General features: G+C 48.4%; 3 protein-coding genes and 1 pseudogene across 3 annotated transcripts; all 4 read right to left on the bottom strand.

Annotated features, from left to right (window-relative positions):
• Positions 1–12,885: 12,885 nt before the first annotated feature.
• On the bottom strand, positions 12,886–48,221 carry LOC140383519 (wings apart-like protein homolog). The gene is made up of 21 exons (XM_072465966.1): positions 47,916–48,221; positions 45,724–46,178; positions 43,377–43,977; positions 42,689–42,926; positions 38,375–38,528; positions 37,444–37,571; positions 27,813–27,908; positions 25,691–25,864; positions 25,069–25,205; positions 18,302–18,413; positions 17,897–18,136; positions 16,644–16,755; positions 16,340–16,437; positions 16,188–16,264; positions 15,745–15,878; positions 15,419–15,534; positions 14,982–15,203; positions 14,630–14,867; positions 14,435–14,523; positions 14,041–14,136; positions 12,886–13,977 (listed from the first exon to the last, which is right to left on the bottom strand). Exons 2-21 carry the CDS (start codon positions 46,154–46,156, stop codon positions 13,912–13,914), a joined length of 3,561 nt encoding a protein of 1,186 aa, XP_072322067.1. The 5' UTR covers positions 46,157–46,178; positions 47,916–48,221; the 3' UTR covers positions 12,886–13,911.
• LOC140383512 (zinc-binding protein A33-like) lies at positions 40,124–41,115 on the bottom strand (annotated as a pseudogene).
• Positions 48,222–49,552: 1,331 nt separating the features above from the next.
• LOC140383520 (E3 ubiquitin-protein ligase TRIM35-like) lies at positions 49,553–56,029 on the bottom strand. Its single transcript, XM_072465967.1, has 2 exons — positions 55,948–56,029; positions 49,553–51,405 (listed from the first exon to the last, which is right to left on the bottom strand). Exon 2 carries the CDS (start codon positions 51,379–51,381, stop codon positions 50,116–50,118), a length of 1,266 nt encoding a protein of 421 aa, XP_072322068.1. The 5' UTR covers positions 51,382–51,405; positions 55,948–56,029; the 3' UTR covers positions 49,553–50,115.
• A 7,688-nt stretch (positions 56,030–63,717) lies between these two features.
• On the bottom strand, positions 63,718–64,802 carry LOC140383521 (ribose-phosphate pyrophosphokinase 2-like). The gene has a single exon (XM_072465968.1). The coding sequence runs from the start codon at positions 64,778–64,780 to the stop codon at positions 63,824–63,826; it is 957 nt and encodes a 318-aa protein (XP_072322069.1). The 5' UTR covers positions 64,781–64,802; the 3' UTR covers positions 63,718–63,823.
• Between the last annotated feature and the right edge of the window lie 5,962 nt (positions 64,803–70,764).

Here is a 70,764-nt window from a genome sequence, read left to right on the forward strand (position 1 = left end):
AGGCGTCGGACAGACAGTCGCAGGCGTCGGTCAGACAGTCGCAGGCGTCGGTCAGACAGTCGCACACGCCGTCGGTCAGACAATCGCAGGCGTCGGTCAGACAGTCGCAGGCGTTGGTCAGACAGTCGCACAGGGCGTCGGTCAGACAGTCGCAGGCGTCGGTCAGACAGTCGCAGGCGTCGGTCAGACAGTCGCAGGCGTCGGTCAGACAGTCGCAGGCGTTGGTCAGACAGTCGCACAGGGCGTCGGTCAGACAGTCGCAGGCGTCGGTCAGACAGTCGCAGGCGTCGGTCAGACAGTCGCAGGCGTCGGTCAGACAGTCGCAGGCGTCGGTCAGACAGTCGCACACGCCGTCGGTCAGACAATCGCAGGCGTCGGTCAGACAGTCGCAGGCGTTGGTCAGACAGTCGCACAGGGCGTCGGTCAGACAGTCGCAGGCGTCGGTCAGACAGTCGCAGGCGTCGGTCAGACAGTCGCAGGCGTCGGTCAGACAGTCGCAGGCGTTGGTCAGACAGTCGCACAGGGCGTCGGTCAGACAGTCGCAGGCGTCGGTCAGACAGTCGCACACGGCGACTACGAAAAGCACAAACAACTGAAAATATCTTGTAAGTTACTTTTGTCACATTTCCAGGTCGATAGTTCATGAGGTTTCGGAGACTGTGGTGAAATGGTTGGACTGGAGCAGACGCCACACGCCGCTGAGACATTCTCTCAGTCCGGGACACATGGTGTCCTTGGACGTCCTCGTCCCTCGTGTCCCTCAGCGCTGCACATCTCGTGTTGTTGCAGGATCCGTCGTGTAAAACATAAAATTCCGCTCTTGTTTAGCACATTTCAGACCAGAACAACGACTCTCGGCTACAGCGTGTTCACAGTGTGACGACACTGACCGCTCTTAAAGCATCGGTTACCGAGGCGGTTGCTATGGCGTTTTCTCGGGTTTGGACGAATGAACTCGTGCCATTTTTTTGTCATTGGTAAAACGAACCGTCAGATCCACAATTTAAACTAAAACATTTCCTCTCTTTGTCTCCAGTTTAACCACAAGTTTATCATTGAACTGTTGCCTAGCAACCAGACTGTAACAAGAGCCCACATCAATGACACAACAGATCAAATATGTAAATATAATGATGCTGCCCTGGGGCAGACTGACTAAAGTGAGGCCACCAATCTGTGCCATGGGCCGCGCCCACTCACCACAACACAGCACAGCACAGCGCCCCCTGTGTTCAGGACTTATATTATTATATCATTTACATATTATTCATGATATAATAAAGCTCGGCACGGACCGTAAAAACTGCCTCCTCCTCCTCCTCCTCCTCCTCCTCCTCCTCCTCCTCCTCCTCCTCCTCCTCCTCCTCCTCCGCCCCTCGCACACCCGTGCGTCTCTAATCCTCTTTTGATGAACTTTATGAATGGCCCCCCGCGGCTGCGTTCATGCGCCACACACGAGCCTCGCCACGCCCACAAACACGCCCACAAACGCGCGCTACTTAAACCCGTCGCGCGCGTCTCAAACTCCCGACACCGGAGCTTTGGTGGAACATGTCCCCGAGGAAAAACCTGTTCACGCCGCGGAGTGAAGCTGAGTCCCAGGGGCCCCACGGGACCCACGGGCCCCACCTGCTGAAGCTCAGACTCGGAGCTGGAGCGCTGCATTACATCTGCACTGTACGTACTGACGTCACATGTGACGCACTGTTTTTTTTCTAGAATTAGAATGAAGCAATATTAGTATTTAGTACTGTACTAAAGTACTCTACTAAAGTACTATACTGAAGTACTGTACTAAAGTGCTGTACTAAAGTACTATACTGAAGTACTATACTAAAGTACTATACTAAAGTACTGTACTAAAGTGCTGTACTAAAGTACTCTACTAAAGTACTATACTGAAGTACTATACTAAAGTACTATACTAAAGTACTGTACTAAAGTGCTGTACTAAAGTACTATACTGAAGTACTATACTAAAGTACTCTACTAAAGTACTATACTGAAGTACTGTACTAAAGTGCTGTACTAAAGTACTATACTGAAGTACTATACTAAAGTACTATACTAAAGTACTGTACTAAAGTGCTGTACTAAAGTACTATACTGAAGTACTATACTAAAGTACTATACTAAAGTACTGTACTAAAGTGCTGTACTAAAGTACTATACTGAAGTACTATACTAAAGTACTATACTAAAGTACTGTACTAAAGTGCTGTACTAAAGTACTATACTAAAGTACTATATTAAAGTACTGTACTAAAGTGATGTACTAAAGTACTGTACTAAAGTGCTGTACTAAAGTACTATACTAAAGTGCTGTACTAAAGTACTATACTAAAGTACTGTACTAAAGTGCTGTACTAAAGTACTATACTAAAGTACTGTACTAAAGTGCTGTACTAAAGTACTATACTAAAGTGCTGTACTAAAGTACTATACTAAAGTACTGTACTAAAGTGCTGTACTAAAGTATTGTACTAAAGTACTGTACTAAAGTGCTGTACTAAAGTACTATACTAAAGTACTGTACTAAAGTACTGTACTAAAGTACTATACTAAAGTACTGTACTAAAGTGCTGTACTAAAGTACTGTACTAAAGTACTATACTAAAGTACTATATTAAAGTACTGTACTAAAGTACTGTACTAAAGTACTATACTAAAGTACTGTACTAAAGTACTGTACTAAAGTACTATATTAAAGTACTGTACTAAAGTACTATACTAAAGTACTGTACTAAAGTACTGTACTAAAGTACTATACTAAAGTACTGTACTAAAGTGCTATACTAAAGTACTGTACTAAAGTGCTGTACTAAAGTATTGTACTAAAGTACTGTACTAAAGTGCTGTACTAAAGTGCTGTACTAAAGTGCTGTACTAAAGTATTGTACTAAAGTACTGTACTAAAGTACTATACTAAAGTACTGTACTAAAGTGCTGTACTAAAGTACTATACTAAAGTACTGTACTAAAGTGCTGTACTAAAGTATTGTACTAAAGTGCTGTACTAAAGTGCTGTACTAAAGTGCTGTACTAAAGTGCTGTACTAAAGTGCTGTACTAAAGTGCTGTACTAAAGTACTATACTAAAGTACTGTACTAAAGTGCTGTACTAAAGTACTATACTAAAGTACTGTACTAAAGTGCTGTACTAAAGTACTATACTAAAGTACTGTACTAAAGTGCTGTACTAAAGTATTGTACTAAAGTGCTGTACTAAAGTGCTGTACTAAAGTGCTGTACTAAAGTGCTGTACTAAAGTGCTGTACTAAAGTGCTGTACTAAAGTACTGTACTAAAGTGCTGTACTAAAGTACTGTACTAAAGTGCTGTACTAAAGTATTGTACTAAAGTGCTGTACTAAAGTACTATACTAAAGTACTGTACTAAAGTGCTGTACTAAAGTATTGTACTAAAGTGCTGTACTAAAGTGCTGTACTAAAGTGCTGTACTAAAGTGCTGTACTAAAGTACTGTACTAAAGTGCTGTACTAAAGTATTGTACTAAAGTGCTGTACTAAAGTACTATACTAAAGTACTGTACTAAAGTGCTGTACTAAAGTATTGTACTAAAGTGCTGTACTAAAGTGCTGTACTAAAGTGCTGTACTAAAGTGCTGTACTAAAGTACTGTACTAAAGTGCTGTACTAAAGTATTGTACTAAAGTGCTGTACTAAAGTACTATACTAAAGTACTGTACTAAAGTGCTGTACTAAAGTATTGTACTAAAGTGCTGTACTAAAGTGCTGTACTAAAGTGCTGTACTAAAGTACTGTACTAAAGTGCTGTACTAAAGTATTGTACTAAAGTGCTGTACTAAAGTGCTGTACTAAAGTGCTGTACTAAAGTACTATACTAAAGTGCCGTACTAAAGTGCTGTACTAAAGTATTGTACTAAAGTGCTGTACTAAAGTGCTGTACTAAAGTGCTGTACTAAAGTGCTGTACTAAAGTATTGTACTAAAGTGCTGTACTAAAGTACTATACTAAAGTACTGTACTAAAGTGCTGTACTAAAGTATTGTACTAAAGTGCTGTACTAAAGTGCTGTACTAAAGTGCTGTACTAAAGTGCTGTACTAAAGTACTGTACTAAAGTGCTGTACTAAAGTATTGTACTAAAGTGCTGTACTAAAGTACTATACTAAAGTACTGTACTAAAGTGCTGTACTAAAGTATTGTACTAAAGTGCTGTACTAAAGTGCTGTACTAAAGTGCTGTACTAAAGTACTGTACTAAAGTGCTGTACTAAAGTATTGTACTAAAGTGCTGTACTAAAGTATTGTACTAAAGTACTGTACTAAAGTATTGTACTAAAGTACTGTACTAAAGTGCTGTACTAAAGTGCTGTACTAAAGTGCTGTACTAAAGTGCTGTACTAAAGTACTGTACTAAAGTGCTGTACTAAAGTACTGTACTAAAGTACTATACTAAAGTGCCGTACTAAAGTGCTGTACTAAAGTATTGTACTAAAGTACTATACTAAAGTGCTGTACTAAAGTGCTGTACTAAAGTGCTGTACTAAAGTATTGTACTAAAGTACTATACTAAAGTGCCGTACTAAAGTGCTGTACTAAAGTATTGTACTAAAGTACTATACTAAAGTGCTGTACTAAAGTGCTGTACTAAAGTATTGTACTAAAGTGCTGTACTAAAGTACTATACTAAAGTGCTGTACTAAAGTGCTGTACTAAAGTATTGTACTAAAGTACTATACTAAAGTACTGTACTAAAGTACTATACTAAAGTACTGTACTAAAGTACTATACTAAAGTGCTGTACTAAAGTATTGTACTAAAGTATTGTACTAAAGTACTATACTAAAGTACTGTACTAAAGTACTATACTAAAGTACTGTACTAAAGTACTATACTAAAGTGCTGTACTAAAGTGCTGTACTAAAGTATTGTACTAAAGTATTGTACTAAAGTACTATACTAAAGTGCCGTACTAAAGTGCTGTACTAAAGTATTGTACTAAAGTACTATACTAAAGTGCTGTACTAAAGTGCTGTACTAAAGTATTGTACTAAAGTACTGTCTAAAAAGTCTAAAAACAGAGTTTCTTTTGGACTCTTGAACTCAAACGTTTGTGTTTAATACTTTCACAGTATTTAGTCCAGTGATACTTTTACTTTAGTAACTTTGTGGAGGAGACTTGTTACCATGGAGACGAGTGTAATGCCAAACTGTGGAATATTAGTCCATGGAAACGAGTACGAGTCAGGTCTGTGGAGTTCATCCAAAATGAATAAACGTTTTTGTCTAAAAAGTACTAAAACGCTGTATTTTTTACTTCACTAAATATTTACTTCGACTGAACAGTAAAAATAAAAAGAAACAAATCATTTTTAACCTGTTCCCACCCACCGAGGCCGGCGAGCATTTTCTATATCTCAAATATTCTCTTACATCATCACTTTTATTTCCGTGGTCAATACCATAAGTTATACATCATTTTAAAGCTTATTTTCTCAACAAAACGAATATGTCATTGATTTATATTGAATAATTTGCCCCAAGAAGCAATTGCCAATAGTTTGTGAGAAAGTCTCAACTTTTACAAACACATGTCCTGTTTGTGTTTATGACGGACGAAACGGCTTTAATTCTGTTCATCCTTGTGCTCAGTCTGTCCGTAAGGAACCATTGAACAACAATATACACTTATATTTTTACTGGAGTTTTCACATTTCGAGATATTGTCAAGTAAACAAACTTTTCTTTGTTTCTCGCCGGACGAGAATGCGCTTGTCTGCCGCATTTCTCCGTCCATAACAAATGACCTGTTTGACTTATACGATAGTGTTTGACATCGATCTCTTCCTTAGACTGTTTCCTACAGAATGAAACCATCCACGAATTTTTCTGTCACCGGGTTTGTTTGCTACAGCCTCCGGAGGAAAAAAATTCGGCGCTTCCGAAGCGCGCGTCCATCTTTGTTTTTAGCCCTTAGCTTCTGCTAACAGGCACGCAAGGGACTTTGAGTGACATATTATTCTAGCCAATCAGGAGACCTTTGTCCTGAGAGGCGGGACAAAGGGCTTATTGACACAGAATCTTCTGTATTCTCGTGCGTAAGGCTCCGGGAAGGCTGTAAAGAGCCAGATTTCTCGGCAGGATTTTGCGCATAATGTTTTCTGATTTTATTAGCCTTTTGGACGTGCATTTTGTTAGATATATGTATTATTATACCAAACTAAAATGAAATAAAAATATTATAATTTTTTTTTTTTTTAACCTCTATATGGGAAATTCATGGGTAAACTCATATTTACACATTTTCACATATTTTTTTTTAGCAGTTATAATGGGTATTAGTGGCCTACAAAACATCAAAATGTATGTTTTATGATCATAGAGGAGCTAAAATTGTAATAAAACAGTTTGGCACAGTTGGCACATATTTGGATCACTTGAATATACTTTTTGATACAAAAAGGTCAACAGCACCAAAATGCTTCTGTTCTAGAGATGTGAAACTTGACACAGTTGTTGTCATGACAACATCATGTACAGTGAACAGCATAAGCACACAATGAAGTATGTCATGCTCAGGACCATTACAAATTAACAATATTCAGGCGAGACTAAAAAAAGATGTTTTGTTTATGTTTGGGCCTCTGTAGTGTAAGTTCTGAAGCCCTGACAGTGTGACACCTGCACATCTGCAGAAACTAGAAGCTTTCTAATGATGCATCACACTTGCATGTGGAACATAAGATCCTCTTTTAATAAGCAATGACATGTGGGTCTGACCAGTGTGCACAGGGCGAAAAGAGGTGGATGGAAACAGGTTAAAGTGAGATTTAAACTGTTGTTATGGGCTCTGTGTCCCTCAGAGGGACTCCAGGAGCCCCTTATATGTCCCCCTCATGTCCATGTCCCCCTTATGTCTCCCTCATGTCCCCCTTATGTCTCCCTCATGTCCCCCTTATGTCTCCCTCATGTCCCCCTCATGTCCATGTCCCCCTTATGTCCGCCTCATGTCCCCCTTATGTCTCCCTCATGTCCCCCTTATGTCTCCCTCATGTCCATGTCCCCCTTATGTCCGCCTCATGTCCCCCTTATGTCTCCCTCATGTCCCCCTTATGTCTCCCTCATGTCTATGTCCCCCTTATGTCTCCCTCATGTCCCCCTCATGTCCATGTCCCCCTTATGTCCGCCTCATGTCCCCCTTATATCTCCCTCATGTCCCCCTTATGTCTCCCTCATGTCCCCCTCATGTCCATGTCCCCCTTATGTCCGCCTCATGTCCCCCTTATCCCTCATGTCTCCCTCATGTCCCCCTTATGTCTCCCTCATGTCCCCCTTATGTCTCCCTCATGTCCCCCTCATGTCCCCCTTATGTCTCCCTCATGTCCCCCTCATGTCCATGTCCCCCTTATGTCCGCCTCATGTCCCCCTTATCCCTCATGTCTCCCTCATGTCCCCCTTATGTCTCCCTCATGTCTCCCTTATGTTTCCCTCATGTCCCCCTTATGTCCCCCTCATGTCCCCCTCATGTTCCTCATATGTCCCCCTCATGTCTCTCTCATATGAGAGACATGAGGGGGACATAAGGGGAACATATGAGACAGACATGAGGGGGACATAAGGGAGACATGAGGGGGACATAATATGTCCCCCTCATGTCTCCCTCATATGTCTAACCTGTGGTGTCCTCCCTCCTGCAGCCAGACGGGGGCGCCCTGGAGCGGGTGCAGAGGCGCAGGCGGTTGGCTGCAAATGCCCGTGAGCGGCGGCGAATGCTCGGCCTGAACGTGGCGTTCGACCGACTCCGGAGCGTTGTCCCCAACATGGACAAGAAGCTGTCCAAGTCCGAGACGCTGCAGATGGCGCTGATCTACATCGCCACGCTGAGCGAGCTGCTCCGGGACGAGGGGGCGGAGCTGCTCCGGGACGAGGGGGCGGAAAGAACCGGCGGCAGCAAATGAGCCAAGCGTGTCTGAGAGTTCTGCACATGTGCAGTACATGAACAATACAAGCCCACCTGATAGGCCCCGCCTTTATGTTTCAACCAATGACATGGGTAAAGGATGTGGGCGGGGCTAGGGGGTAGGTGGACTCTCAGGATTACATGCAGAGCAAATGGAGAATATTCGCCGGAGCAAAGTCACGATTTTAAGAACGTTTCAGATTCTTAAATGTTCCGGATCGAGCGAGACAATGTTTTATTAATGTCATGTGACTTCCTGTTTTATTAATGTCATGTGACTTCCTGTTTTATTAATGTCATGTGACTTCCTGTTTTATTAATGTCATGTGACTTCCTGTTTTATTTATGTCATGTGACTTCCTGTTTTATTTATGTCATGTGACTTCCTGTCCTTATATCTGATGTTGAATGAGTTTTGTAATAAAATTGAAAACATTCGATTGTATCAAGTTTTTCTTTTGTTTAAACCTCAGATTTCCAACATCAGACGTCAAATGTCGAGGAAATTCATTGTTGAGTTGAGGTGTCCTTTACCTCCCCCCGGCGTCACGGCAACGAGAAACGACTTTCATGAACGACAAAAATTTCACACACACAATGCACATCTGATTATTCACTTTTATTACTACTATTTTTTATTGTTGCGTTTTATGTTCTAAAATTGAAATAATAAAAGTACTACATGTGTGTAAGAGTACTACATGTGTGTAAGAGTACTACATGTGTGTAAGAGTACTACATGTGTGTAAGAGTACTACATGTGTGTAAGAGTACTACATGTGTGTAAGAGTACTACATGTGTGTAAAAGTACTACATGTGTGTAAAAGTACTACATGTGTGTAAAAGTACTACATGTGTGTACATGTGTGTAAAAGTACTACATGTGTGTACATGTGTGTAAAAGTACTACATGTGTGTAAAAGTACTACATGTGTGTACATGTGTGTAAAAGTACTACATGTGTGTACATGTGTGTAAAAGTACTACATGTGTGTACATGTGTGTAAAAGTACTACATGTGTGTACATGTGTGTAAAAGTACTACATGTGTGTACATGTGTGTAAAAGTACTACATGTGTGTACATGTGTGTAAAAGTACTACATGTGTGTACATGTGTGCAAAAGTACTACATGTGTGTACATGTGTGTAAAAGTACTACATGTGTGTACATGTGTGTAAAAGTACTACATGTGTGTACATGTGTGTAAAAGTACTACATGTGTGTACATGTGTGTAAAAGTACTACATGTGTGTACATGTGTGTAAAAGTACTACATGTGTGTACATGTGTGTAAAAGTACTACATGTGTGTACATGTGTGTAAAAGTACTACATGTGTGTACATGTGTGTAAAAGTACTACATGTGTGTACATGTGTGTAAAAGTACTACATGTGTGTACATGTGTGTAAAAGTACTACATGTGTGTAAAAGTACTACATGTGTGTACATGTGTGTAAAAGTACTACATGTGTGTACATGTGTGTAAAAGTACTACATGTGTGTAAAAGTACTACATGTGTGTACATGTGTGTAAAAGTACTACATGTGTGTAAAAGTACTACATGTGTGTACATGTGTGTAAAAGTACTACATGTGTGTAAAAGTACTACATGTGTGTAAAAGTACTACATGTGTAGTCTGTAATGAACATGTTTCTGTTGAATGTTCATTAGATTCAGACGATGTAAAGTAAAGCCGTCTGGCTCCTCCTCCTCTCACTGGCTCCTCCTCCTCTCACTGGCTCCTCCTCCTCTCACTGGCTCCTCCTCCTCTCACTGGCTCCTCCTCCTCTCTCTGGCTCCGCCTCCTCAGAGTTCTCTGCTCAAATCTGTGACAGAATTCACTTGTTCATCAACTGGATTTGTTTCTGAGGCTCATCAGTGTCACCAACAGCTGAGCTCAGATTAGGATCTAAATGAGCCTTGTTCTTGAAGCGCTCGCCCACTTCCAAACACTCACTAACGCACTCCTCCTCACGCACGCCCCGTGCATACTAATTAGTTGTAGGAAAATGGAACATTACCGTTGTAAATGGGCGAAGCCCGTGCAAAAGTGCACTCTAAACGAGCACATATAAAGTACTCATTTGCGCTTAATTAGCTCACGAATACGTTCCATCTCTTGCATGTTCCGTTCATATAAACATGTAATGCAAAAATTTAACATTATTACTGTTTAGAGGGCCAAAAGCACAAAGTGGGCGGAGCCCATTCAAAATTATCGAAAGTACCCGTCAGTGACCAGGGACCCACACCATGAGGTGTATAGTTTATGATATTTGAAAAATGGGAAACATTGTTTTCGCCTCGGAATATTATTCTTCTTCTTCTTCTTCTTCTTCTTCTTCTTCTTCTTCTTCTTCTTCTTCTTCTTCTTCTTCTTCTTCTTCTTCTTCTTCTTCTTCTTCTTCTTCTTCTTCTTCTTCTTCTTCTTCTTCTTCTTCTTCTTCTTCTTCTTCTTCTTCTTCTTCTTCTTCTTCTTCTTCTTCTTCTTCTTCTTCTTCTTCTTCTTCTTCTTCTTCTTCTTCTTCTTCTTCTTCTTCTTCTTCTTCTTCTTCTTCTTCTTCTTCTTCTTCTTCTTCTTCTTCTTCTTCTTCTTCTTCTTCTTCTTCTTCTTCTTCTTCTTCTTCTTCTTCTTCTTCTTCTTCTTCTTCTTCTTCTTCTTCTTCTTCTTCTTCTTCTTCTTCTTCTTCTTCTTCTTCTTCTTCTTCTTCTTCTTCTTCTTCTTCTTCTTCTTCTTCTTCTTCTTCTTCTTCTTCTTCTCGGGACCAACCCCCCTATTTTTCACCCAGTGATATTGATGAAAAGTCACTAAAATGTTCACACCTCTAATAATCGTGCCTCTACATGCTGGCTATTTCCTTTTTCTATAATAAAAGAATGTGCTCGTTAGCGCCCCCAAATGTACCAGAAATGCATTAAGATAGAAAATGACCCAAAAAAAATCTTATCGTAGAATCATGAAATTTGGCGCAGAGGTAGATCGTGACAAGAGAAGTAACAAATATTATTACGGCAACGCCGTCCACCCAACCAAATGTCGGCCATATTGCTTCAAAAATGGCTAATTATGACTTGGGAGTTTTTCCAAACGTTGTACTTTTACAAACTCCTCCCCCTCAGGGCGTTGGCTCTAAAAAGCTGAAATTTGGTGAAAATGGTACTGAGGAGTGGGACATCAAAAGTTATTCAAATGACTTTGACCCTGTCACAGTTTCTGTGGGTTTGGGCGAAGCCTCAAACTGTAGCAAGAATTTAAGAAATCTCCCAAATTTAACATTTCTGCCGTTTGCGCGGATAAAGTCCGAATTGCATCAAATTAGAATCAGTTGTTAAACTCTTTGCCCTAAACCTACTTGAAATGAAATAAATTAATTTGGAGCCACAGCGCCCCCTACAGATTTTATATGGAAATTAAATGTTTAGTTTTCCGAAATTTGACACAAAACTCAATTTTGGCCCCATCAAAAAAGTCAATGACTCATGTCATAATTGTTATGGCGTTGCCGTAACGATGACCGAATCCTCCCATGTTATTCCAATGGGGAAATCGCCAGAACATGTTTACACTTTAGACTTTCATGAACTCCTCTTAGGGCGTCAGCCCTATTAACCTGAAATTTGGTGAGACTCATCTTCAGGACCATCAAAAGTTAAACACATTTTTATTCAAAGAGTCACGGTGTCTGTGCGGCAGAGCCGCACATTTTGCCAAGAATTCAAAATAAAATTGCTTTTTGATGGTAAAACAAAGGGGAGAAGATGTGACAGCGTCACAGATTCAGCAGTAGGCGTAATAAAAGGAGAATTGGGGCGCGTTAGCCACGCCCCCTCCTCTTGCGGCGTGGCGAGGGCCGATCATTGTCGCTTGCGGCTATATTTCCTGTTGTTGTTTTGTGGCGGTTGTTGTTGTTGTTGTTTTGTGGCGGTTGTTGTTGTTGTTGTTTTGTGGCGGTTGTTGTTGTTGTTGTTGTTTTGTGGCGGTTGTTGTTGTTGTTTTGTGGCGGTTGTTGTTGTTGTTGTTGTTGTTGTTTTGTGGCGGTTGTATCCAAGTGTCACTGCCAGACTTTATTCTTTAGACTTCATGTTTCAGAGTCCGAGCGGCTTCATTCCAGGACTGACTCTTCTTCTCCTTCTTTGATGTTCGGTGCTTCCGTCGTTCAGCTTTAGTCTTTAGTCTTTAGTCTTTAGGCTTTAGTCTTTAGTCTTTAGGCTTTAGTCTTTAGTCTTTAGTCTTTAGTCTTTAGGCTTTAGTCTTTAGTCTTTCCACTGATGTCGTTGCTTAGCAGCCGTGCATCTAGGAGACTGGGCGAGGTCAAGAGACCACCATCCTGATCCTTTCTCTTCTGTTGAGTCTGAGCGGTATTCTCACTAACTCTGGTATTCTCACTAACTCTGGTATTCTCACTAACTCTGGTATTCTCACTAACTCTGGAACCTTCTCACTAACTCTGGTATTCTCACTAACTCTGGTATTCTCACTAACTCTGGTATTCTCACTAACTCTGGTGTTCTCACTAACTCTGGTGTTCTCACTAACTCTGGTATTCTCACTAACTCTGGTATTCTCACTAACTCTGGAACCTTCTCGCTAACTCTGGAACCTTCTCACTTCTTGGGAGCAGCTCTGGCTCCTCCCTCTGTATTCACTTGAACCTCGTTACTTGACACTTTGCATCTTCATAGGGGAAACCTTTAGCATTAGCATTAGCAATTTACTTTTGCAAACACTGAAAAAAGTAGAGTATGTAAAAATGTCAAACGCAACAGCCCCTAAGACGTGAACAGCGATCGTAAAGAGGTCAAACGCCTCAAAAATCCTACAATCTTAAAATACAAGAACATCTAGTTTCTGTTTATGACATAAGCAGACGCTCAAGAATAATATTCCGAGTGCTAAATAAATGCACAAAACCAATAAAGTTCACACCAGAAAATACTGAAAGTAGCAATTTTTTATTACTTTAAAATTATGTACAAGTCCGGTGCAAAGAGCAGCCCCTGTGTCCAGACCAACAACACCTTTATTTACAGAGAAACTATGTACACAAGCCGAGCGTAAAGCTTTGTAAACGTCTAACGAGGAGTGTGAAGAATTAAGAGGAAATAAAAAAACGAACGCGCCGAAACTTGACCTGAACCAAACCAAAAGATGACGTTTCTTCCATCGTCACATTTTGGCACCGAAATAAACACATTAAAGTTCCAATGTTCGTCCAAAAATAAACAGATTTGGATCAAAACTAAACGGTGGATTTTAGAGGTGTTTTCACAGTTCATCAGGTTCAATGGACGAGAACCTTCTCTGTAGCTCACGGTGTCGCCACGGAAACGGAACTAAACTCAAACGTGCTGCACCTGGAGTGAGGGCGTGTCCTCAAAAGAGCACCTGGAGTGAGGGCGTGTCCTCAGCAGAGCATCTGGAGTGAGGGCGTGTCCTCAGCAGAGCATCTGGAGTGAGGGCGTGTCCTCAGCAGAGCATCTGGAGTGAGGGCGTGTCCTCAGCAGTGCTCCAGGAGTGAGGGCGTGTCCTCAGCAGTGCTCCAGGAGTGAGGGCGTGTCCTCAGCAGTGCTCCAGGAGTGAGGGCGTGTCCTCAGCAGTGCTCCAGGAGTGAGGGCGTGTCCTCAGCAGTGCTCCAGGAGTGAGGGCGTGTCCTCAGCAGTGCTCCAGGAGTGAGGGCGTGTCCTCAGCAGTGCTCCAGGAGTGAGGGCGTGTCCTCAGCAGTGCTCCAGGAGTGAGGGCGTGTCCTCAGCAGTGCTCCAGGAGTGAGGGCGTGTCCTCAGCAGTGCTCCAGGAGTGAGGGCGTGTCCTCAGCAGGGCTCCAGGAGTGAGGGCGTGTCCTCAGCAGGGCTCCAGGAGTGAGGGCGTGTCCTCAGCAGTGCTCCAGGAGTGAGGGCGTGTCCTCAGCAGGGCTCCAGGAGTGAGGGCGTGTCCTCCGCAGGGCTCCAGGAGTGAGGGCGTGTCCTCAGCAGTGCTCCAGGTAGTCGATGATCCTGGAGATGGACTTCTGACCCGTGGTGCCGACGTCGCACTGGAAAACAGCACACACAGCTCTAAGTTCTCTAACGCGCATCAAAGGTCAAAGGTCACTCACCGTGAGGTTCATGAAGTTCAGGAACTTCTTCAGCATCTCAGTCATTATGGAGAAGTCTCCTTTGGGCAGGTTGTCCCGCACCGAGGTCACATTCATCTACAGGGGAACGGAGGGCATGAGGGTCAGGTTGAAGGTCAGGTTGAAGGTCAGGGTGAAGGTCAGGGTGAAGGTCAGGGTGAAGGTCAGGGTGAAGGTCAGGGTGAGGGTCAGGTTGAAGGTCAGGTTGAAGGTCAGGGTGAAGGTCAGGGTGAGGGTCAGGGTGAGGGTCAGGTTGAGGGTCAGGGTGAAGGTCAGGGTGAAGGTCAGGGTTAAGGTCAGGGTGAGGGTCAGGGTGAAGGTCAGGGTGAAGGTCAGGGTGAAGGTCAGGGTGAGGGGTCAAGAGTTGGATACTCACAGGACTTCCCTGGCAGAGGCAGCCCAGCAGCAGTGCAGTGTACGAGGCCACGATGCTGTCCTCCATGTGCTTCCCTGCGTGCTGCAGAGCTACACACACACACACACACTCTTCAGAAAGTGTGCTGTCACGGTAACGCTAACAACAGCTAGCATGCTAACAGTGCACTTTGGTCAGATAAAGAAGTGAACTCACCTTTGTTGAGGTCCAGCCCCTCGTCCTCCTCCTCTTCCTTCTTCTTCTCCAGCTTCTCGGGGACGTTGGCGTTGTCATTGGCGTTGTCATTAGCGTTGTCGTTGGCGACCCACTGGATCTCGCCGCTTGTCTCCTTCCACTCGCCGCTTTTGTCCAGGGGCGCTTTGGGCGGCTCCTTGATGAGGTCATCGGTCTGCGCCTCGGCCAACACCGCGGCGCGTTCCCTCTGGAGGAAGAACTGAGAACGGGACGGGGAAAGGGACGGGACGAGGGACGGGGAACATCAAACGAGGTTCTTAAAAATGGTGACATGTGGTAGAACGTGGCTCAATAATGGGCATAGCTGACGGACCTGGACGAGGGCCGCGATGGCGCTCATAGTCCCGGTCTGGACCATGTCTTGGTAGTTGGGACCCTGGATCACGTTGGGACCCTGGATCACGTTGGGACCCTGGATCACGTTGGGACCCTGGATCACGGTGGTCTCGCACGGCCCGGCCTCCAGGTCCATCTCCATCAGAGCGTACCTGTTCCTGGCGCTGTACTCCACCAGGTTGATCAGCAGACCCAGACCCTAAGGAGCAGACCCGTGCGGACACGTTCAGACTTCAGACCCGTGCGGACACGTTCAGACCCGTGCGGACACGTTCAGACCCGTGCGGACACGTTCAGACCCGTGCGGACACGTTCAGACCCGTGCGGACACGTTCAGACCCGTGCGGACACGTTCAGACCCGTGCGGACACGTTCAGACCCGTGAGGACGTCCCGGGGCTCGCGTGGGACTCACCAGAACTCGGATGTCGAACCTCTGCTCCTGCGGCAGAAACTGAGGCACCTTCAGGACGCAGTTGAGCGCCGTGGTGATGAGCTCGTCCTGCTCGCCAGTCTTCGTGCTGCCCCACTCTGAAAGCACCAGACGCACCGCGGTTAAAGCTCTGTCTGATTTGGTCTGCTTTAGTTCCTGCTTTAGTCCTTTTTTGTGTGAATTGGGTTTAGTCCTTGGTTTAAATGTAGTTTAGTTTTTAAACGGTTTGATTTTTGTTTAGACCCGTTTTAGTCCCTCTCCCGTCTCCCCCTCTCCCGTCCCCCTCTCCCGTCCCCTCTGGCTCTCACCGTTGTCGTGCGTCAGGTTGAGCAGGACCCCGATGATGGCCCTCATACAGTCCTGGACGGCTTTGGCCACACTTCTCTGGGAGCTGCTTTCTCTGCTGTACGTCTGGATCATCTGCTCACACCTGCTCAGAGCTCTGGAGACACAAGACCGCCATCAACCCGCCATCAACCCGCCATCAACCCGCCAGGTTGATGTTGAGGTTAGAGGGCTCTCTAGAGGGCTCTCTAGAGGGCTCTCTAGAGGGCTCTCTAAAGGGCTCTCCAAAGGGCTCTCCAAAGGGCTCTCCAAAGGGCTCTCCAAAGGGCTCTCCAAAGGGCTCTCCAAAGGGCTCTCCAAAGGGCTCTCCAAAGGGCTCTCCAAAGGGCTCTCCAAAGGGCTCTCCAAAGGGCTCTCCAAAGGGCTCCCAGGACCAGGACCAGAAAGCAGGAGCATCAGGTCTTACTTGGCGGAGGAGACGATGAGTGAGGAGTCCTTGTACGCGATGAGGTAGCCCTGGTTCTCCTGGTTGTGGACCGTCACCTGTAAAAGCCACACACCATGACACAGCTGAAGCTCTCTGTGGTCAGGCTGTGGTCAGAAGAGTTCAAGACTCACGCTCTCCAGCACTCGCAGACAGCGCTCTGCTCCCCACAGAGACGACACCAGCTGCTCCTCGTCCTCCTCCTGCTTCAGGTGCTCCACACACTCTTTCACTGGAGCAGACACAAGTGAGAAGGACATGAACATCGGACTCTTCTGGTCCTGGAGAGCTCTTTGAGGACAAACTGTGCTCAAGAGAACGTCCCACTCTTTCTCCACTCCTCCATTTTGGTTTAGCTCGAGGAAGAGGAAGAAGAGGAAGCGGAAGAAGAGGAAGAAGGTGGTCGTCATGGTTACCGCTGCACACCGGTCCGCTCACCTTTGTCCACGATGTGGTCGAGTCCTCCGAGCAGACGCAGCTCCTCCTTGAACCAGTCTCCTGCCCGTTTGGACGTGAGGGACAGAAGAGTCTCCATGGCCAAGTGTCCAGTCTGAGGAGACACAAAGGTCACAATAGAACCATGAGGAGAACCATGAGGAGAACCATGAGGAGAACCATGAGGAGAACCATGAGGAGACGTGGCTCTGAGGAGCTTCCATCGATCATCTCCACAGGTTGAGACTTTCTGACTCGCATCACCCTCAGGACAACTGCGTGGCTTCATTTACAAGGAGTCTCTCAAACGTGTCATTCCCTCGGCTGCCCATAGATGGCACCCACAGCAGTGACCCGCTGCTCACCGTGATGTTCTGCAGGTCCAGGTGCTTGTTGTTACTCACCGTGATGTTCTGCAGGTCCAGGTGCTTGTTGTTACTCACCGTGATGTTCTGCAGGTCCAGGTGCTTGTTACTCACCGTGATGTTCTGCAGGTCCAGGTGCTTGTTGTTACTCACCGTGATGTTCTGCAGGTCCAGGTGCTTGTTACTCACCGTGATGTTCTGCAGGTCCAGGTGCTTGTTACTCACCGTGATGTTCTGCAGGTCCAGGTGCTTGTTACTCACCGTGATGTTCTGCAGGTCCAGGTGCTTGTTACTCACCGTGATGTTCTGCAGGTCCAGGTGCTTGTTGTTACTCACCGTGATGTTCTGCAGGTCCAGGTGCTTGTTACTCACCGTGATGTTCTGCAGGTCCAGGTGCTTGTTGTTACTCACCGTGATGTTCTGCAGGTCCAGGTGCTTGTTACTCACCGTGATGTTCTGCAGGTCCAGGTGCTTGTTGTTACTCACCGTGATGTTCTGCAGGTCCAGGTGCTTGTTACTCACCGTGATGTTCTGCAGGTCCAGGTGCTTGTTACTCACCGTGATGTTCTGCAGGTCCAGGTGCTTGTTGTTACTCACCGTGATGTTCTGCAGGTCCAGGTGCTTGTTACTCACCGTGATGTTCTGCAGGTCCAGGTGCTTGTTGTTACTCACCGTGATGTTCTGCAGGTCCAGGTGCTTGTTACTCACCGTGATGTTCTGCAGGTCCAGGTGCTTGTTGTTACTCACCGTGATGTTCTGCAGGTCCAGGTGCTTGTTACTCACCGTGATGTTCTGCAGGTCCAGGTGCTTGTTACTCACCGTGATGTTCTGCAGGTCCAGGTGCTTGTTACTCACCGTGATGTTCTGCAGGTCCAGGTGCTTGTTACTCACCGTGATGTTCTGCAGGTCCAGGTGCTTGTTGTGCACCGTGTCGCACAGCTTCCGGATCTTCTCTTTGATCTTGGCGATCTCTCGGGGGCTGAGCTGCGACGAGCCCAGCGCCGCCGCCATCTTGTCCTGGTCCAGCTCCAGGAGGCGGATCATCAGGTCCAAACAGGCGCGGTCCAGGTCCATGTTGAGCCGGTCTCTGCTGAGGATGTACATGAGCGCCGCCGTGCACAGGGACAGGTTCTGCACCACAGGGACCAGCAGGACAAGCAAACACTGTCAACGCCGCTCCAGTCAAATGTAACATGTCAAATGTACACAGAATAAATAATAAGTGTTCCAGCTTTAAAGCGTGTGGAGATCTCCAACAGCCAATCAGAAGCCCAATCGGCAGGTGCAGTTCCTGACCTGGTGCTGGGGGGCGTCAATGAGCGTCTTGAAGACCTGGGCCACTTTCCCTCTGGCTCTGAGGTGCATCCTGAAGCTGGGCATGGCACAGCGCGTCGCCAGGCTGATCACACTGCAGCAAACACATGTGTGAGCGCCAGTGTGTCGTCACGTGTGTCGTCACGTGTGTCGTCACGTGTGTCGTCACGTGTGTCGTCACGTGTGTCGTCACGTGTGTCGTCACGTGTGTCGTCACGTGTGTTGTCACGAGTGAGCGCCAGTGTGTCGTCACGTGTGTCGTCGCGTGTGTCGTCACGTGTGTCGTCACGTGTGTCGTCACTTGTGTCGTCACGTGTGTCGTCACGTGTGAGCGCCAGTGTCGTCACGTGTGTCGTCACGTGTGTCGTCACGTGTGTCGTCACGTGTGTCGTCACGTGTGTCGTCACGTGTGAGCGCCACGTGTGTCGTCACGTGTGAGCGCCACGTGTGTCGTCACGTGTGTCGTCACGTGTGTCGTCACGTGTGTCGTCACGTGTGTCGTCACGTGTGTCGTCACGTGTGTCGCCACGTGTGTCGCCACGTGTGTCGTCACGTGTGTCGTCACATGTGTCGTCACGAGTGAGCGCCAGTGTCACGTGTGTCGTCACGTGTGTCGTCACGTGTGTCGTCACGTGTGTCGTCACGTGTGTCGTCACGTGTGTCGTCACGTGTGTCGTCACGAGTGAGCGCCAGTGTCACGTGTGTCGTCACGTGTGTCGTCACGTGTGTCGTCACGTGTGTCGTCACGTGTGTCGTCACGTGTGTCGCCACGTGTGTCGCCACGTGTGTCGTCACGTGTGTCGTCACGTGTGTCGTCACATGTGTCGTCACGAGTGAGCGCCAGTGTCACGTGTGTCGTCACGTGTGTCGTCACGTGTGTCGTCACGTGTGTCGTCACGTGTGTAGTCACGTGTGTCGTCACGTGTGTCGTCACGAGTGAGCGCCAGTGTGTCGTCACGTGTGTCGTCACGTGTGTCGTCACGTGTGTCGTCACGTGTGTCGTCACGAGTGAGCGCCTGTGTCGTCACGTGTGTCGTCACGTGTGTCGTCACGTGTGTCGTCACGTGTGTCGTCACGTGTGTCGTCACGTGTGTCGTCACGAGTGAGCGCCAGTGTGTCGTCACGTGTGTCGTCACGTGTGTCGTCACGAGTGAGCGCCAGTGTCGTCACGTGTGTCGTCACGTGTGTCGTCACGAGTGAGCGCCAGTGTCGTCACGTGTGTCGTCACGTGTGTCGTCACGTGTGTCGTCACGTGTGTCGTCACGTGTGAGCGCCACGTGTGAGCGCCACGTGTGAGCGCCACGTGTGAGCGCCACGTGTGAGCGCCACGTGTGAGCGCCACGTGTGAGCGCCACGTGTGTCGTCACATGTGTCGTCACGTGTGTCGTCACGAGTGAGCGCCAGTGTCGTCACGTGTGTCGTCACAAGTGTCGTCACGTGTGAGCGCCACGTGTGTTGTCACGTGTGTGGTCACGTGTGTTGTCACGAGTGAGCGCCAGTGTGTCGTCACGTGTGTCGTCACGTGTGAGCGCCACGTGTGAGCGCCACGTGTGAGCGCCACGTGTGTCGTCACGTGTGTCGTCACATGTGTCGTCACGTGTGTCGTCACGAGTGAGCGCCAGTGTCGTCACGTGTGTCGTCACAAGTGTCGTCACGTGTGAGCGCCACGTGTGAGCGCCACGTGTGTCGTCACGTGTGTGGTCACGTGTGTCGTCACGAGTGAGCGCCAGTGTCGTCACGCGTGTCGTCACGCGTGTCGTCACGCGTGTCGTCACGCGTGTCGTCACGCGTGTCGTCACGCGTGTCGTCACGCGTGTCGTCACGCGTGTCGTCACGCGTGTCGTCACGCGTGTCGTCACGCGTGTCGTCACGTGTGTCGTCACGTGTGTCGTCACGTGTGAGCGCCACGTGTGAGCGCCACGTGTGAGCGCCACGTGTGAGCGCCACGTGTGAGCGCCACGTGTGAGCGCCACGTGTGAGCGCCACGTGTGAGCGCCACGTGTGTCGTCACGTGTGTCGTCACATGTGTCGTCACGTGTGTCGTCACGAGTGAGCGCCAGTGTCGTCACGTGTGTCGTCACAAGTGTCGTCACGTGTGAGCGCCACGTGTGTCGTCACGTGTGTGGTCACGTGTGTTGTCACGAGTGAGCGCCAGTGTGTCGTCACGTGTGTCGTCACGTGTGTCGTCACGTGTGTCGTCACGTGTGTCGTCACGAGTGAGCGCCAGTGTGTCGTCACGTGTGTCGTCACGTGTGTCGTCACGAGTGAGCGCCAGTGTCGTCACGTGTGTCGTCACGTGTGTCGTCACGTGTGTCGTCACGTGTGTCGTCACGTGTGTCGTCACGTGTGAGCACCACGTGTGTCGTCACGTGTGTCGTCACGTGTGAGCGCCAGTGTGTCGTCACGTGTGTCGTCACGTGTGTCGTCACGTGTTTCGTCACGTGTTTCGTCACGTGTGTCGTCACGAGTGAGCGCCAGTGTGAGCGCCACGTGTGTCGTCACGTGTGAGCGCCAGTGTGTCGTCACGTGTGTCGTCACGTGTGAGCGCCAGTGTGTCGTCACGTGTGAGCGCCAGTGTGTCGTCACGTGTGAGCGCCAGTGTGTCGTCACGTGTGTCGTCACGTGTGAGCGCCAGTGTGTCGTCACGTGTGAGCGCCAGTGTGTCGTCACGTGTGTCGTCACGTGTGTCGTCACGTGTGTCGTCACGAGTGTCGTCACGTGTGAGCGCCAGTGTGTCGTCACGTGTGAGCGCCAGTGTGTCGTCACGTGTGTCGTCACGTGTGAGCGCCAGTGTGTCGTCACGTGTGTCGTCACGTGTGTCGCCACGTGTGTCGCCACGTGTGTCGCCACGTGTGTCGCCACGTGTGTCGTCACGTGTGTCGTCACGTGTGAGCGCCACGTGTGTCGTCACGTGTGTCGTCACGTGTGAGCGCCAGTGTGTCGTCACGTGTGAGCGCCAGTGTGTCGTCACGTGTGTCGTCACGTGTGAGCGCCAGTGTGTCGTCACGTGTGAGCGCCAGTGTGTCGTCACGTGTGAGCGCCACGTGTGTCGTCACGTGTGAGCGCCAGTGTGTCGTCACGTGTGTCGCCACGTGTGTCGTCACGTGTGTCGCCACGTGTGTCGCCACGTGTGTCGTCACGTGTGTCGTCATGTGTGAGCGCCAGTGTGTCGTCACGTGTGTCGTCACGAGTGTCGTCACGAGTGTCTTCACGTGTGTCGTCACGTGTGAGCGCCAGTGTGTCGTCACGTGTGAGCGCCAGTGTGTCGTCACGTGTGAGCGCCAGTGTGTCGTCACGTGTGTCGTCACGTGTGAGCGCCAGTGTGTCGTCACGTGTGTCGTCACGAGTGTCGTCACGAGTGTCGTCACGAGTGTCGCCACGTGTGTCGTCACGTGTGTCGCCACGTGTGTCGTCACGTGTGTCGTCACGTGTGAGCGCCACGTGTGTCGTCACGTGTGTCGTCACGTGTGAGCGCCAGTGTGTCGTCACGTGTGTCGTCACGTGTGTCGCCACGTGTGTCGCCACGTGTGTCGCCACGTGTGTCGCCACGTGTGTCGCCACGTGTGTCGCCACGTGTGTCGTCACGTGTGTCGTCACGTGTGAGCGCCAGTGTGTCGTCACGTGTGTCGCCACGTGTGTCGTCACGAGTGTCGTCACGTGTGAGCGCCAGTGTGTCGTCACGTGTGAGCGCCAGTGTGTCGCCACGTGTGTCGCCACGTGTGTCGTCACGAGTGTCGCCACGTGTGTCGCCACGTGTGTCGTCACGTGTGAGCGCCAGTGTGTCGTCACGTGTGTCGTCACGTGTGAGCGCCAGTGTGTCGCCACGTGTGTCGTCACGAGTGTCGTCACGTGTGAGCGCCAGTGTGTCGTCACGTGTGAGCGCCAGTGTGTCGTCACGTGTGAGCGCCAGTGTGTCGCCACGTGTGTCGCCACGTGTGTCGTCACGAGTGTCGCCACGTGTGTCGCCACGTGTGTCGTCACGTGTGAGCGCCAGTGTGTCGTCACGTGTGTCGTCACGTGTGTCGTCACGTGTGAGCGCCAGTGTGTCGTCACGTGTGAGCGCCAGTGTGTCGTCACGTGTGAGCGCCAGTGTGTCGTCACGTGTGTCGCCAGTGTGTCGTCACGTGTGTCGTCACGAGTGTCGTCACGAGTGTCTTCACGTGTGTCGTCACGTGTGAGCGCCACGTGTGTCGTCACGTGTGTCGTCACGTGTGAGCGCCAGTGTGTCGTCACGTGTGAGCGCCAGTGTGTCGTCACGTGTGTCGTCACGTGTGAGCGCCAGTGTGTCGTCACGTGTGAGCGCCAGTGTGTCGTCACGTGTGAGCGCCAGCGTGTCGTCACGTGTGTCGTCACGTGTGAGCGCCAGTGTGTCGCCACGTGTGTCGCCACGTGTGTCGTCACGTGTGAGCGCCAGTGTGTCGTCACGTGTGTCGTCACGTGTGAGCGCCAGTGTGTCGTCACGTGTGTCGTCACGTGTGAGCGCCAGTGTGTCGTCACGTGTGAGCGCCAGTGTGTCGTCACGTGTGTCGTCACGTGTGTCGTCACGTGTGTCGTCACGTGTGAGCGCCAGTGTGTCGTCACGAGTGTCGTCACGTGTGTCGTCACGTGTGTCGTCACGTGTGTCGCCACGTGTGTCGCCACGTGTGTCGCCACGTGTGTCGCCACGTGTGTCGTCACGTGTGTCGTCACGTGTGTCGCCACGTGTGTCGCCACGTGTGTCGCCACGTGTGTCGCCACGTGTGTCGTCACGTGTGGCGACACGTGTGGCGACACGTGTGAGCGCCAGTGTGTCGTCACGTGTGAGCGCCAGTGTGTCGTCACGTGTGAGCGCCAGTGTGTCGTCACGTGTGAGCGCCAGTGTGTCGCCACGTGTGTCGCCACGTGTGTCGTCACGAGTGTCGTCACGTGTGAGCGCCAGTGTGTCGTCACGTGTGAGCGCCAGTGTGTCGTCACGTGTGAGCGCCAGTGTGTCGCCACGTGTGTCGCCACGTGTGTCGTCACGAGTGTCGCCACGTGTGTTGCCACGTGTGTCGCCACGTGTGTCGTCACGTGTGTCGTCACGTGTGAGCGCCCGTGTGTCGCCACAAGTGTCGCCACGTGTGTCGTCACGTGTGTCGTCACGTGTGAGCGCCCGTGTGTCGTCACAAGTGTCGTCACGTGTGAGCGCCAGTGTGTCGTCACGAGTGAGCGCCAGTGTGTCGTCACGAGTGTCGTCACGAGTGTCGTCACGTGTGAGCGCCAGTGTGTCGTCACGAGTGAGCGTCAGTGTGTCGTCACGTGTGAGCGCCAGTGTGTCGTCACGTGTGTCGTCACGAGTGTCGTCACGTGTGAGCGCCAGTGTGTCGTCACGCGTGTCGTCACGAGTGTCGTCACGTGTGTCGTCACGTGTGAGCGCCAGTGTGTCGCCACGTGTGTCGTCACGTGTGTCGCCACGTGTGTCGTCACGTGTGTCGCCACGTGTGTCGCCACGTGTGTCGCCACGTGTGGCGACACGTGGCGACACGTGTGGCGACACGTGTGAGCGCCAGTGTGTCGTCACGTGTGAGCGCCAGTGTGTCGTCACGTGTGTCGCCACGTGTGTCGTCACGAGTGTCGTCACGTGTGAGCGCCAGTGTGTCGTCACGTGTGAGCGCCAGTGTGTCGTCACGTGTGAGCGCCAGTGTGTCGTCACGTGTGAGCGCCAGTGTGTCGCCACGTGTGTCGTCACGAGTGTCGTCACGAGTGTCGTCACGTGTGTCGTCACGTGTGAGCGCCCGTGTGTCGTCACAAGTGTCGTCACGTGTGTCGTCACGAGTGAGCGTCAGTGTGTCGTCACGAGTGAGCGTCAGTGTGTCGTCACGTGTGTCGTCACGAGTGTCGTCACGTGTGTCGTCACGTGTGAGCGCCAGTGTGTCGCCACGTGTGTCGCCACGTGTGTCGCCACGTGTGTCGTCACGTGTGTCGCCACGTGTGTCGCCACGTGTGAGCGACACGTGTGTCGTCACGTGTGAGCGCCAGTGTGTCGTCACGTGTGAGCGCCAGTGTGTCGCCACGTGTGTCGTCACGAGTGTCGTCACGTGTGAGCGCCAGTGTGTCGTCACGTGTGAGCGCCAGTGTGTCGCCACGTGTGTCGTCACGAGTGTCGTCACGTGTGAGCGCCCGTGTGTCGTCACAAGTGTCGTCACGTGTGTCGTCACGTGTGAGCGCCAGTGTGTCGTCACGAGTGTCGTCACGTGTGTCGTCACGTGTGAGCGCCAGTGTGTCGCCACGTGTGTCGCCACGTGTGTCGCCACGTGTGTCGCCACGTGTGTCGTCACGTGTGTCGCCACGTGTGTCGCCACGTGTGAGCGACACGTGTGTCGTCACGTGTGAGCGCCAGTGTGTCGTCACGTGTGAGCGCCAGTGTGTCGCCACGTGTGTCGTCACGAGTGTCGTCACGTGTGAGCGCCAGTGTGTCGCCACGTGTGTCGTCACGAGTGTCGTCACGTGTGAGCGCCCGTGTGTCGTCACAAGTGTCGTCACGTGTGTCGTCACGTGTGAGCGCCAGTGTGTCGTCACGTGTGTCGTCACGTGTGTCGTCACGTGTGAGCGCCAGTGTGTCGCCACGTGTGTCGTCACGTGTGTCGCCACGTGTGTCGCCACGTGTGTCGCCACGAGTGAGCGTCAGTGTGTCGTCACGAGTGAGCGTCAGTGTGTCGTCACGAGTGAGCGCCAGTGTGTTGTCACGTTACTAATAGTTAAAGTTCCAGAGGGTCCAGTCCAGGTCTTACCTCAGGCAGCGTGTGTTCAGAGGTTGTCCCGTCTTCAGTCCGGTTGCCAAATATTCAAAGTCGTCGGTGAATTCCTGATTTTCTCCAAACTCCACCACATCGTTGAAGTGTTTGACGTGTTGCACCACCGTGTACAGCTGCATCATCATCATCATCATCATCATCATCATCATCATCATCATCATCATCATCATCATCATCATCATCATCATCATCATCATCATCATCATCATCATCATCTCTGACCCCACCATGTCCTCTGACCCCAACATGACCCCATCGTAATCTCTGACCGCATCGTGACCCCTGACCCCATCGTGTCCTCTGACCGCATCATGACCCCTGACCCCATCGTGTCCCCTGACCCCATCGTGTCCCCTGACCCCATCGTGACCCCTGACCCCATCGTGACCCCTGACCCCATCGTGACCCCTGACCGCATCGTGTCCTCTGACCGCATCGTGTCCTCTGACCGCATCGTGACCCCTGACCCCATCGTGACCCCTGACCCCATCGTGACCCCTGACCCCATCGTGTCCTCTGACCGCATCGTGTCCTCTGACACCATCGTGACCCCTGACCCCATCATGTCCTCTGACCCCAACATCTGTGTGATGCGTACCTCTTTGTGCTCCTTGTGGCAGCGCAGCGTCGTGACCGTGTCCTGGCACGGATCTGCTGACACTTTCACACATTTGGAGACTTTAGGAGGCGGCGGCGGCGCCTTGAACACGCCATCGTCTTTACACCGAGCGTCTGTCTGTTCAGAACTGCTGCTGGAGCCGGGTACAGAGCTCTGAGGAGAACGTGAGAGCGTTTAGAGAGAAACAGAGCTCTGAAGAGAACGTGAGAGCGTTTAGTGAGAGAAACAGAGCTCTGAAGAGAACGTGAGAGCGTTTAGTGAGAGAAACAGAGCTCTGAGGAGAACGTGAGAGCGTTTAGTGAGAGAAACAGAGCTCTGAGGAGAACGTGAGAGCGTTTAGTGAGAGAAACAGAGCTCTGAAGAGAACGTGAGAGCGTTTAGTGAGAGAAACAGAGCTCTGAGGAGAACGTGAGAGCGTTTAGTGAGAGAAACAGAGCTCTGAGGAGAACGTGAGAGCGTTTAGTGAGAGAAACAGAGCTCTGAAGAGAACGTAAGAGCGTTTAGTGAGAGAAACAGAGCTCTGAAGAGAACGTGAGAGCGTTTAGTGAGAGAAACAGAGCTCTGAAGAGAACGTGAGAGCGTTTAGAGAGAGAAACAGAGCTCTGAAGAGAACGTGAGAGCGTTTAGTGAGAGAAACAGAGCTCTGAAGAGAACGTGAGAGCGTTTAGTGAGAGAAACAGAGCTCTGAAGAGAACGTGAGAGCGTTTAGAGAGAGAAACAGAGCTCTGAAGAGAACGTGAGAGCGTTTAGTGAGAGAAACAGAGCTCTGAAGAGAACGTGAGAGCGTTTAGTGAGAGAAACAGAGCTCTGAAGAGAACGTGAGAGCGTTTAGTGAGAGAAACAGAGCTCTGAAGAGAACGTGAGAGCGTTTAGTGAGAGAAACAGAGCTCTGAAGAGAACGTGAGAGCGTTTAGTGAGAGAAACAGAGCTCTGAAGAGAACGTGAGAGCGTTTAGTGAGAGAAACAGAGCTCTGAAGAGAACGTGAGAGCGTTTAGTGAGAGAAACAGAGCTCTGAAGAGAACGTGAGAGCGTTTAGTGAGAGAAACAGAGCTCTGAAGAGAACGTGAGAGCGTTTAGTGAGAGAAACAGAGCTCTGAGGAGAACGTGAGAGCGTTTAGTGAGAGAAACAGAGCTCTGAAGAGAACGTGAGAGCGTTTAGTGAGAGAAACAGAGCTCTGAAGAGAACGTGAGAGCGTTTAGTGAGAGAAACAGAGCTCTGAAGAGAACGTGAGAGCGTTTAGTGAGAGAAACAGAGCTCTGAAGAGAACGTGAGAGCGTTTAGTGAGAGAAACAGAGCTCTGAGGAGAACGTGAGAGCATTTAGAGAGAGAAACAGAGCTCTGAGGAGAACGTGAGAGCGTTTAGAGAGAGAAACAGAGCTCTGAAGAGAACGTGAGAGCGTTTAGTGAGAGAAACAGAGCTCTGAGGAGAACGTGAGAGCGTTTAGAGAGAAACAGAGCTCTGAAGAGAACGTGAGAGCGTTTAGTGAGAGAAACAGAGCTCTGAAGAGAACGTGAGAGCGTTTAGAGAGAAACAGAGCTCTGAAGAGAACGTGAGAGCGTTTAGTGAGAGAAACAGAGCTCTGAAGAGAACGTGAGAGCGTTTAGTGAGAGAAACAGAGCTCTGAGGAGAACGTGAGAGCGTTTAGTGAGAGAAACAGAGCTCTGAAGAGAACGTGAGAGCGTTTAGTGAGAGAAACAGAGCTCTGAAGAGAACGTGAGAGCGTTTAGAGAGAGAAACAGAGCTCTGAAGAGAACGTGAGAGCGTTTAGTGAGAGAAACAGAGCTCTGAGGAGAACGTGAGAGCGTTTAGTGAGAGAAACAGAGCTCTGAAGAGAACGTGAGAGCGTTTAGTGAGAGAAACAGAGCTCTGAAGAGAACGTGAGAGCGTTTAGTGAGAGAAACAGAGCTCTGAAGAGAACGTGAGAGCGTTTAGTGAGAGAAACAGAGCTCTGAAGAGAACGTGAGAGCGTTTAGAGAGAGAAACAGAGCTCTGAAGAGAACGTGAGAGCGTTTAGTGAGAGAAACAGAGCTCTGAGGAGAACGTGAGAGCGTTTAGTGAGAGAAACAGAGCTCTGAAGAGAACGGTGGAACTAACTAACCGGAGCAGACGGGGGTTTGCACAGAAAGGTGGTGGGCGGAGCTTCTTCGCTGTCCACGGCCCAGTGTCGAGCGTTGTACACGGCTTTAGTGGGAGACTGAAACACACACATTACAACAGTGTTTTAAAGTCGTGTCATCGGAGTTTCAATTTCAAAAGATGGCGACTTGACCCATAATATTTTATACATTTATCATTTGAATTTCTGTCGCTTAATCTTGCAGTGAACATTTTAATTTTTTCGTTTTGTTTTTCAGTTTAAAAAAAGTAATTCAGCCTTTAAAGAACCATCTCTCTCATATGCAGACTTTAATGTGGAAACAAGAGACGTTCACCTGAGGAAGGAAAAATCTAATCAAATTATAATTATCCATCCATCCATTTTCGACCGCTTTATCCGGGGCTGGGTCGCGGGGGCAGCGGTCTAATCAGGGACTCCCAGACTTCCTTCTCCACAGACACTTCTTCTAACTCCCCCGGGGATCCCGAGGCGTTCCCAGGCCAGCCGAGAGACATTGTCCTCTTCCCGGTGGGACATGCCCGGAACACCTCTCCAGGGAGGCGCCCAGGAGGCTCCGGAACAGATGCCCGAGTCACATCAGCTAGAGGAGCAGTGGCTCTACTCCGAGCTCCTCCCGTGTGGCCGAGCTCCTCACCTTATCTCTAAGGGAGCGCCCAGCCACACGCCGGAGGAAAACTCATTTCGACCACTTGTATCCGCGATCTTGTCCTTTCGGTCATTACCCAAAGCTCATGACCATAGGTGAGGTCAGAACGTAGACCAACCGGTAAATCCAGAGCTTTGTCTTTCGACTCAGCTCCTTCTTCACCACAACAGTCGGTGCAGCGACTGCATCACTGCAGCCGCTATATCGATCCAACTGTCGATCTCGCGCTCCATCCTTCCGTCACTCGTGAACAAGACCCAGAGATACTTGAACTCCTCCACTTGGGGCAAGGACACCCCACCCACCTGAAGAGGGCAAGCGACCTTTTTCCGGTCGAGAACCATGGCCTCGGATTTGGAGCTGATTCTCATCCCAGCCACTTCACACTCGGCTCAAACCGTCCCAGTGCAGCTGCAGGTCCGGGTTTGATGGAGCCATCAGGACAACATTGTCTGCAAACAGCAGAGATGAGATCCTGTGGACCCCAAAACCGGACACCCTCCGACCCCTGACTACACCCTCCGACCCCTGACCACACCTAGATATTCTGTCCATAAAAACTATGAACAGAACCGGTGACAAAGGGCAACCCTGAGGAGTCCAACATGCACTGAGATCAGGTCTGACTTACTGCAAAGTGGATCATTGACCTCCGGCCTGTGTCCTGGTGCCATGTGCACTGATGGACGCCCTTGCGCTTGAACATGGTGTTCGTTATGGACAATCCGTGGCTAGCACTGAAGTCCAATAACTGAACACCGGGAAGCCGTTCTTCCCGATCACCCATCTCCAGGTTTCACTGTCATTGCCCACGTGGGCGTTGAAGTCCCCCAGTAGAACAATAGAGTCCCCGGTCGGTGCACTGTCCAGTACTCCTCCCAAGGACTCCAAGAAGGCCGGGTACTCTGCACTGATGTTCGGCCCGTAGGCCGACACAACAGTGAGAGACCTGTCCCCCACCCGAAGGCGGAGGGACGCGACCCTCTCGTTCACTGGGGTGAACACCAACACGTGGCGGCTGAGCTGAGGGGCTATAAGCCCACACCAGCCCGCCGCCTCTCCCCGCGGGCAAGAACAGAGAAGTGAAGCGTCCAGCCCCTCTCGAGGAGATGGTTCCAGAGCCCAAACAGTACGTGGAGGTGAGGCCGACTATATCTAGTCGATATCGCTCAACCTCCCGCACAAGCTCAGCACGGGCCACTGCGCGCCGTGATCACAACGCATGGGCCGCGGTGCGCGCATGGGCCGCTGTACGCGCACGGGCTCCCCCGTACGCACTCCCCCGTACGCACTCCCCGTGCTCCCCCGTACGCACTCCCCGTGCTCCGCGCCGCACCCGCCGCCTAATGTTGGCCTAATGCTCGTTGCTGAGAGAGTTTTTTAGCATTTCAAAACAATTACTGCCACAACCATGTATTGAAGCTTCAAAGCAACAAAAAGACGAAATGTAGGTTCAACCCTCCCAAGACGAAAAATATTACGTCTTGGAGATCTGGTCGTCGAGGCCCCTGCCGTCGACTGCCGCCCAGATCTCTTTGCACTGGCCCCTTATGGATCCTCCTGCGGGTGGTGGGTCCACGGGAGAACGGCCCCACGTCGCTCTTTCGGGCTGTGCCCGGCCGGGCCCCGTGGGGAAAGACCCGGCCACCAGGCGCTCGCCATCGAGCACCCATCCCAGGCCTGGCTCCAGGATGGGGCCCCGGTGACGCCGTTCCGGGCGACGTAAACGGCCTTGTTCTTTTACTCATCATAGAGGGCTTCTGAACCGATCTTTGTCTGACCCGTCACCTAGGACCTGTTTGCCTTGGGAGACCGGACCAGGGGTTTTAGCCCCCCCCGACAACATAGCTCCTGGGATCATTCGGGCGCTCAAACCCCTCCACCAAGGTTAAGGTGTCGGTTCAATAATTATATATTATAAATTATATTACAGATTACAGTCGTGGGCTTTGACCTGAAGAACAAAGTCTAAAGAACAAAGCCTAAAGAACAAAGTCTAAGACTTAAATCTACAGTAGGAGGAGCTAATGTAACACTTGGACTTGTACAAAAGGCTCTGTAACTTCTTTGTTTCCATGCACTTGTAGTGAGTGGAGCGAACAGGAGGATTAAGCTGGTTCAGGCTACACACCTGATCTAGAACCTTACAGTCCACACAATCCAGAGATATCTCTCCAACAGATACCAACTACCATAAAACGGAGGAGGAGGAGGAGGAGGAGGAGGAGGAGGAGAGTCGGATCTCTCCTCCTGGAACTCCTCCAGGTTTCTACGCTTTTTCCCCAAAGAGGTTTTTTTTTTGTAGTTTTTCCTGGCCGAGAAGGAGAGTCTAAGGACAGAGGACCCTGGGACATCGTCCCTCGCCACCACAGACATTGTTGATTCATTTCTCCCTGTGGCCCTCAGAGGCAACTGTTGTTGTGATTTTGGGCCTTACAAAAATAAATTGATTTGATTTGAGAAGGAGAAGGAGAAGAAATGTCCTCTTCAAGTGAAAGGAGCTTTGAGGAGATGTTCCGGTGCTCCATCTGTCTGGAGGTCTCCAAGTGGACACAACTTCTGCAAAGACTGCATCTGTGCGGCCTGGGCCCCTGAGGGGCCCTGCACATGTCCTCTGTGTAACAGCAGCTATGACAGAAGACCTAAGCTCAGAGTCAACTATTTGGTCTTGGAGATGGTCTCTCAGTTTAGGAGGTCCTCTCTGCCGCACATGGTGGAGGACATGAGGCTGAAGGTCCAGGAGATCCAGGGCTGTGTGACACAGAGGTCCACAGAGAGAGGGCTGTGGGGCTGCAGGCCTTCACTGATCTCATGCAGTCTGTTCAGAGCCTTCAGGACCGGTTCTTAGAGGAGCTGCAGGAGAAGCAGAGCCGGAGCCACAAACGAGCCCAGGAGCTGGTGCAGCAGCTGGAACAGGAGATCTGTGAGCTGGAGAAGAGCAGCACTGAGGAGGAGCGGCTCTCACGCTCTCAAGACCTCCTCCACTTTCTACAGAGCTGCCCTGCACTCACGCCCCCTGCTGGGCTGAAGGAGCGGAGCAGCGTGAGCTTTGAGCCGGAGACGTGTGAGGGCAGTGCAGCCTGGGCTCTGTCTGAGCTGGAGAAACATCTCTCTGAAGTGTCTTCAAGATTAGAACTACTGAGAGTGAAGCAGTTTGTGGTGGACGTCTGGATCCAGACACTGCAGCTCCAAGGCTCGTTCTGTCTGAAGATCTCAAACAGGTTCATCACACTGATGTGAAGAAGAAGCTCCCAGATTCTCCTCTGAGGTTTGATCAATATGTTAATGTTCTGGGAAAGCAGAGTTTCTCCTCAGGCAGGTTTTACTTTGAGGTTCAGGTCAAAAGGAAAACAGACTGGACTTTAGGAGTGGCCCAAGAGTCCATCAAGAGTAAGAGAAAGTTCTGTCTGTGTCCTGAAAATGGATTCTGGTGTATTGAGTTGATGAAAAAAGTACTGGGCTTGTACAGTTCCTCTTGTCCTTCTGCCTCTGCAGCGAGCTCCTCAGAAGGTCGGGGTGTTTGTGGACTATGGTGAGGGTCTGGTCTCCTTTTATGATGCAGATTCTGCAGATCTTCTCTTCTCCTTCAGCGGCTGCTGCTTCCGAGAGAAACTGTTTCCATTTTTCTGTCCCGGTTTAAATGCTGGAGGTTCAAACTCTGCTCCTCTGGTCCTCACTGCAGTGGAGACTTTCAGAGGTCAAAGTGACTAAGAACAAGAAGAAAAGTTCTGAACTTCAGTCAAATGTAACTGTGGATACTTTTCACTCCATTTTGGACTGAAAGTACAAAGGTCTTCTCTTCATTGTTTCAGTTCTTTTGAAATGTCTGAATGTTTATTATAATCCTGTTCATGGTGACCTCCTGTGAGAGGGTTTTGGGTTCAAGTCAAACTAAATATTATGTGTAAAAATGTCTAAAATTGGGAAATGTATTTAAATTCTTCATCGTAATCAATAAATCTGATTCTTTAATAATTCTCAATGTGTGAAATCTTCTTAAAGTGAAACAGATGTTTTTTCTTTCTGCTCAGTTTTCTCTCTGGACATTTAACCTTTGACCTTTGACCAGGTCCTGGTTTAGTCCTGGTTTAGTCCTGGTTTAGTCCTGGTTTAGTCCTGGTTTAGTCCTGGTTTAGTCCTGGTTTAGTCCTGGTTTAGTCCTGGTTTAGTCCTGGTTTAGTCCTGGTTTAGTCCTGGTTTAGTCCTAGTTTAGGTCCTCGGATGGTGCAGATCGTTGCTTCTTTTATCTCTCCGTCTCCCTCTGAGCTCGTCACTGCATCTTCTGCCAAACGTCGCTCTTGCACTTTTGTTTTTCCTGATTAAACCCCAAACGCCACACGCCACAAGTCTGAGTCCGAGCCAAGAGCACCGCCCCCTGCTGGTCCGGCCCATACAAGAGCACTGCCCCCTGCTGGTCCGGCCCATACAAGAGCACTGCCCCCTGCTGGTCCGGCCCACACAACACACGGCCCACGCCAAAAACACACTGAACGGGACAGAACTACATTTGGGCCAGATTTACTTACAAATGTCAATCATGAAAAGACAGATTAAAACAACAGACATGTGATCAGAAGAGTTATTTCACTGGATTCACATTAGACTAGACCAAACCAGGACCAAACCAGGACCAAACCAGGACCAAACCAGGACCAAACCGGGACCAAACCGGGACCAAACCGGGACCAAACCGGGACCAAACCAGGACCAAACCAGGACCAAACCAGGTCTAAACCAGGACCAAACCAGGTCTAACCAGGACCAAACCAGGTCTAAACCAGGACTAAACCAGGACTAAACCAGGACCAAAGCAGGACCAAAGCAACAGGTCAAACCAGCACTAAACCAGGACTAAACTCATAGTAATTTAGAAACAAAATCAGGACTGTACCAGGGGCTAAACTCGAACTAAACCAGAAATAAATCAGGCCTTAATCAGGAGATGTTAACTGTTTAAAACCAACATTAAAGACCAAATCGTGGCTGATGAAATGCTGAACCAGGGGCTAAACTCAAGCTAAACCAGGGGACTTAAAGAGTTTAAACCAGGACTGAACGAAAACTAAAGAATGGACCAAAATGAAAGACCCACTCAGGACTAGACAAGGGCCAAAGCACGACAACAGAAGGTCTAAAGCCTGGTTTCATCTGCTCTGATCTTGGCTCCGCTCACTTCTTCTGGCTCCGATACAACAGGGGCCTCTCAGCGGGACCACGCTCCGAGACAAAAGAGGGATTCTGGAGATGAGCGAAATTAAAAAACAAGACCTGTGCCAGATCTTGAACCACCTGAGGCTTCGGCAGCGAGAACGGAGCAAAGAAACATGCGAGCCAAACTCGTGGGGGCTTGTTGGGGCGGGGCGCAGGCTCATGGGGGCGGGCTCGTGGGGGCGGGCTCGTGGGGGCGGGCTCGTGGGGGCAGGGGGCGGGCTCGTGGGTGTTTGTGAGGGCTCGTGGGTGTTTGTGCGGGCTCGTGGGTGTTTGTGAGGGCTCGTGGGTGTTCTGGTCCTCTGCGTCCCAACCCAATGATCTACCTATTGCGCCAAACCACTTAGTGACGTCATGATGTGTTTTTAAAAAACTAAAACATCCGGGGCTTTTGGACAACGATCCGAGGCTCAAGCCCCAAACCCATTGCCTGACCAGCCATTCCCAACACGTTTTGACGGACTACTTTACAAAACCTGAGGATCTGGGTTCTAACCCAGTCGCGCCAATTTCCAAAGGGAATGATTGACAGGCGGATTAACCAATCAGACGAACACATTGTCCGTTCATGTCTAAACAAACATGGTGGATCACGAGGAAAGAATAAAAATAACAGACTGAGAAACGTTGTGGACTTCTGCCGAGTCAACAAGCGACGCACTAAACTCTGTAAATCAGAGGTAAATTAAGTTATACATTTTGTTCTGAATGTTCTGTAAACATTTGAGAGACGTCTTCCGCATTCGAGAGACACGCGACAGTCTTCTGCATGTGAGAGACACGTGACACAAAGTCTTCTGCATGTGAGAGACACGTGACAAAGACTTCTGCATGTGAGAAACACGTGACACAAAGACTTCTGCATGTGAGAGACACGTGACAAAGTCTTCTACATGTGAGAGACACGTGACACAAAGTCTTCTACATGTGAGACACGTGACACAAAGACTTCTGCATGTGAGAGACACGTGACAAAGTCTTCTGCATGTGAGAGACACGTGACAAAGTCTTCTGCACTTGAGAGACACGTGACACAAAGACTTCTGCACGTGAGAGACACGTGACAAAGACTTCTGCACGTGAGAGACACGTGACACAAAGTCTTCTGCACGTGAGAGACACGTGACACAAAGTCTTCAGCATGTGAGAGACACGTGACACAAAGACTTCTGCATGTGAGAGACACGTGACACAAAGTCTTCTACATGTGAGAGACACGTGACAAAGTCTTCTACATGTGAGAGACACGTGACAAAGTCTTCTGCATGTGAGAGACACGTGACAAAGTCTTCTGCACTTGAGAGACACGTGACACAAAGACTTCTGCACGTGAGAGACACGTGACACAAAGACTTCTGCACGTGAGAGACACGTGACACAAAGTCTTCTGCACGTGAGAGACACGTGACACAAAGTCTTCAGCATGTGAGAGACACGTGACACAAAGACTTCTGCATGTGAGAGACACGTGACACAAAGTCTTCTGCATTTGAGAGACACGTGACACAAAGACTTATGCATGTGAGAGACACGTGACACAAAGACTTCTGCACGTGAGAGACACGTGACAAAGGCTTCTGCACGTGAGAGACACGTGACACAAAGTCTTCTGCATGTGAGAGACACGAGACACAAAGTCTTCTGAATGTGAGAGAGACGTGACACAAAGTCTTCTGCATGTGAGAGACACGTGACACAAAGTCTTCTACATGTGAGAGACACGTGACACAAAGTCTTCTGCACGTGAGAGACACGTGACACAAAGACTTCTGCATGTGAGAGACACGTGACACAGTCTTCTGCACGTGAGAGACACGTGACACAAAGACTTCTGCATGTGAGAGACACGTGACACAGTCTTCTGCATGTGAGAGACACGTGACACAAAGTCTTCAGCATGTGAGAGACACGAGACACAAAGTCTTCTGAATGTGAGAGAGACGTGACACAAAGTCTTCTGCATGTGAGAGACACGTGACAAAGTCTTCTGCATGTGAGAGACACGTGACACAAAGTCTTCAGCATGTGAGAGACACGAGACACAAAGTCTTCTGAATATGAGAGAGACGTGACACAAAGTCTTCTGCATGTGAGAGACACGCGACACAAAGTCTTCTGCATGTGAGAGACACGTGACACAAAGTCTTCTGCATGTGAGAGACACGTGACACAAAGTCTTCTGCATGTGAGAGACACGCGACACAAAGTCTTCTGCATGTGAGAGACACGCGACACAAAGTCTTCTGCATGTGAGAGACACGTGACACAAAGTCTTCTACATGTGAGAGACACGTGACACAAAGTCTTCTGCATGTGAGACACGTGACACAAAGTCTTCTGCATGTGAGAGACACGTGACACAAAGTCTTCTACATGTGAGAGACACGAGACACAAAGTCTTCTGCATCTGAGACACATGACACAAAGTCTTCTGCATGTGAGAGACACGAGACACAAAGTCTTCTGCATGTGAGACGTGACACAAAGTCTTCTGCATTTGAGAGATACGTGACACAAAGTCTTCTACATGTGAGAGACACGTGACACAAAGTCTTCTCCATGTGAGAGACACGTGACACAAAGTCTTCTGCATGTGAGAGACACGTGACACAAAGTCTTCTGCATGTGAGAGACACGTGACACAAATTAGCGGCGGTGGTTGGACCAGTAAATGCTCCCCCAATGGTCCGAATCCAGACCGAGACGCATTCGAACAGAATGTGGGCGGGGCTGGCGGGTCAGGCAACCAAACTTTGGGCCTGGGTCCGCACATGAGTTACGCTATTCAGTCGTCAAACCAATGCGTAGCCAAAAGTTAACGTTAGCATAGGATAGCGTAAAGCTAACAGAACCCATAGGAATGCATGATCAGCAGCTAATGTTGAGCTAATGCTAAGCTATTAAAAGAATGGAGCATAGCTAACCGCCCCGGATTAGCATTTAGTAAATAAACACTGAAAGCTATAAAAACTCAAGCTAGTCACGTAATTGTTTCTAATTGTGCCTGGTCTTAGATTACCTCCTTATAAATATTTTCAGTTGTCTACAACAAATAAATAGTCTTTAATTATTTTTTTTAATCTAATTTGGAGAGGGCGCTAGAGAGCCATTTTATTAGCTAGCCTTTACATTTGCATATCATTGCGTTCAGCTTGGAAATATACAAAAACGCTTTATTAAAATTTTCCCCAAAAAATTAGTACGAAACTTATTTTTGGGAAAAATTACCAAAAATGGCAATTTTGTTTAAAAATTCACAATGGCTATACCCAATGGCTTATCAGCTTCAAATTGATAATATTTCATTGCTATTGGGTTTTGTGTCGTGTGGCCAAATTTGAAGTGTTTTCAATGAAAACTGTAGGAGGAGATGCCAAATGTACGGCGAGGTGCACTTTTGTCATTGCCGTGTTTGATTCAATATGGCCGACTCCCTGTATGATTTAGGGCAGGGTTATATTATCATTTTTTACATGGTTGATTTTTTAGGAGTGAGCCGTCTTTCAATATTTTTCACGAAACCTTCACTCAAAATTAGAACCCACTGAGTTCTAATTTTTGATGCCACCACGAGCAGATCCGTCTTTGTTTACTACTTGATTTTTGCATTTTTCCAGCCCCCGGATCCAATTATAATAAGTCCCTCCCCGGGACGCTTCTCGTCCTTCGGCTCGGGCCTAATGATTATTATTTCCGTAAAATAAATCTATAATTATTACGTTTCCCTCGTCAGCCCAACTCCAGATGAACTCTGACCTTCTTGTGAGCGCTGAAGATCCTCCTGAAAGAGTCCGGGTTCTTCTCTGTGGATTTGCTCTGAGCAGCGACTCTATGAGGAGCTCCAGCCAAAACCCTCAGGCCCTCGTCAGAGAAGTCCAGGAAATCTGAGAAGAGAGGATGAAGAGGAGAGGGCGAAGAGGAGAGGGCGAAGAGGAGAGGACGAAGAGGAGAGGACGAAGAGGAGAGGGCGAAGAGGAGAGGGCGAAGAGGAGAGGACGAAGAGGAGAGGGCGAAGAGGAGAGGATGAAGAGAGGGTGAAGAGGATGAAGAGGAGAGGATGAAGAGGAGAGGATGAAGAGGAGAGGGTGAAGAGGAGAGGACGAAGAGGAGAGGACGAAGAGGAGAGGACGAAGAGGAGAGGACGAAGAGGAGAGGACGAAGAGGAGAGGACGAAGAGGAGAGGACGAAGAGGAGAGGACGAAGAGAGGGTGAAGAGGATGAAGAGGAGAGGATGAAGAGGAGAGGATGAAGAGGAGAGGATGAAGAGGAGAGGATGAAGAGGAGAGGGTGAAGAGGAGAGGGTGAAGAGGAGAGGATGAAGAGGAGAGGATGAAGAGGAGAGGACGAAGAGGATGAAGAGGATGAAGAGGAGAGGATGAAGAGGAGAGGATGAAGAGGAGAGGATGAAGAGGAGAGGATGAAGAGGAGAGGATGAAGAGGAGAGGGCGAAGAGGAGAGGGCGAAGAGGAGAGGATGAAGAGGAGATAAAACCATAGATAAAACCAAAGGGGATACCAAGGGGATAAAACGGCTAAATGCGGTTTGTGCGGTCGCTTGAGCCCGTGTGCAGCTCGAGTGGTCGATACAAGATTGAAATAGCGTTACCATAAAACCACTGCCGAGACTAAAAATTGGCCCAGGGACTAAAGCGGGACTAAAGTGGAAGAGCAGAGTGTTGGGTGAGTACCTGAGCGGAGGCTTGTGCTGTTTTGCCGCTCAGAGTTCTTCTTGTTCACCGTGGGCTTCTCGCTCGCCCACTCGCTCCTCTCGTTCATCTGGAAACTCTCCATCCTCTCCAGGCGGTCGAATCGGTCGAACGGGTCCTCCATCTCCTCACACGGCTGCACAACACATCAGCCAACAAGTCACAGCATCCACACGGAACCAAGAGAAACTTTGTCCCGGGCCAGGCCGGGACATGTGCACAATTAAATGAGAAAATAATGTTTGAATTCAACAACAAAAAGGACCGAGCCAGGAGCCACGCCTGAAACCACGCCTGAAACCACACCTGAAACCACGCCTGAAACCCCGCCTGAAACCACGCCTGAAACCACTCCTGAAACCACGCCTGAAACCACGCCTGAAACCACGCCTGAAACCACGCCTGAAACCACGCCTGAAACCACGCCTGAAACCACTCCTGAAACCACGCCTGAAACCACGCCTGAAACCACTCCTGAAACCACTCCTGAAACCACGCCTGAAACCACGCCTGAAACCACGCCTGAAACCACGCCTGAAACCACGCCTGAAACCACGCCTGAAACCACTCCTGAAACCACGCCTGAAACCACGCCTGAAACCACGCCTGAAACCACGCCTGAAACCACGCCGGTTTTGGGACATGATGATTTCAGGTCAAAGGTTAAATGTCCAGAGAGAAAGAAAAAACATCCGTCTCACTTTAGGAAGATTTCGCACATTGAGAATTATTAAAGAATCAGATTAATTTACGATGAAGAATTTAAATATTCAAATACATTTTCTAATTTTAGACATTTTTACACATAATATTTAGTTTGACTTGAACCCAAAATCCTCTCACAGGAGGTCACCATGAACAGGATTAAAATAAACCTTCAGACATTTCAAACGAACTGAAACAATAAAGAGTCTTCTCTTTATTGTACTTTGTACTTTCAGTCCAAAATGGAGTACGGCAAGTTTATTTATAGAGCACATTTCATACACAATGAAATGCAGGAAAATGTATTAAAATCACAAAGAAATTACAGACCACACACACACACAGCATTCCAGACACTCTTTCCCATATTGATTTGACATTGCCAGGACGACAGGTGTCTCCAGGACATGTCACTTTTAGATCCATTCATTCCATATCAGCGCGCTATCTGCAAACTACACATGTCCGTTCTGAGCTCGACTCTCCCACCTTATGTGTGGCGCTTTGCATCTTTAACGACGGACCTGGTCTCGTCTGACTCTGGCACCAGCAGGAGACCGCTCCATGTTTAGTCCTGACTCTGGCACCAGCAGGAGGCCGGTCCATGTTTAGTCCCGACTCTGGCACCAGCAGGAGGCCGGTCCATGTTTAGTCCCGACTCTGGCACCAGCAGGAGGCCGATCCAGGTTTAGTCCCAACTCAGTGACGAGACCTGAGAACAGGACTAATGTGATGGTACTTCCTGGTTCTAGTCAGAACCCAAGCAGCAGCGTTCTGGATGAACTGCAGCTGTTTTACAGCTCGTTTGGAGAGACATGTGAGCGGCCGTTACGGTCTAATCTACTGGAGACAAATGCATGGATAAGTTTCTCCAAGTCTGATTTAGACACTATGTTTATGATTTTGGCAATGTTTTTTAGATGGTAAAAAGCTGCTGATGTTATTGATTTGATATGACTGTTCAAAAAGTATCCGCAGTTACATTTGACTGAGGTTAAGAACTTTTATTCTTGTTCTTAGACACTTTTACCTCTGCTCCTCACTGCAGTGGAGACTTTCAGAGTTTGAACCTTCATAATTTAAACAAGGACTGAAATATGGAAATAGTTTCTCCCTGAAGCAACAGCCGCTGAAGGAGAAGAGAAGATCTGCAGAATCTGCATCATAAAAGGAGACCAGACCCTCACCATAGTCCACAAACACCCCGACCTTCTGAGGAGCTCGCTGCAGAGGCAGAAGGACAGGAGAGTCTGTACAAGCTTTGTACTGATCATTGTTTATCAGAATAATGCACAGGAATCAATTTTCAGGATTCACAGTGATCATTCTCTTCCTCTTGATGGACTCTTGGGCCACTCCTAAAGTCCAGTCTGTTTTCCTTTTGACCTGAACCTCAAAGTAAAACCTGCCTGAGGAGAAACTCTGCTTACCCAAAACACAAGGCCAAGGATCAAACCTGAGAGGAGAATCTGGGAGCTTCTTCTTCACATCAGTGTGATGAACCTGTTTGAGATCTTCAGACAGAACGAGCCTTGGAGCTGCAGTGTCTGGATCCAGAGTGACCGCCACCACAAACTGCTTCACTCTAATCTTGAAGACACTTCAGAGAGATGTTTCTCCAGCTCAGACAGAGCCCAGGCTGCACTGCCCTCACACGTCTCCGGCTCAAAGCTCAGGCTGCTCCACTCCTTCAGCCCAGCAGGGGGCGTGAGTGCAGGGCAGCTCTGTAGAAAGTGGAGGAGGTCTTGAGAGCGTGAGAGCCGCTCCTCCTCAGTGCTGCTCTTCTCCAGCTCACAGATCTCCTGTTCCAGCTGCTGCACCAGCTCCTGGGCTCGTTTGTGGCTCTGGCTCTGCTTCTCCTGCAGCTCCTCTAAGAACCGGTCCTGAAGGCTCTGAACAGACTGCATGAGATCAGTGAAGGCCTGCAGCCCCACAGCCCTCTCTCTGTGGACCTCTGTGTCACTGAGCTCCACACAGCCCTGGATCTCCTGGACCTTCAGCCTCATGTCCTCCACCATGTGCGGCAGAGAGGACCTCCTAAACTGAGAGACCATCTGAAACCCTGTATGAAACTTGGTATGAAAACCCAGCCTGAAACCCAGGGTTCAGATTAAGGATTTTCACTTGTATAGCGGTGCTGCTAAACAATCCGTTAATTTTTCCAAATTTGTTTAGCAATTTGATAATTGCATAGCAAAACACGAAAGTGACTAACAATCAATATTTTCCATTGATATAACAGTTATTTATTTAAAATGTATTTGTAAACATTCTATTTTAAAAAAAAACTCTTATCAAATTAACTTTTAAACATTTTTTAAACTTAAAAAAAAAAAAACTTGCAAATTAAATTTAATTAACAAATTAACAAAACGAACAAATTAATCAAAACAAAGTCAGATGGCCTTATTTACAACTTTCTTCCATATCATCATCAACAGATGACTATTCTCAGGAGTCTCATTTACATATCAATTGTCATTACACTCACAAAAATTAAGCTTCTGATGGAAAAATAAAGGTTGCTGTGGCGTCCATCATGGTGTATTTTATGTGTTATTCAAATTGTACAGCTGTATTTGACGTTCCATTCCATTTTTCGTTTTGCTACTTGACGGTCCCTAAGTACTCTCGTCTCGTCTCCGTCCGCACATTTGATGACGGTCCCTAAGCACTCGTCTTGGCTCCGGCTGCACATTCGGATCAGTGTAATTTGCATCTGATTGTTAAAAACGAGGTTTTGTCACTTGGCAGTTTAAATGAGCATTTCATGTGAATAATCTGCCAAGACTTTTGTGTTTAGGAGCTATTGACCTCGGAATTCCGAATCTGTGACGCAAACTTTGCCGCACTGTAGCTCCTCCCACTTTCAGACTCGCGATCTGAGACAACTGCAGGACTTGTCATGTCAACACAGCGTCCTACATGTGTCATGCCGTTGTTGACGATCACTTGAGTGATCCGTACTTTTAGGCGCTTTGGTAATACAATTGAACACTCATTCTGACGAATGCATCGCATTTGAGACAAATTGTGTCGCATTTTGCGATGCCGCTTATTCTCAACCTTGAAACCCCACATGAAACCCGGCCTGAAACTCCGTATGAAACCCAGCCTGAAACTCTGTATGAAACCCAGCCTGAAACCCAGCCTGAAACCCAGCCTGAAACCCAGCCTGAAACCCAGCCTGAAACCTAGCATGAAACTGTATGAAACCCAGCATGAAACTCTGTATGAAACACAGCCTGAAACTCTGTATGAAACCCAGCCTGAAACCCAGCATGAAACCTAGCATGAAACCTAGCATGAAACTGTATGAAACCCAGCATGAAACTCTGTATGAAACCCAGCCTGAAACTCTGTATGAAACCTAGCATGAAACTCTGTATGAAACCTAGCATGAAACCCAGCATGAAACCTAGCATGAAACTGTATGAAACCTAGCATGAAACTCTGTATGAAACCCAGCCTGAAACTCTGTATGAAACCCAGCCTGAAACCCTGTATGAAACCTAGCATGAAACTGTATGAAACCTAGCATGAAACTGTATGAAACCTAGCATGAAACTGTATGAAACCCAGCCTCTGTACCTCCTCCTCCTCCGGCGTCTCCTCCTCCTCCTCCAGGTTGGGCCTCATCTTGCGCTTGGCCTTCCTCCGCTCGCCGCCGCTGCTCTCGTCTCCGTCGCTGTCGCTCATGTCGTCGAAGCCGAAGTATTTGATTTTGTAGTTGGACGCTCCTTCGTCTGAGGGCGCGCCGCTGTTCTGAATTTGACCCTCCTCGAACCCAAACAAGTCCGGCTGACTCTGCTTGGACGGAGGCGCCGAGCTGAAGAGGAGGCGCAGGGTTTGTAAAGCTGCACTGGTCACTTTTCCACCCAGCGATTTTAGTACCAAAACTAAACCTAGAAAAGCGTGCATGCTAACGACAATCTACAGAACATTTAAACTAAAACAAACTAGTATAACAAGTGAAAACTGAAGGATTTATGGACTGATCTTAATCACATGGTTCACTTGACGACTTAAAAAACACACTGTCCGTTTCTCTTTTTGCATCAGATGGAAAACGATCGATCTTTTTCCGGAACAAGCTAACGTTAGCAGCTAAGGTTAGCAGCGTTACAATGAGAGTTTATCATAATCACAGTTACAGGAGCTTTTATCCAGTCGTGTTGTGACAGTTAAAAACAGTTCAAGCTCAGAGTTTGCTCTCGTAACGTGACGTCGTAAAGTCACTGCGTCGACGTAACCGGCTATCCAAATACTGCTCACTCACCTGGAGTTCAGCTCGCTCTTCTTCCTCCACGCCGCGTCTCCAGCCGTTTCCCCCGCGCCGGCTGCAGGGGGCGCCTGTGTCTCCGTGTTCCGCTCCTGAAAGGTCACGTTACACGCCGACATGGACGACGGGTGTAGCACGGTGTAGTCCCTCGTCCTGCCCCTCGACGCCGATGCTGCCGCAGCGGGTTTACCTTGACTTTCGGCGGATCTGAGCGTGTCAAACGCCGAGTCGTCTTTGTTTTTGGCGGGTCGCCGGTAAGTCCGACAAACGGCGTTCCGGACCAGCGTGGACGAGTACTCCGAACTCTCTGAGGGGAAGTTGTGGTTCTGCGGCGGCGACACAGGCTTTTCGTAGCCCGTCGACACCCACATCAACGGCGCGGTGTGCTGAGGCTCCTGAATGGCCGGCGGGGAGGGCGGGCGCAGTCCAAAGATGGCGTCCCATTGGTCGAGAGCGGAGGAGGAGGCAGCGTCCGCTTTAGAGCCGGTTTTTAAGGTGGTGGTCTGGGCCAGAGGTTTGTGGTCGCTTTCGGAGGCATTCTGGTACCAAGAGTAACTGAGCTGAGGCTCAGGCGCAGGATACGGCCACTGGGGGTCGCCTGTGGACAAAAGGAAGTCAAACTAAAGTGGTCACTACAAGCCCAAGTTACAAACTGTCTGAAGCACCTGAAGCACCTGAAGCGTCTGAAGCGTCTGACGCACCTGAAGCGTCTGAAGCACCTGAAGCGTCTGAAGCGTCTGAAGCGCCTGAAGCGTCTGAAGCGCCTGAAGCGTCTGAAGCGTCTGAAGCGTCTGAAGCACCTGAAGCACCTGAAGCACCTGAAGCGTCTGAAGCGCCTGAAGCGTCTTAAGCGCCTGAAGCGTCTTAAGCGCCTGAAGCGCCTGAAGCGTCTGAAGCGTCTGAAGCGCCTGAAGCGTCTGAAGCGCCTGAAGCGCCTGAAGCGTCTGAAGCGTCTGAAGCACCTGAAGCGTCTTAAGCGCCTGAAGCGTCTTAAGCGCCTGAAGCGTCTGAAGCGTCTGAAGCGTCTGAAGCACCTGAAGCGTCTGAAGCGTCTGAAGCGTCTGAAGCGTCTGAAGCGTCTGAAGCGTCTGACGCACCTGAAGCACCTGAAGCGTCTTAAGCACCTGAAGCGTCTGAAGCACCTGAAGCGTCTGAAGCACCTGAAGCGTCTGAAGCACCTGAAGCGTCTGAAGCACCTGAAGCGTCTGAAGCGCCTGAAGCGTCTGAAGCGTCTGAAGCGTCTGAAGTACCTGAAGCGTCTGAAGTACCTGAAGCGTCTGAAGCGCCTGAAGCGTCTGAAGCGTCTGAAGTACCTGAAGCGTCTGAAGTACCTGAAGCGTCTGAAGCGTCTGACGCACCTGAAGCGTCTGAAGTACCTGAAGCGTCTGAAGCACCTGAAGCACCTGAAGCGTCTGAAGCACCTGAAGCGTCTGAAGCGTCTGAAGCACCTGAAGCGTCTGAAGCGTCTGAAGCACCTGAAGCGTCTGAAGCACCTGAAGCGTCTGAAGCACCTGAAGCGTCTGAAGCACCTGAAGCACCTGAAGCGTCTGAAGTACCTGAAGCGTCTGACGCACCTGAAGCACCTGAAGCGTCTGAATCGCCTGAAGCGTCTGAAGCGTCTGAATCGTCTGAATCGTCTGAATCGTCTGAAGCGTCTGAATCGTCTGAAGCGCTTGAAGCGTCTGAAGCGCTTGAAGCGTCTGAAGCGTCTGAAGCACTTGAAGCGTCTGAAGCGCTTGAAGCGTCTGAAGCGCTTGAAGCGTCTGAAGCACTTGAAGCGTCTGAAGCGGCCGAAGCACCTGAAGCGTCTGAAGCGTCTGAAGCACCTGAAGCACCTGAAGCACCTGAAGCGTCTGAAGCACCTGAAGCGTCTGAAGCACCTGAAGCGTCTGAAGTACCTGAAGTACCTGAAGCGTCTGAAGCACCTGAAGCGTCTGAAGCACCTGAAGCGTCTGAAGCACCTGAAGCGTCTGAAGTACCTGAAGTACCTGAAGCGTCTGAAGCACCTGAAGCGTCTGAAGCACCTGAAGTACCTGAAGCGTCTGAAGCACCTGAAGCGTCTGAAGTACCTGAAGTGTCTGAAGCGTCTGAAGCACCTGAAGTACCTGAAGTGTCTGAAGTACCTGAAGTGTCTGAAGTACCTGAAGTGTCTGAAGTACCTGAAGTACCTGAAGCGTCTGAAGTGTCTGAAGTACCTGAAGTACCTGAAGCGTCTGAAGTACCTGAAGTACCTGAAGCGTCTGAAGTACCTGAAGTACCTGAAGCGTCTGAAGTGTCTGAAGTACCTGAAGTACACAGCCACAGAGAGACCTCCTTCCGGCTGAGAAACACTTCCAGCTCTTACCTAAACTTGGAGTGCTGCTGATGACCCTCTGTTGCGCTCGCCCCGCCCACGCTGACGTGGTCGTCGTGGCGTTGGAGATCCCGATCACGCTTTCCCAGCTCAGTGTCCCCGACGTCTCTCCTGCTCCGTGTGCGCTCGGCCTCTCGGCTTTCTCGGGCGTTTTGACCCTGGATGACACCGGTTTGGACTCCTCGTCGCTGTCGAACCCAAACGGGTCTTCGGACGCGTCTCCTCCGGCCCGCGGGCGCTTGGACACCTCGGGGAAGGCGTCGCTTTTGGGCCCGGGCCCGCGCTTGGAGCCCACTTTGGCCTTGTACTTGGTGTCGCCCCATTTGGTGCTCAGGGTGCCCCGCTTGGTGGACAGGACCTCGTCGAACTTGGACGCGCCGTCGCCTCCTTTACGGCTGTAGGTTTTACCGAATCTGGAGGTCATTGTGGCGTCTGGCTCATATTCTCTGAAACGAGCAGAAACAGGAAATTAACGAAGAAACACACGGAGCATAAAGAGACTAAACTGAAATGGTAGCGCAGTCACAAAAAATTACTCGCGATTTACCGATACAGAGGCCCACGATATCGATACTGCATCACCAAATATCGGAACACCCCTGATTTGAAATGTAAAAAATATATCCAAATAAGCCCGTTTCCCATCTGCTGCTGCAGCCTCTACAGGCCGCTGGGCAGTACTGCAGGAAGCTCGGCTCTTCTTCTCCTGCAGCTGCTCAGTCTGTGGGCGTGCTCAGAGGCCCGTTCATGCTCTGCCCCTCTAACATGAGCATTTTTTTTCTGACCAGTCTCTTTCTTTCTCGGTCACGGCGCGTTACCAACGGCGACGGACGAAACTAAACTACCCGTTAGCAGAGGGCGGGGCTAACGGGTCGAACTAAAACGACTCGTGGTTTGAAATCCGGCGCGTCCGTTTGTGTACCAACAGTTTGCGTTTGTGTTCTAGATGATCGACGATAGCAGGTTTATCGTACGTATCGATCGCAACGACTCATCGATCGGAGGCGGGTCTTTCTGTGTGGGGTGTGCATGTTCTCCCCGTGTCTGCACAAGTTTCCCCGCCCACCAAAAACATGTGTACGTGAGAGTGAATGTGAGACAACCCGGCGCGTTTACGTCATGCGTTTCATGTATGACCAAATTAATATATAAAGTGCAGCATTTTCCCCGAGTATAAGTCGCACCAGCCAAAAAAATGCATAATAGAGAAGGAAAAAACACATATACAAGTCGCACTGGAGTATGAAATGCGGTGTGAAAATAACAAATAATATCACATTTGAGTCGCTCTGGAGTATAAGTCGCACCCCGGCCAAAACTATGAAAAAAGGTGCGACTTATAGTCCGGAAAATAGGGCAAAACAAACCATGATTTCAGGACCGTTTCCATTTTAAAAAACATTGAGAGAAACTGTTTGAAATGGACTAAACACCGACTTCTGATTCAGCAACAAAACGTGAATTAAATAAGTTTTTTAATGTTTTTTCTTGTTGAATAATTATGACGAGTACTCGTAACGTAAAGAGGGATAAACGCGCGCGCGTTGAAGCGAACACGAGCTGCTCTCCGCCGTCAAATATCCCACATTGCAGCTTTAATCGCGACTGAGCCTTTGTGGAACATTACGGGACATTTTCACTTGTTGACGGCCTTGAACCTTGAAAAACACACGCAGCCAAAAACATAACAAACCCGGCAAAAAGGCGCAGAAAGTTACGCAAGAAAACCCGCACACACAAACTCCGCAACGCTCACAGCGGTTGCCATGGATACACACAGACGGAGCCATAATTTAACAACGACATAGCCAGATATTACCCTTCCATTTCGAGTTGTTTGGACGCTTTTGGACTAAACTGTGCTAACGTTAGCTTCAGATCGGAGGTGATAAGTTCGCGTAACTCGCTCAGATCGATGTTGGAAAACTTTAAAGGGCAAATAAACAACTTAGACTTCAATTTAAGCGCGCGTGCGTCAATCATAACGCACGCGCGAATACGTTTCGGGGCGTAAATAAACAAGTTTTAGCAGTTAGCATTAGCGCTGAAGCGACCTGAGCTAGCTTAAATGCTAACAATAACTGCTATCAGGCTCCGTGGAACGAGACGAGCACAACACAGAATTAAAATGCGGTGTTTTTCTTAATTAAGGTAGATATTTAGAGGCGTAAATTGCGTCTTACTTGGTGCATTAAAGACCAGGTCCAAACAAACGCCCGATTCCGAACTGGGCCCGGAGGATCTCCCGAGTCAAACCGAACCAAACCCGAGCGTGTCCGAAGCCAGCGCGCTATAAACAAGGCCCCAAACTGCGCGTCCGGGCTCCAACACGGGCGTTTAGCGGCGGGTTTTCGGGTTCAAACCGCGGGGGGAAGTGGGGTTTAGAGCGGGTTTAGAGCTCCATCTGACGGGATCGGGTCGCGTTTGGAGAAAAACCCGGAGTCGATTGTTTCCCACGGAGCCGCACTCCGTCAAGTTAGCGCTGACAGACACGGCGGAAGTCAGAGGGAGGGACAAGCGGAAGTGGAGACATCTGCCGGCGAGGAGGGGAAACACGCGGAAGTACGTCAGACTTTGCTTTTTCTTTTTCTGTCAGTTGTCAAAATTCTTTATGAAAAATCATTTATAACAGACATAAAACTATGAAGGTTATGTAGCGTTTTTATTACGAATTATTTATGTTTTTACATTGATTTTTTTTTACATCGATTTTTTTTTAAGTGTCATCGTATTTATATACATTGAATATTTTTACTAGATTCAGTGTAAAAAAAAATAAAAAAGAAATTTGATGTCAAAAATATTAAAACAAAAAAAAATTGGCCGAAGCCATTGCGAGTGTCTGCATTCTTGCGTGAAAGTACAACGTGTGTAGTAAAGACTTTATTCTTGTTCGGCTCGAGCCATGGAATGGATGTTCATTCCATGGAATGCTGGAGTCTATTGTTCTTCTCCTGGATTATTTTCGTGTTCTTCGTGTTCTTCGTGTTCTTCGTGTTCTTCGTGTTCAGACTCGGGCATTTTTGACCCTGAACATGGATGAAAGTCACACATGGGACATAGACACACGGCGCCACGCCCCCAGGGCCGCGCCCCCAGGGCAAGAACAATAACATTTCATACTCCAGTGCAACTTATATGTTTTTTTGTCTCTATTATGCATTTTTTGGCTGGTGCGACTTATAGTCTGGAAAAAATGGTAAATAAAATGTGAAACAGCTGTAAATGTCCAGAAGCTCGTTTTCTCCATCAACATTTCCAAAGCTTTTTTTCTATATTTTCTGAGTTTGAGATTCTCGTCTTTGAGAGTTCATGATATTCAACAATATTTAAATATTAAAGAGAGAAAGCAAATTAAGACAGAACAAGACACAATTTAAAACCTTTATTTTTTGTAACAAAAATAAATGTAAACCTGAGAATTTGAGTTTAGTTTAAAACTTTGGCTGAAATAGAAGCTGTGAATAAATAAATAACGAATGAACCAAAACCATGACATTTAAAGTATTAGAACATATATTAATATAACACGTACATGTACTTATATTAATATAACACGTACATGTACTTATATTAATATAACACGTACATGTACTTATATTAATATAACACGTACATGTACTTATATTAATATAACACATACATGTACTTATAGTAATATAACACGTACATGTACTTATAGTAATATAACACGTACATGTACTTATATTAATATAACACATACATGTACTTATAGTAATATAACACATACATGTACTTATATTAATATAACACGTACATGTACTTATATTAATATAACACGTACATGTACTTATATTAATATAACACGTACATGTATCACGTGTTTCAGGCTGTACTGTGTTTATCACCCGCTGCATTCATGCTTCTCCTGACCGCTTCACTCCTCCTGACCTCATTCATGTTAAACTCTCGAGGGGAGAGGAGGCGAGGGAAGAGGAGGCAAGGGGAGAGGAGGCGAGGGGAGAGGAGGCAAGTAGAGAGAAGGCGAGTGGAGAGGAGTCGAGGGGAGTCGAGGGGAGTCGAGGGGAGTCGAGGGGAGTCGAGGGGAGTCGAGGGGAGTCGAGGGGAGTCGAGGGGAGAGGAGGGGAGTCGAGGGGAGTCGAGGGGAGTCGAGGGGAGTCGAGGGGAGAGGAGGGGAGAGGAGGGGAGTCGAGGGGAGAGGAGGGGAGTTTGTGAGGAGGAACATGTGAGAACAGGGTCAGAGGGAAAGTCTTCCTCAGCCTCGTGTAAATCTCTCGTTCCTGTGATTTTGTCTCACAACGAACTCAATTCAACGTTGAACGATCCGAAACAGACGATTGTCCACGACACGGGTGACGCCGAGTGGAAGTCGGAGCGGGTTTTGGCCCAAGTTCTTTCCTTTCAGTTCCCGTCCGAGCCGCCGCTCGCTCTGGGACTGTACGCCAGGCGCTTCGGCAGCATTCGAATGTAGTTTTGATCCCAGTTGTAAAAATAGGGGAAAACTTTCCCCCTGAACCTGTGCCTGAACTCGTGAATGAGCATGTGCGACTCCAGGTCGGTGAGGGCCAACGACCCTCTAGCGAAGTCCAGCTCCAACCGGATCCGCGTCACTTCCTGTCCGCTCCAGCCCGGGATGGCCACGCCTTCGTAGTCCGGGCCGAGCGCCACGAGTCCGAAAAAGCCGTTGACGAGCCGCCACGAGTCGCCCTCCTCCAGCTTCTTGTCGGGCTTGTCTTTCTCGATCACGCCGACGCCCCAGCATTTCGACTCCCCGACCTGGACATCCCAGCTGTGCTTCCCCAAACTGTACCCTTCCGACGCCAAAACGGACAGGAAGGAGAGGCGGTTTCTTGTGTCCGGAAGCCTCTGGTCCTCTCCCTCTTTAAACGCCGTCAGATCCTCGGACAAACTCAGCAAATTCCCCGCCGTGTTCGGGTCGAGGACGACGGGGTAGTAGCGCACGACCCTGAGCATCTTCTGCCAGATCTTGTAGCTCAAACTGCCGACGTGTTTGGCCACGTCGAGGAGCTGACACTCCCCGGGATCGTCCTGAAGGTTCGGATCCCGCGCGACTTTGTCAATGGCGGCCTTGCATTTGAGCCCGGACACGTTCCCCTCGCTCAGCGCTTCCTCCGTCGACCGGACGATCTCGGACAGCGACGCCATTTCGCGGCTAAGGTTCTCGACCAGCTCCCGCAACCTTTGACTTTTGCGCTCTTCCTCTTCCCTCAAATCGGCAACCCTCGCCTCCTCCTCCTCCTCCAAGAACCTGTGCAACATCTTGAACTGCTTCTTGATTTGCCGTTCCGTAGCCTTCGCCTGAACCTTCACGTGTTCCGAAATCTTCCTGTAGCCGTCTTTGACCCCTCGCAGCGTGTCCAGCTTCAGCCTGAGCGCCGTCAGCTTCTCCCTCAGCTCCCGCGGGTTCACCTTCTTCCCTTGCTCCAGGACAAAGGCCTCGCACAGGTTTTTGAGGGCCAGGTTCCGCGGTGGGTTCGCCGAGGTGCATTTGGCCCGGCACACGGGGCAGACCTGGGCGCGCTTTTCCCGCCACCAGCGCTGCAGACACTCGAAGCAGGAGCTGTGGCCGCAGGAGAGCAGGACGGGGTTGTTGAAGATGCCCATGCACGTGGGACAGGTCAGGTCGTCCTCGGAGCAAGACGCCATCCCAGGCCCGGGTCGGACGAGCGGCTGTGGACAGAACAAACGTGGGTTAAAGCCAACGACGACGGGTCAGCTGCTTGTCCACACGCAAACGCAAAGCATGATGCGAGGGGCGTGAGGCGTGGGGCGTGGGGCGTGGGGCATGGGGCATGGGGCATGGGGCACAGGGCGTGCGGCGAGGGGCGTGGGGCGTGGGGCAAGGGGCGTGGGGCAAGGGGCGTGCGGCTAGGGGCGTGCGGCGAGGGGCGTGGGGCATGGGGCGTGAGGCGCGAGGCGTGGGGCGAGGGGCGTGGGGCATGGGGTGAGGGGCGTGGGGCATGGGGCATGGGGCAAGGGGCGTGCGGCGAGGGGCGAGGGGCGTGGGGCATGGGGCGTGGGGCATGGGGCGTGGGGCATGGGGTGAGGGGCATGGGGCATGGGGCAAGGGGCGTGCGGCGAGGGGCGAGGGGCGTGGGGCATGGGGCGTGGGGCATGGGGCAAGGGGCGTGCGGCGAGGGGCGTGCGGCGAGGGGCGTGCGGCGAGGGGCGAGGGGCGTGAAGCGTAAAGCCGGGCGAGTGAGCGTCGTTCAGTTAATTCAAGTACAACAAAGTGCTTCACGTGAAAGTAATTTATAGCATTATCGAGGACAAAATAGTACAAAGTTAAAAAAATACAAAAAGAAGACAAAAGAGCATTAAAAAAACAGATACATTCTGTTTGCCAGGGAGAAGTACATTTTGTTAATGTTTAACCGCTACCGTCGATCTAAAACGACTCGGTAATCAAATCCGTTCAGTGACTTCCTGTTCAAAACTGCGGAACTAATAAGCCCCGCCCCCTCAGAGTGTGCCCCGCGGCGTTTGTGACTCCGAGTCTTACTTCTGCTTCACAATCACTGCTGAGTACAGGGATGTGGGCGGGGACAGGGGGTAGGTGAGCCTCAGTTTTAGGACGATCAGACAAAGGTGCCACGTCAACATAAGCCTGAGCTGACCCAAGCCACACCCGGTGTATCCGCTCGGGTAAACACAAGCCACGCCCGGTGTATCCGCTCAGGTAAACCCAAGCCACGCCCGGTGTATCCGCTCAGGTAAACCCAAGCCACGCCCGGTGTATCCGCTCAGGTAAACCCAAGCCACGCCCGGTGTATCCGCTCGGGTAAACCCAAGCCATGCCCGGTGTATCCGCTCAGGTAAACCCAAGCCACGCCCGGTGTATCCGCTCGGGTAAACCCAAGCCATGCCCGGTGTATCCGCTCAGGTAAACCCAAGCCACGCCCGGTGTATCTGCTCGGGTAAACCCAAGCCACGCCCGGTGTATCCGCTCGGGTAAACCCAAGCCACGCCCGGTGTATCCGCTCAGGTAAACCCAAGCCACGCCCGGTGTATCCGCTCGGGTAAACACAAGCCACGCCCGGTGTATCCGCTCAGGTAAACACAAGCCACGCCCGGTGTATCCGCTCAGGTAAACCCAAGCCACGCCCAGTGTATCCGCTCAGGTAAACCCAAGCCACGCCCGGTGTATCCGCTCGGGTAAACACAAGCCACGCCCGGTGTATCCGCTCAGGTAAACCCAAGCCACGCCGGTGTATCAGGTCGGGTTGTCGGGTAAACGACCTTAGGTCCAGAGTGGCTCTTTGATGCCGTGCGTAAATCCACGTCACGATAATCCTCTTCGTGGAGTTCGGCCGAAATCAAAACACTCGCCACTCTGCCGCCATCTCGAAACTGCCTCTTTTGCAGAATATTGTCCACTAATGTACACACATCGTCCACAATAAAGTACAACCTCAGCGCACGTGCTTTATCAGGGGCCGACGGGCCACAGACCGCGCGACACGCCCATTTTAACGTGAGACTTTGAGTAAGTGTCTTGCTCAAGGACAGAGCAAACACACTATTCTTTGCTAAACCCACGTGAACTGCCCTTCAAAGCGCCCCCTACAGGTCGGACTAAAGATCAGACATATTTTACATATTTATGTACAAAAGTTATCCCAGAACAGCACATGTTGCAGGTTTATACTTTCACTTCCTTGTAATTGATGACCTCACACTGGGAAAGTACCCAGCAACCACCGGGCCAAAACTCATCTATTGTCACACATTTGTTTTATTTGTTTGACAGATAAAAACAGACGAGAAACTGTCATTTATATGTGCAACAGGTATAAACACACACATTAAATCAAAATCAGACAATCACAACTTGTCATAAGCCCTTTAAAGAGCCTTAATAACATGAAGTAGTACAATTTAAGTAGTACACTTTAAGCACACTTTAAGTAGTACACTTTAAGTACACTTTAAGTAGTAGCGGCAGTAGCTCAGTGGTAGAGTGCTCGTCTTCTGATCCAAAGGTCGGCGGTTCGACTCCCCGCTCAGTCAGAGCGGTCAGATCCACTGACCCGCAGGTTGGCGGTGCGATCGCAGCTGCCTCATGTGTTGTGTCCTTGGGCAAGACACTTAACCCAACTTGCCCCCCAGTGTCTGCGTACATCTGGGGTGTGAATGTGTGTGTGAATGGGTGACTGGTTCCTTGATGTAAAGCGCTTTGAGTACCTTGACGGTAGAAAAGCGCTATATAAATGTGACCATTTACCATTTAGTACACTTTAAGTAGTACACTTTAAGTACACTTTAAGTAGTACACTTTAAGTAGTACACTTTAAGTAGTACACTTTAAGTAGTACACTTTAAGTAGTACACTTTAAGTACACTTTAAGTAGTACACTTTAAGTAGTACACTTTAAGTAGTACACTTTAAGTAGTACACTTTAAGTAGTACACTTTAAGCACACTTTAAGTAGTACACTTTAAGCAGTACACTTTAAGTACACTTTAACTAGTACACTTTAAGTAGTACACTTTAAGCAGTACACTTTAAGTAGTACACTTTAAGTACACTTTAAGTAGTACACTTTAAGTAGTACACTTTAAGTACACTTTAAGTAGTACACGTTAAACACACTTTAAGTAGTACACTTTAAGTACACTTTAAGTAGTACACGTTAAGCACACTTTAAGTAGTACACTTTAAGTAGTACACTTTAAGTAGTACACTTTAAGTAGTACACTTTAAGTAGTACACTTTAAGTACACTTTAAGTAGTACACTTTAAGTAGTACACGTTAAGCACACTTTAAGTAGTACACTTTAAGCAGTACACTTTAAGCAGTACACTTTAAGTAGTACACTTTAAGTAGTACACTTTAAGTACACTTTATGTAGTACATGTTAAGCACACTTTAAGTAGTACACTTTAAGTAGTACACTTTAAGTACACTTTAAGTAGTACACTTTAAGCAGTACACTTTAAGCAGTACACTTTAAGTAGTACACTTTAAGTAGTACACTTTATGTAGTACACGTTAAGCACACTTTAAGTAGTACACTTTAAGTAGTACACTTTAAGTACACTTTAAGTAGTACACTTTAAGCAGTACACTTTAAGTAGTGCACTTTAAGCACACATTAAGTAGTACACTTTAAGCAGTACACTTTAAGTAGTACACTTTAAGTAGTACACTTTAAGCAGTACACTTTAAGTAGTACACTTTAAGTAGTACACTTTAAGTAGTACACTTTAAGTAGTACACTTTAAGTACACTTTATGTAGTACACTTTAAGTAGTACACGTTAAGCACACTTTAAGTAGTGCACTTTAAGCACACATTAAGTAGTACACTTTAAGCAGTACACTTTAAGCAGTACACTTTAAGTAGTACACTTTAAGTAGTACACGTTAAGCACACTTTAAGTAGTACACTTTAAGTAGTACACGTTAAGCACACTTTAAGTAGTGCACTTTAAGCACACATTAAGTAGTACACTTTAAGCAGTACACTTTAAGCAGTACACTTTAAGTAGTACACTTTAAGTAGTACACTTTAAGTAGTACACTTTAAGTACACTTTAAGTAGTACACTTTAAGCAGTACACTTTAAGTAGTGCACTTTAAGTACACTTTAAGTAGTACACTTTAAGTAGTACACTTTAAGTAGTACACTTTAAGTAGTGCACTTTAAGCAGTACACTTTAAGTAGTGCACTTTAAGTAGTGCACTTTAAGTAGTACACTTTAAGTAGTACACTTTAAGTAGTACACTTTAAGCAGTACACTTTAAGTAGTGCACTTTAAGTAGTGCACTTTAAGTAGTACACTTTAAGTAGTACACTTTAAGTAGTACACTTTAAGTAGTACACTTTAAGTAGTACACTTTAAGTAGTACACTTTAAGGCGATATATATGAAGCAGTGACTAAGTCTGAAACATCTTAAGTAACGAGTCTTTGTTTCGCTTTCTTCAGACGAATAAAAGTCTCACTTTTAGCTTCACGTTTGAACGAATCAAACTCTTAAATAAATAAACTACAAACACAAAACAGACGTGAACTGAACCGATAACCTGGCGTTTTCACATCAGCTGAAAGAAGAAACAGTCCAATGAGAGAGAACAACCTCCTGCTTCACTTTGACCTGGGCTCTTCTTTCACCTTTGAACTCCTCCAAAACCGCCACAAGGTCAAACTCAAGAGTCCGTCCTTCGCTCGTGCTGTGAAATAACCGACGTTTGCCTTTCAAGTCGTACCTTTGTCGTCAGATTTGTCTCCCCAGAAGAAGGTCCTCATGTGAGCAGAGACATTTCCTGGTTCTCGAGCGCTTCTTCTTTGGGACAAACCCAGAGCCGTTTGTGCGTCGAGCGGAGGAACACTGGCCCCTGGAGGCACCCACAGGAGCCCGACGTGAAGAGAGGGTGAAGACAGAAGGGCCCTTTGTCTGCTCGCCACAGCACAGCAAGTCGTACTTTACTCGCGGTGGACACTTTGGACTTTTACCTCACTATTAAGTCCGTTTTTTGCGCAAAACGATGATAAAAAGGGAGAAAAAATTATGATTTGTTACAGTTATGACCCAAAAAACATCACGATTCTTCATCAAAAACATCACGATTCTTCATCAAAAACATCACGATTCTTCATCAAAAACATCACGATTCTTCATCAAAAACATCACGATTCTTCATCAAAAACATCACGATTCTTCATCAAAAACATCACGATTCTTCATCAAAAACATCACGATTCTTCATCAAAAACATCACGATTCTTCATCAAAAACATCACGATTCTTCATCAAAAACATCACGATTCTTCATCAAAAACATCACGATTCTTCATCAAAAACATCACGATTCTTCATCAAAAACATCACGATTCTTCATCAAAAACATCACGATTCTTCATCAAAAACATCACGATTCTTCATCAAAAACATCACGATTCTTCATCAAAAACATCACGATTCTTCATCAAAAACATCACAATTCTTCATCAAAAACATCACGATTCTTCATCAAAAACATCACGATTCTTCATCAAAAACATCACGATTCTTCATCAAAAACATCACGATTCTTCATCAAAAACATCACGATTCTTCATCAAAAACATCACGATTCTTCATCAAAAACATCACGATTCTTCATCAAAAACATCACGATTCTTCATCAAAAACATCACAATTCTTCATCAAAAACATCACGATTCTTCATCAAAAACATCACGATTCTTCATCAAAAACATCACGATTCTTCATCAAAAACATCACAATTCTTCATCAAAAACATCACGATTCTTCATCAAAAACATCACGATTCTTCATCAAAAACATCACAATTCTTCATCAAAAACATCACGATTCTTCATCAAAAACATCACGATTCTTCATCAAAAACATCACGATTCTTCATCAAAAACATCACGATTCTTCATCAAAAACATCACGATTCTTCATCAAAAACATCACGATTCTTCATCAAAACATCACGATTCTTCATCAAAAACATCACGATTCTTCATCAAAAACATCACGATTCTTCATCAAAAACATCACGATTCTTCATCAAAAACATCACGATTCTTCATCAAAAACATCACAATTCTTCATCAAAAACATCACGATTCTTCATCAAAAACATCACGATTCTTCATCAAAAACATCACAATTCTTCATCAAAAACATCACGATTCTTCATCAAAAACATCACGATTCTTCATCAAAAACATCACAATTCTTCATCAAAAACATCACGATTCTTCATCAAAAACATCACGATTCTTCATCAAAAACATCACGATTCTTCATCAAAAACATCACGATTCTTCATCAAAAACATCACGATTCTTCATCAAAAACATCACGATTCTTCATCAAAAACATCACGATTCTTCATCAAAAACATCACGATTCTTCATCAAAAACATCACGATTCTTCATCAAAAACATCACGATTCTTCATCAAAAACATCACGATTCTTCATCAAAAACATCACGATTCTTCATCAAAAACATCACGATTCTTCATCAAAAACATCACGATTCTTCATCAAAAACATCACAATTCTTCATCAAAAACATCACGATTCTTCATCAAAAACATCACGATTCTTCATCAAAAACATCACAATTCTGACGTGCACTTTTTCTACTTTTTACCGAACAAAATCTTTGTTACAGTAAATTTTTTAAATGTTGTTTACGTTTATTTGAGTCATTTTTTTCACTTGTGTATCTGCACTTTTTACTTAAAGTCCATATGAAGGTTTTTCTCATTCTGACTTAGTTTGGTGGCTGAATATTTATCGTTTACTTGCATCGTGAAGTTGCCGTTGCATCAATGTGCGACGCAGAGACAACGCACCAGTCTATGAAGACAGTTTGTAGTTGTACTTCCTGGTTGGACACAAGCACAAATATGTCACAGGAAGAGGTGATTCCACAGTTACATAGCAACCAGACTGTAAACAATAGCCAAGGTCCACAGAAATGACACCAAAGCCACACCTCCAGGACCAAAGCCACACCTCCAGGACCAAAGCCACACCTCCAGGACCAAAGCCACACCTCCAGGACCAAAGCCACACCTCCAGGACCAAAGCCACACCTCCAGGACCAAAGCCACACCTCCAGGACCAGAGCCACACCTCCAGGACCAAAGCCACACCTCCAGGACCAGAGCCACACCTCCAGGACCAGAGCCACACCTCCAGGACCAAAGCCACACCTCCAGGACCAGAGCCACACCTCCAGGACCAAAGCCACACCTCCAGGACCAAAGCCACACCTCCAGGACCAGAGCCACACCTCCAGGACCAGAGCCACACCTCCAGGACCAGAGCCACACCTCCAGGACCAGAGCCACACCTCCAGGACCAAAGCCACACCTCCAGGACCAGAGCCACACCTCCAGGACCAAAGCCACACCTCCAGGACCAGAGCCACACCTCCAGGACCAAAGCCACACCTCCAGGACCAGAGCCACACCTCCAGGACCAAAGCCACACCTCCAGGACCAAAGCCACACCTCCAGGACCAGAGCCACACCTCCAGGACCAGAGCCACACCTCCAGGACCAGAGCCACACCTCCAGGACCAGAGCCACACCTCCAGGACCAGAGCCACACCTCCAGGACCAAAGCCACACCTCCAGGACCAGAGCCACACCTCCAGGACCAAAGCCACACCTCCAGGACCAAAGCCACACCTCCAGGACCAAAGCCACACCTCCAGGACCAGAGCCACACCTCCAGGACCAAAGCCACACCTCCAGGACCAGAGCCACACCTCCAGGACCAGAGCCACACCTCCAGGACCAAAGCCACACCTCCAGGACCAGAGCCACACCTCCAGGACCAGAGCCACACCTCCAGGACCAAAGCCACACCTCCAGGACCAGAGCCACACCTCCAGGACCAGAGCCACACCTCCAGGACCAGAGCCACACCTCCAGGACCAAAGCCACACCTCCAGGACCAGAGCCACACCTCCAGGACCAGAGCCACACCTCCAGGACCAGAGCCACACCTCCAGGACCAAAGCCACTCCTCCAGGACCAAAGCCACACCTCCAGGACCAGAGCCACACCTCCAGGACCAGAGCCACACCTCCAGGACCAAAGCCACACCTCCAGGACCAAAGCCACACCTCCAGGACCAGAGCCACACCTCCAGGACCAAAGCCACTCCTCCAGGACCAGAGCCACACCTCCAGGACCAAAACCACACCTCCAGGACCAGAGCCACACCTCCAGGACCAAAGCCACACCTCCAGGACCAAAGCCACACCTCCAGGACCAAAGCCACACCTCCAGGACCAGAGCCACACCTCCAGGACCAAAGCCACACCTCCAGGACCAGAGCCACACCTCCAGGACCAAAGCCACACCTCCAGGACTTTCTAAAGCTCAGAGGGAGTTCTGGCATCATCTCGCACCAGAACGACCTGAAGTGAACTCAAAGAAGGACAGAAGAGGAGGACACAACGGGAAAAGGGAAGGAAAAACTGTCCAGTGGTGGAACGGAGCAAAGAACAGAAAGTGGTGACGCTCAAGTACATTTTTCACGATATGTTTTTTTTTACTCATTTCGTGACATTTAAATGAAAAAAATGGACAGCGCAGGTTTGACATCTCACGCTTCATCTTGTGGACAATGAGACAGCAAACAGCATGAGCAGATGCGGCTGAGGGCACTGGTTCTGGCCCTAAACCAGGCCAAACGCCAGGGCTCCCACTGAAAGCAGGCCAAACCTAGCCGTGCCAAATCCACTGGTGTGATTAAAAACAAGTCTGAACGAGGCGCCTGGTGAGAAGCACTGAGCGAGAAACCACACGGACGACAGAAAGCTGGCGAGGGACGGGAGGACGCTGAGGAAGTGTCAGTCGCTTGGAAACCCGAGAGCCCGCGAAGTCCAAAGGATCGGCTGGAGATCACGGTCGCGCTCTCGTGGGTTTTGGTCTCGGTTTCCTTCTCGTCCTCGTGTTTGAACGTTCTGGTATCTGGAAATGCTCCTCAAAGTTCCTCTGGGGCCCAATCGTGAGCAGCTGTTCCTTTGGCTCAAATGAACGGCTTAAATGTTCTGCTTTTGGTTTGGATGGTGTGGAGCACAAACCTTTTCTACACGGCCTTTTACCAAAGATGTAAAGATGTCACAGGTCATGAGGTCATGAGGTCATGAGGTCATGAGGTCATGAGGTCATGAGGTCATGAGGTCATGATGTCATGAGGTCATGATGTCATGAGGTCATGAGGTCATGATGTCATGAGGTCATGAGGTCATGAGGTCATGATGTCACAGGTCATGATGTCATGAGGTCATGAGGTCATGAGGTCATGAGGTCATGATGTCATGAGGTCATGAGGTCATGAGGTCATGAGGTCATGAGGTCATGATGTCACAGGTCATGAGGTCATGAGGTCATGAGGTCATGAGGTCATGATGTCATGAGGTCATGAGGTCATGAGGTCGGCTCCACAGATGATTTGAGTCTTTTGCGACTGAAATAAAGACGTGGCTTGGACACAGTTCCACAACAACATCGGAAAGTATTTTACTCTTGGGTCCAAAAAATGAGGCTTTGTGCAGTGCCTGATGTTTCAGTGTGTGTCAGAAGGTGTTAAGCCTGTGACCCCTGGTGACCCCTGGTGACCCCTGTGACCCTTGTGACCCCTGGGTCAGTCGACACGCCCCGGGACAAAGGAAAAGATCCACTGATAGACATGGACATGGACCAGGGACAAGGCAAGTTTATTTGTGGCACATTTCAAACACAAGACAATTCAAAGCTTCACAGCAGGAAAAATGTATTAAAATCACAAAGAAATGACAGAAACAGAAATACAATAAAATTAACTAAATGAAAAATAAAAAAATTGGATTCCAACTCCTTTTTTTAAATCAGTCCAACTGATCGTCTAAACTAATGACATCACAAACAAAAGAGAAGAAAAAATCCTTTCAGTCAAACACAGCGAAACAAAACTGTTTTTATCTTAGATTTGAACATTGTCAGAGCAGAACCTGTCTCACATCTTCAGGAAGAATGTTCCAGATTTTAGCTGCATAAAACTGAAACACAGATTCCCCATGTTTAGTCCTGACTCTGGCACCAGCAGGAGGCCCTCTGGCACCAGCAGGAGGCCCTCTGGGCACCAGCAGGAGGCCCTCTGGCACCAGCAGGAGGCCCTCTGGCACCAACAGGAGGCCCTCTGGCACCAGCAGGAGGCCCTCTGGCACCAGCAGGAGGCCCTCTGGCACCAACAGGAGGCCCTCTGGCACCAGCAGGAGGCCCTCTGGCACCAGCAGGAGGCCCTCTGGCACCAACAGGAGGCCCTCTGGCACCAGCAGGAGGCCCTCTGGCACCAGCAGGAGGCCCTCTGGCACCAGCAGGAGGCCCTCTGGCACCAGCAGGAGGCCCTCTGGCACCAGCAGGAGGCCGGTCCACACACTGATCTGTTACAGTGAATCCACTGGTCCATATTCACCTGCGACAGTGAAACACAGATCTGACTCGTCTGCATCATGTGATACATTTTCACTGCGTGTCATGTGACCTAACAGTAGCATGTAGAGGTGGAACAGAAAGGGTCCCAGGACTGACCCTTGGGGCACTCCACAGGTCAGGGTCATGTGGTCAGAAACACAAAGTACTTCCTGTCTTCCAGATAGGACCTTAACCAGTTTAGGGTGGGGCCAGTGATGCCCACCCTGTCCTCTAGTCTCTGTAAGAGGGTCCCACCCTGTCCTCTAGTCTCTGTAAGAGGGTCCCACCCTGTCCTCTAGTCTCTGTAAGAGGGTCCCACCCTGTCCTCTAGTCTCTGTAAGAGGGTCCCACCCTGTCATCTAGTCTCTGTAAGAGGGTCCCACCCTGTCCTCTAGTCTCTGTAAGAGGGTCCTACCCTGTCCTCTAGTCTCTGTAAGAGGGTCCCACCCAGTCCTCTAGTCTCTGTAAGAGGGTCCCACCCTGTCCTCTAGTCTCTGTAAGAGGGTCCCACCCTGTCCTCTAGTCTCTGTAAGAGGGTCCTACCCTGTCCTCTAGTCTCTGTAAGAGGGTCCCACCCAGTCCTCTAGTCTCTGTAAGAGGGTCCCACCCTGTCCTCTAGTCTCTGTAAGAGGGTCCCACCCTGTCCTCTAGTCTCTGTAAGAGGGTCCTACCCTGTCCTCTAGTCTCTGTAAGAGGGTCCTACCCTGTCCTCTAGTCTCTGTAAGAGGGTCCCATGATGGACAGTGTCAAAAGCAGCATCAGATCTAACAGAATTAAGACTGAGGCTTTGCCCGTGTCAGTGTTCAGGCAGATGTCATTTGTCACCTTGACAACAGCAGTCTCAGTCACCATGACAAGAGCAGTCTCAGTCACCATGACAACAGCAGTCTCAGTCACCATGACAACAGCAGTCTCAGTCACCATGACAAGAGCAGTCTCAGTCACCATGACAACAGCAGTCTCAGTCACCATGACAAGAGCAGTCTCAGTGTGATGAGGTCTAAAACCTGACTGAAAAACATCAAATGAGTTGTTTATTTAGAGGAAATCTGTGACTGTTGGTAAACTGCCCCAAAATGTCAGATTAGAGATGGACCGGTCATGACTCAGGACTGCAGCATCAAGACTGCTCTTCTTTAGCAGAGGCTTTATGACCGCAGTTTTCAAAGACATTGGGAATGTTCCAGATTGAAGCTTTAACTATGTGAGTGATGCTAACAAACTGTTCAGCACAGACTTTATAAATCTGGAGGCTCACACATGGAGGCAGCTGTAGATAAACTCAGACTGGTGATGATCTCATGGACAGTTTTGTCAGTTACAGGTGCAAAGTGAGTCAAAGTGTTTGTGTTTAAAGTGGGGCCTGTTTTCCTGTTTTTATTTGATCTTTTTACGATTTTATTTTTCATTAGAACGTAAATCAACAAAAACTAAACAAGAGAAGAGGGAGATCACAAGTTGATATATATATATATATATATATATATATCTATATATATATATATATATATATATATATATATATATATATATATATATGACATTTACACACTTCAGTTCAGGCTCAGTACTTTACAATGACCTTAGGATGTGGGTGGAGCACGGAGCACCCACTACTGCCCCCTACAGACAAACCTGTCCTTGTTTTTCACACAAAGAACACACATTTGTAGGTTCGGGTTGTGAAAGATGTATTATATTAGCAGCTTTGTGTCGGAACATTCTGGTGAGGCTCAGGACTAAAAATGAGGGTTCTACTCATATTAAACCTGATAAACCTTTAGTACTACATTGGCCACGCAAATCATGGGAGGCACTCACATTTTTTGCATTTTTAAATTATATTTAGAAGTACAATTTCTTTCCAAACATACAATGAAAGGAATGCTTCATACATGAAGTGAAATAAGACCAAAAAATCCTTTGGTTAAGAATTGAATGCCAAATCAGCCAAGAATGATGCAGAACATAAGAACACAAAATACAAAGGAATGAACTTACACAATGCACAATGATCTTCGGGAGAGTGATGTTTGGCTCCATCTCCTGGTGTGGATATGATGCTTACTGTCATGTTTGGTCCTGGAGAGCCTCTGAGGAGGTGGCCCCACAGGGCAGGGGTAAGACTTGAACCTTAGACACTTTAGAAAGGAACGCGGCGGAAGAGGTAGGACATGGACTCGCTGTTGTGGGTTCTCCTGATGGCTTCTGCCAGAATCCTGGAAATGTCAATTACCTGGATTTTCGTGCAAGCCTTCATCTTCTCCTCTTGTGGTATTGTGTTGGTCACAACCACAGCTTCAAATGGGGCGTGGTTGATGCGAGAAATGGCAGGACCGGAGAAGATGCCGTGTGTGAGGACGGTGTAGACCTTCATCGCCCCAGCATCGATTAGCTGGTTGGCGGCAAGGCAGATGGTGCCACATGTGTCCTCCATGTCGTTCACCAGAATGGCCACTCGGTCCTTGACATCACCAACCAAGACCATGTGATCCACTTGATTGGCCTTTTTCCTCTCCTTGTGGATGAGGGCAAAGTCCACACTGAGGCAGTCTGCCATGGAAGTTACACGTTTGGCTCCTCCAGCATCTGGAGACACAATTATACAATTTTTCCATTCTGGAACATTCTCCTTTATCCACTGCACAACAGCAGGTTCCGCATACAGGTTGTCAACAGGGATGTCAAAGAAGCCCTGGATCTGGGAAGCATGTAGGTCCATGGTGATGATGTGGTCCACCCCGGCCACAGACAGCATGTTGGCCACCAGTTTGGCCGAGATAGGCGCGCGACACGTGTCCTTTTTGTCTTGGCAAGCGTAGGGGAAGCAGGGAAGGACGGCTGTAACCCGGGACGACGAGGCGATCTTGCAGGCATTGATCATGATGAGCAGCTCCATCAGGTTATCGTTGACCTCTCCACAGCCACTCTGCACGATGTAAACATCCTTACCACGGACACTCTCCCCAATCTCCACACACGTTTCCTGATTGCTGAATTTCTTGGTGACGACTTTGCCGAGGTCCAACCCGAGCTCATCGGCCACCTTCTGGGACAGGTCGCGGTGAGAGCTGCCGCTAAAAAGCACCATGTTCGGCATGTCTCTGAGTCAGGCGCTGCGTTAACCTGACTGAAGGTGGCGCTGGCGTGTCACCACTACAGGGAAGGGAAAGTGATGAATGTGCACGTTAATGTTGCAGCGCTGGCATTGCTCTGAGAGCTTTGGAGTGTTTACAGCGGCCTTACTGGAAGTGAGCTGCGTCTCCACAAACCTGACTCGTACTTGTCCTGGTTAGTACTTCTATATTGTGAAAGCTGAAACGTTATTGCAAGACCTTTACCACATAATGTCTTTCCAACGTGAATATGTTCTTCTTCTTTGGTGTTTTATGGCGGCTGGTATCCAAGTGTTGCATTACCGCCGTCCACTTCTTCTTACGTGAATCTGTTGTTGTTGTTGTTGTTGTTGTTTTATGGCGGTTGGCATCCGAGTGTTGCATTACCGCCAGACCTTATTCCTCAGACGTTTCGTAGTCGTTTGCAGTTACATTTTATAGTGTGGAGCAATCACTTCAAAGAATATAGACCCTTTATGTCATCGGGGCTGCATCTGGAGCTGATGATGTCACTGACGGTGAAGTCACCAATCACCAACATTCCTCCACTCTAAGAGATGGTGGGAAACCGCAACTTTTACAACGTATCCCGAAAAAACAACAAGGTCGAGGAAAACCAAGTGACACTAAGAATCAAACAAAGATTATCTACAAAAAGAATGAATGACAAAGTGAATGAAAACTATTTTTGTCTTCTTTTTCTTCTTCTGTTTTTGTTTGTTGGTATGCAAGTGTTACATTACCACCACCTACTGAAGTTGTGCGTCTTAGACTTTAAACCGACTGGTATTTAGGAGTGGCCCAAGAGTCCATCAACAGGAAGGGAAAGATCTATCTGAGTCCTAAAAATGGATTCTGGTGCATCATGTTGAGAAACAAAGAGTACATTGGTTATACAGTTCCTTCTGTCCTTCTGCCTCTGCAGCGAGCTCCTCAGAAGGTCGGGGTGTTTGTGGACTATGGTGAGGGTCTGGTCTCCTTTTATGATGCAGATTCTGCAGATCTTCTCTTCTCCTTCAGCGGCTGCTGCTTCAGAGAGAAACTGTTTCCATATTTCTGTCCCGGTTTAAATGCTGGAGGTTCAAACTCTGCTCCTCTGGTCCTCACTGCAGTGGAGACTTTCAGAGGTCAAAGTGACTAAGAACAAGAAGAAAAGTTCTGAACTTCAGTCAAATGTAACTGTGGATACTTTTCACTCCATTTTGGACTGAAAGTACAAAGTTCTTCTCTTTATTGTTTCAGTTCTTTTGAAATGTCTGAATGTTTATTATAATCCTGTTCATGGTGACCTCCTGTGAGAGGGTTTTGGGTTCAAGTCTCGGCTTTGATCAAACAAAATATCAATAAATCTGATTCTTTAATAATTCTCAATTTGTGAAATCTTCTTAAAGTGAAACAGATGTTTTTTTCTTTCTGCTCAGTTTTCTCTCTGGACATTTAACCTTTGACCTTTGACGTGTCCAGTCTTTTCTTCTTCCATTGAATCCACTTGATCCACAGATTTGTCTGGGACATGCTCCTCCCACAGATACATGCTCCTCCCACAGAGACATGCTCCTCCCACAGAGACATGCTCCTCCCACAGACATGCTCCTCCCACAGAGACATGCTCCTCCCACAGAGACATGCTCCTCCCACAGACATGCTCCTCCCACAGAGACATGCTCCTCCCACAGAGACATGCTCCTCCCACAGAGATATGCTCCTCCCACAGACATGCTCCTCCCACAGAGACATGCTCCTCCCACAGAGACATGCTCCTCCCACAGAGACATGCTCCTCCCACAGACATGCTCCTCCCACAGAGACATGCTCCTTCCACAGAGACATAAAGATCAGGCCTTAAAGTAGCTCCTCCCACACCAAACTGTACAAGAGTCTGACAGAAGCAGACGAGGTTCTGAGCCTCATTTATCACACTCTCAAGTCAAATCAAATCAAATCAAATCAAATCAAATCAATTTATTTTTGTAAGGCCCAAAATCACAACAACAGTTGCCTCTGAGGGCCACAGGGAGAAATGAATCAACAATGTCTGTGGTGGCGAGGGAGTCGGACAATGTCTGTGGTGGCGAGGGACGATGTCCCAGGGTCCTCTGTCCTTAGACTCTCCTTCTCGGCCAGGAAAAACTACAAAAAAAACCTCTTTGGGAAAAAAGCGTAGAAACCTGGAGGAGTTCCAGTGAAGGAGAGATCCGACTCTCACAGACGGACAGACGGACACAAGGAGACTGGAGCTGGACCCACTCTTCAGGCAGAAGAGGGACCGTCTGAGTCGAGCTGGACCCACTCTTCAGGCAGATGAGGGACCGACTGAGGCGAACTGGACCCACTCTTCAGGCAGAAGAGGGACCGTCGGAGGCGAGCTGGACCCACTCTTCAGGCAGATGAGGGACCGACTGAGTCGAGCTGGACCCACTCTTCAGGCAGAAGAGGGACCGTCGGAGGCGAGCTGGACCCACTCTTCAGGCAGACGAGGGACCGTCTGAGTCGAGCTGGACCCACTCTTCAGGCAGAAGAGGGACCGTCTGAGTCGAGCTGGACCCACTCTTCAGGCAGAAGAGGGACCGTCGGAGGCGAGCTGGACCCACTCTTCAGGCAGACGAGGGACCGTCGGAGGCGAGCTGGACCCACTCTTCAGGCAGATGAGGGACCGTCTGAGGCGAACTGGAGCCACTCTTCAGGCAGATGAGGGACCGTCCACACAGGGCAGGGACCACTTCACCAGGGGAGGGGCATCTGGGTCCACAGGTCCTCAGAAGTGAGAGAAAGAAAAAGAAGGCGGTGAACAGTTTGCAAGTGGAATCAAAAAATAAATATTGTTTGATAGCATAAGTAGTCAGAAGAAGAAGAGGATAGTGCTCAAGCTGTCATACTTCCCCCAGCATAGTTACTCCTAGGGCAGCGTAGCTGAAGCTGTGGGTTTATCTTTATGTTCCTAACTACTCTGACCATAAGCGATTTCGAAGAGGAACGTTTTAAGCCTGGACTTAAATGAAGAGACTGTGTCAGCATATTTAACATGGGTCGGGAGCTGATTCCATAACACAGGAGCTTGGTAGCTAAACGCTCTACCTCCTACAGTACTTTTAGAGACTCTTGGCACCACCAGAAGGCCAGCATTCTGAGAGCGAAGAGCTCTGTTTGGATGATATGGTTCTATAGCATCTTTGAGGTAGGATGGGGCCATGTCATTTATGGCTTTGTAGGTCAAGAGTAGAATTTTGAATTTGATTCTAGACTCGACGGGGAGCCAGTGAAGAGACTTCAGCACTGGCGTAATGTGCTCTCTTCTTTTTGTTCCTGTTAGTAATCTTGCTGCTGCATTTTGAACCAGTTGAAAGCTTTTTATGGAGCTTTTAGGACACGCTGCAAGCAGGGAGTTACAGTAGTCTAATCTAGTCGTTACAAATGCATGGATAAGTTTTTCGGCATCACTTTTAGGCAGGATTCTTCTGATTTTGGCTCTTGTTGCGCAAATGGAAATAGGCTGTTTTACAAGCTTGATTTATATGAGCTTTAAATGAGAGCTCCTGGTCAAATAAGACTCCAAGGTTTCTTACAGTAGAACTGGAGGCTACACTGACATTGTCCAGTGTGACTATCTGCTCAGATAGAGCGTCTCGTAGATGCTTAGGGCCAAGCACAATGACCTCGGTTTTTTCAGGGTTAAGAAGCAGGTAGTTTAGTGTCATCCAGGTTTTTATCTCCTTCACACAAGCACTAAGTCTGTCTACTTGATCGCTCTGATCAGGTTTCATTGATAAATACAGCTGAGTGTCGTCTGCAGAGCAGTGGAAGTTAATGCCATGTGACCTGATAATGTTGCCTAATGGTAGCATATAAAGAGTAAACAGAATTGGACCGAGTACCGAACCCTGTGGCACACCATAAATTACTTTAGAGCTTGGTGAGCAGCTCTGGTTTACATTAACAAATTGGAACCTATCAGATAGATAGGATTTAAACCAGCTGAGGGCTGTTCCTCTGACACCTACATCACATTCTAACCTCTGTAGTAGAATGTTGTGGTCGATGGTGTCAAACGCTGCGCTGAGGTCCAACAGAACCAGGATTGAGACCAGTCCATCGTCAGCGGCTAATAACAAATCATTTGTGACTTTAACTAGTGCAGTTTCAGTGCTGTGGTGGGCTCTGAACCCTGACTGGAAAACTTCAAATAAGTTATTGTCCTGCAGGTGGCGACAAAGCTGTTTTACTACAACTTTTTCAAGGATTTTAGAGACGAAGGGAAGATTTGAAATAGGTCTGTAGTTTACCAATAGGTCGGGATCTAGATTAGGCTTTTTCAGAAGAGGTTTAATGACTGCATGTTTGAAGGACTGTGGAACATAGCCACTTTCGAGTGAAGTATTTATTATATTAAGAATAGGGTCTATAATTAGGGGAAGAATGTCTTTGAGGAGTCTGCTTGGAATGGGGTCTAGGACACAAGTTGAGCTTTTAGAGGACATAATGGCTGAAGTTATCTCTGCTTGATCAACAGCTGTGAACCTTTCTATGTTTACAGGTGGATTTATATGGGACGTTAGATTTACAGCTTGGGCTAGTTCAGGGCTAATAGCGGGGGTAATTTCATCTAATTTATCTCTGATTGTTTTTATTTTATTATTAAAAAATAGGAGGAAATCATCAGAGCTAAGTGTAGCTGGGATTGAGGGCTCTACTGCACTGTGACAGTTTGTTAGCCTAGCTACAGCGCTGAAAAGGAATTTAGTGTTACTTTTGTTGACTTCTATTAGATTTGAATAATATCTGGTTTGGGCCTTACGCAGAGCCTGCTTATAGGACAGCAGGCAACTTTTCCATGCTTTTAGGGATTCTTCGGTGTGAGAGCGGCAAAATAATCCCTCTAACTTTCTAACTCTTTGTTTATGTGAACGCAGTTCTTGGTTGTACCATGGGGAGGCGCGCTTTGGCCTAATGACCTTCTGTTTTAACGGCGCGACAACGTCAAGAGCAGACTTCAGAGAATTCATGGTCAAGTCGACACATTGATCACTTAAACTGGGACTAAAGCTGTTCTCAGCAGGATCACATGACATGATCACATGACATGATCACATGACAGGATCACATGACATGATCACATGACATGATCACATGACATGTCACTGAATATTGGCTCTATTATTTCTTTGAATTTTGAGATAGATTTTTCAGATATTGTCCTTTTCATTATAACTTTATTTTGTGGGACTGGATGATCTTTAAGAATAAACTGAAAGGTAATTAGGAAATGATCTGACAATATAGGGTTTTGAGGGAGGACACTGAGGTCACTAATCTCTGTTCCATACGTTAGGACAAGATCCAGAGTGTTCTTGTGAGTGTGAGTCGCTTTATTTACATTCTGAGTGAAACCAATGCTGTCTAACAAGGCGCTGAAGGCATTACTGAGAGAGTCATCACTCATGTTCACGTGGATATTAAAGTCTCCAACTATAACTATTTTATCCCAGGCTAACACTAAGTTTGATATAAAGTCAGAAAACTCTGTTAAAAACTCTGAGTAGGGACCAGGAGGTCGGTAGATAACTATGAACAAAACTCCTTTTTGGTTTTTCATATTTGGACATGTGATTGACAGCATAAGGCTTTCAAATGAGTGAAATGCATTGTTAGTTTTAGGGCTCATGAGTCGCTTGAGTGTGAGATCACTGCCACACCACCACCTCGGCCTGTGCTCCTGGAGGTCTGAAAGTTAACATGGGTGGGTGGGGTTAACATGGGTGGGTGGGGTTAACATGGGTGGGTGGGGTTAACATGGTGGGTGGGGTTAACATGGGTGGGTGGGGTTAACATGGCTGGGTGGGGTGGACTCATTTAGTCTGACGTAGTCGTCTTGTTGAAGCCACGTTTCAGTTAGAGCTAGAAGATCTATGTTATAGTCACTAATTAATTCATTAACTAAGAGCGATTTGGAGGAAATTGCTCTAATGTTTAG

This window comes from Eucyclogobius newberryi, unplaced genomic scaffold (genome assembly GCF_026437365.1).
Source record: "Eucyclogobius newberryi isolate DKJ021-1_F unplaced genomic scaffold, fEucNew1.0.hap1 SCAF_52, whole genome shotgun sequence".
NCBI classification, from domain to species: Eukaryota; Metazoa; Chordata; class Actinopteri; order Gobiiformes; family Gobiidae; genus Eucyclogobius; species Eucyclogobius newberryi.

What these genes read in the sequence shown, in the direction of transcription:
- LOC140383519 (XM_072465966.1), bottom strand. Translation starts at nt 46,156, where the DNA reads ATGACCTCCAGATTCGGTAAAACCTACAGCCGTAAAGGAGGCGACGGC. An exon ending in GCAAACCCCCGTCTGCTCCG is followed by an intron (nt 25,865 to 27,812) that starts GTTAGTTAGTTC and finishes CGTTCTCCTCAG; the next exon opens with AGCTCTGTACCCGGCTCCAG. An exon ending in GGGGCTGGACCTCAACAAAG is followed by an intron (nt 14,524 to 14,629) that starts GTGAGTTCACTT and finishes GTGTGTGTGTAG; the next exon opens with CTCTGCAGCACGCAGGGAAG.
- LOC140383520 (XM_072465967.1), bottom strand. Translation starts at nt 51,381, where the DNA reads ATGGCGTCTTGCTCCGAGGACGACCTGACCTGTCCCACGTGCATGGGC.
- LOC140383521 (XM_072465968.1), bottom strand. Translation starts at nt 64,780, where the DNA reads ATGCCGAACATGGTGCTTTTTAGCGGCAGCTCTCACCGCGACCTGTCC.